This window comes from Amphiura filiformis, chromosome 5 (assembly GCF_039555335.1).
Source record: "Amphiura filiformis chromosome 5, Afil_fr2py, whole genome shotgun sequence".
NCBI classification, from domain to species: Eukaryota; Metazoa; Echinodermata; class Ophiuroidea; order Amphilepidida; family Amphiuridae; genus Amphiura; species Amphiura filiformis.
Window position 1 is genome coordinate 43334948 of NC_092632.1, and position 72089 is coordinate 43407036.

General features: G+C 36.3%; 2 protein-coding genes across 2 annotated transcripts; both read left to right on the top strand.

Moving 5' to 3' along the window:
- Positions 1 to 350: 350 nt before the first annotated feature.
- On the top strand, positions 351 to 31315 carry LOC140153179 (galactosylceramide sulfotransferase-like). The gene is made up of 4 exons (XM_072175852.1): positions 351 to 862; positions 13977 to 14130; positions 27364 to 27494; positions 29861 to 31315. Exons 2-4 carry the CDS (start codon positions 14119 to 14121, stop codon positions 31029 to 31031), a joined length of 1314 nt encoding a protein of 437 aa, XP_072031953.1. The 5' UTR covers positions 351 to 862; positions 13977 to 14118; the 3' UTR covers positions 31032 to 31315.
- An 11316-nt stretch (positions 31316 to 42631) lies between these two features.
- Positions 42632 to 50878, top strand: LOC140153180 (galactosylceramide sulfotransferase-like). Its single transcript, XM_072175853.1, has 3 exons — positions 42632 to 43006; positions 46175 to 46305; positions 48641 to 50878. Exons 1-3 carry the CDS (start codon positions 42995 to 42997, stop codon positions 49809 to 49811), a joined length of 1314 nt encoding a protein of 437 aa, XP_072031954.1. The 5' UTR covers positions 42632 to 42994; the 3' UTR covers positions 49812 to 50878.
- Positions 50879 to 72089: the final 21211 nt, after the last annotated feature.

The window sequence follows — 72089 nt, forward strand, 5'->3', positions numbered from 1 at the left end:
TAAGATAACTTGACGTGATATTTGCAGCACGATGTTATGACATATACGGGACTCATAATGAATGGAGCTATTTGCTACACGTTGGCTTCCCTAACATAAATATATAGTCCATATTAACCTTTTAGTTTCTCAACACATAATTTCTTGTGAAAATCTCCGGAGAAATTTTAAAGGGTGAATTCCAATCAAGAGTTAATTGATTTGTGTTTTTCTTCACTTTCTATTGGCATATTGGATAGATAATATGACTTCCCGTAACATGATACGCCAGGTTGATTTATATTTAATGACGATGAAGTCCTTTTGATGACTAGTCGTTTGAAATACCTGCAATACTTGGCGGCGCAGTTACGTGTAACCAGCGAGCGTAAGGTTAATAGTATAATATGTGCGATATCTTAGGCGAGAACCCTCATGGGTCTTTCAACCTCGAGAAGTGGGGAATCATTACGATCGAAGAGCCTTTCTCGGTGATTTATGCTCCAGCTTTCAGGCGGTATACAAGCACACGACTAGATAAAGTGAGGAGGGATAGTTCTCTGCTTTAAAAGGTTGAAAAAAACCTCGCATTTTTGTTACATTCTTGACGATTTATATAAGTACAATGTACATCATAAACACGACTTAAGCTGAGCAATATCTACAAAGCGTAACTTTTTGTCTTTTGATATCATTACCACATGTTGTTTGTAAACCGTGTCGTACGTACCGGAAGAATTTCGTCTCTATGTGAAACTAATAACAAGTGCATTTTTACGGGCAGTTTCCATGCAGCAATCGAGATTTTCATAAGATTACACTTCAGAAACAACACGGCGTTATCAGTTGCAATATTTTAATTGATGTTAAGCATCTTTTGACGGTAAGTACTTAATAGTATCCTTACAATTTGCATGTAACGTTTTTATTTTCCGATGTCTGCATGTGTTTTTTTACTTCATGACAATTCCTTATAGTGGGATGGGAATGTCGCCTTATTCTCATATTATGGATTGTACAATGAACAAGACTATATATAATTCACCACGCTGACTCCGTATCGTAAGGATCGTAGCTCTCTGTATATTTATCAGTGCTATGATATATTATGCTTCGTTGAAAATTGACCTTTTTATTCATCATAATTTGGAAGTACTTCGGTTGATACTATAAAGATGATGTGTCAAAATCTTCGTAATTTATGTAAAAAACAGGTGTTACGTTTCAATCTGTGTTTCAATTAAGCGTACGCATTACAATGATTACATTTTCCAGTAATGGGACGTTAACTTACAATGAGACATTTCTTAGACATGTTCATGATCTGAGGCCACATTTCATGTAAGGGGTAATTTTTGTTTTTAATACGTTCAGCACGGTCAACAAAATTTGTGTAAAAATACAATCAAATAATAATAATAATGAATAGTAATACAAATTTATGTAACGCCTTACAAGCAAATCTCAAAGCACTGAATGATCAATTATCAATATTGTATCTATAATGGGACCTTTACATGAACGGAAAATGATGATGATGATGATGATGATGATGATGATAATGGTGATGATGATTATGATGATGATGATGATAATAATAATAATAATAATAATAATAATAATAATGATAATAATAATAATAATAATAATAATAATAACACTAATAATAATAATAATAATAATAATAATAATAATATATAATAAGATTGAAATCAGCTGCAACATGAAGCCGTATATAATTATACATAATTAACAGATTAAAAGCATAAACCCACGGCAACATTATTTAAATATAAAACTTCCAACCAACATTTTGAAAATCATTTTGACTAATATTTTTTAAATTTATCGAGAAAACAAAATGGGATGTATATTGAACAGTTATAAAAATGATAGGAAGAACGTCCCATTGGAGAAAGACAATACAGAAAATCTATTTTGGTTCACTCAGTTAGTTATTACTTTAAACCACACTGATGAAAAGGATACAGTAATCCTGTGACATGATACAATTTAGACAGATATCATTACCTAAGACTGTCGACTATTAAAGCAATATTATTTATTTGTAGAGTTCGTATTTTTATACAGTGTACATCCAAAATAGTCGAACAATAGTTTGTCATGTATTTCTTACAACCTTACACTCTTTTGCATTGATTTGTCTTGACCAAAAAGAAAAAAACAACAACACACAATCGCATGCAAAATGGCAATAAAATACCGGCCGTCGCTGCTTTCATTTCAAAAATACTTCAAAATCAAAGTAAACACGAGTAACTTGACATTTCCATCCATAAGGGCTACCCGGTATGTATCCAAGATACTATAAGGAGTAAGGATACTATACTTAAAATGCTACGCAGTGTGATAAGTAATTTGAAGGGGAAAAACGAAGCTACAATAATTATGCCTGAGTTCTTCGTTATCAATTCAATTGTTAATTATGGAGAAAATATATGATTTATCCAGTTTCCTGTAAATTGACTTGATTATGAAGCATTAGTCCAAAAAATGTTTGGTTTCCCTCAGAGACCGACCCAAAAAACTGAAATCTTGGGGCGGGTTTTTTTCAATCACTTTTTAGAAGAAACCTTAAATTTGAACAGTACCAAGGACATTTTATATTTTTTATTCACTCATTTCATTTATTAAATGCATATTTGATTAAAAATAAGAAGTATTTCCATTTAAATTCTGACCAAAAACACACAATTTTTTAAAGAATTTGTCAATGCCTTTTCAAAATAGAGGGAAAATGGAGGAAGAGCCCATGAAAAAAAGAGGACCGATTGTATAATAATACATAAATCACATACGTATAATATCCACCTTTATGTTATAGTACGCGATGCTGGTAAAAGATAAAAGCACCTCTTAACAAATCACATATATCCCTGCTAATGATTATATTAATAAAGAGTCCCGTAAAGAGTAGACCAACTGCAGCTCTGTGATGAAGTGATTACGGAATTATATTATTGCGTTTTTTTGTGTACTTTTTAAAGTGCATCTTAAATGCATCTTAAATGCATCTTAAAGTGCATCTTAAAGTGCATTTTAAATGTGCTTCTTAAAAGAAGCACATTTCTACATGTATATTAGGCCTATATGACCTCTGTGCCTACATATTTTTACTTATTTGTTGTCCCTCTCTGCATACCTGTGTCTTTTACTTGTTGACCCACATTAATTAGTTGGTGTACATTGCCCTTCTCTTTAGTTATGGCTTCTTTAAAAAATTTAGAACGGCGTCATTCCAAATTAAAGGCTTAATGTACGATTTCCTTCAAATTTTAAATTTGTCCATTTTGAGCTGAAATAATGAGGTAAAGTGAAAGAAACACTGCTTGTTTATTTTGGCCGTTTAACACGCAGTTCTATGGCAGGACATAAAGTCATAATTGTTTGAATTATGACTTTATGTCGAACTTTGCTCTGTTTACCTACAAAGACAACAAATTTGGCTGATTCCATTTAGGTGCAAGTTGTGACATGTGTAAACATTACAAATATGCCAAAAAATCAGGTTTGAAAAAAATTAACCAAATTCATATTATAAGATCGTACATTATGACTTTAAGTACCGTATTAGTGAGAAAAGTAATCCAGAGTAACCAGGAAAGTCTATGGTTTCTTGTCGAAGCATCCAAATCAAATATTTCTTTGAGACTGCTTGATCGTTATTGCAGGAAATGCACTAGTGCACTTCCCTGGTTATTGGGCTGTTCCATTTAAAATCCACACTACCCCTGTGGAAGATATCTTCCAAAGAGGGAGTATGTTTTTCAAATGTTATTGGTCAGGGTTAATCATTTTGAAACCCATACTCCCTCTGTATTGGCTTTACCTATATCTTCCACAACAGTAATGAGTATTTCAAATAGAAGTTACACCACAGGGGTAGTGTGGATTTTAAATGGAATAGCCCATTTGCCGATGGACTAGTAGTGATGATACGAGGTATTCTTTCCGTTATCGTCTGCGCCATGTTTCTTGAATAAAATGTAGTCTTGTACTGTAATATCATAATCGGAAAAACGCACACTAAAATACGATAATAATCGATGTATTTGAAACGAAATATCTTATTTATTTTACTGCTATATCAATATGTAATGTAAGAACCTCGTAGACTGATCATTATCATGATTATTATCATGTGTTGTACATCAAAGCAACGTTTGATGGAATTGCTAAACAACATTATACGTAACTGACGCAAATATAATCAATATTTGAACATGATTTGTTTAATAAAGCAGTCTAGAAACGTAAAAGTAGTCGTTCCGTTAACGGGTGCACCATAGGCCTACACGTATAATACAACCCTGGTATGGAATTACCTTGACATAATCATACTATTTAATGACCCTGAGGGAGTTTCAATGAAACAAACATACATTCCACCGTTACATTCTGTTACATTTGTTTTTCAATAATCTTGAGCTCTGCTAGCTGCATCCTTTCATTTTCATTTATACCGCGGGATTTATACAAACCGCTTATTATTCATTCTCAATTATTTATAGTGATGACTGAAAATGAACAATCAACAATTTCTACTCATTTCTTGTTTGATATTTATATATTCTTTTTGCGGATGACATAACGTTTTATAAAATCAGTGCAAATTAATAGATCGAAACCTTCTTGTATCAAGTTGTTTCAGCTACTTTTGTGCAGCATTTATAAATTGAATAATTGTGATGTGTCAAAGTGCCGCGCGTGCGACGGTGGCATCCTTGGATTACATTATGTTAGACTTGTTCATCACGTTAACACAAATCTAAACGCGATAATTATCTTAAGTATGGCTCACTACTGGTACATTCTGAGATTTCAATGCAGGTCTGCAGGGGAGATAAGGTCACTGGAAATGTGAGCTACGTTTTTAACGATGAAAACCATAGTGTACATGATCATGATTTTTGTCACACTATTGAAATATAATTAACAGCAAAGCATGAGTGTATACACGGTGATTCCTGTGCGGTTTTCTTCCCCAAACCCACATCAATTTACATGAAAATAAATATTTAAAGCATTAAGTGAGGAAAAGAAAGTATAAATAAAATAAATACATAAATAAATAAATAAATAAATAAATAAATAAATAAATAAATAAATAAATAAATAAATAAATAAATAAATAAATAAATAAATAAATAAATAAATAAATAAATAAATAAGAATGTATGATATTTCAATTTTATTTTGTATGTTTCTATTATATCTCTAATGCATTTTCAAGCTCATAATTCATGCTGTTCCTGGTAACGGAAAAAGCACGTTTCTTTCAACTTTGTAAATACCATGTGGGAAGTAGAGCACAGCCAATTACACAAATACATCCTCACTCCACACGGATCAGTCGATTTTTGTTCAAGGACAACATGTCGTTATTAGTTCCGAAGACACAGTTCCCTCTCAGTTAAATGCTTATATATAAGCCCCTACCTGCATCTTGTGCGATCAATTGAAGTTTTCCATCATGGCAATTTACCTGGGTCAACGCTGATGATTTAGGCTGCTCCTGTAATAACACAGAATACTATCACCAGCAAGAACGTCGGTTGTTTTGTTTTAATTACTTTGGCAGTACTTTGGGACTATTTTGTTCAATGATGTGGCTCATCTATACGAAAATAAACCCGTGATACCGTGGTTTTCAATTACCTCTTCTAAAATATTTAATTGCACTTATACCATACCTTGTCACTTGGGAAGAAAATAGCATCCGTAAAATGAAAGTGACATAAATTGGAAAATACATCCCTAAAACATACTAAAATTTGAAAACAAAATTTAAACTTGTCACTTGGGAAGAAAAAAAAATATCCCTAAAACATACTAAAATGAAAAGAAAATAACTAAGAAAATGCTTTCCAAAACATACATATTCATTCATATTCATTCATATTCTTTTTATTTACATAAAAATCGAGAACATTACATTACATCAAAAATAAAAAATAAAAAAAAATAAATAAATAATGTCTAAAATGAGACCAAAGTGGAACTTTGAATTAAGGTGGTACTACACACCCTGATAAATGTTTTCTCACAAAATAACTACACACTGGTAACAAAAGTTATGTATATTATAGGGGCAAGGAATCCAATTACTTCACAGAAATGTCAGTGATTCGAGACATGTGGTTCATTATATATGTTAAGAAATGAGGTACATTCTAGCGGGACCTCTGATCATAAATAACGTACCGCTTGTCTTGAGTCACTGAAATTTCAGTGTAGTAACTGGATTCCTTGCCCCTATAATATACATAACTTTTGTTACCAGTGTGTTATTATTTTGGGGGAAAATGCAAAAATAGTCACAAATTTATCAAAGGATGTAGTAGCACCTTAACTAATGAAAATGGCAAATGTTTGTGTACGACTAATAAAATTGACAGCACAATGGTAACAATAATTGGGTAGTGTTTAGGATACAGCAATTGCCACCAAGTTTACTACTACTACTGCTACAATCACATTCTAATGGGCTATTACAGAAAAAAAAGGCACATACCCTATAGAAGACAAATTTGACACATCTAACCTCGTAAATCAAAAAAATTTTATTTTGGGAATCCCATGTCTTCTATAGGGTAGGTGCCGTTAATTTCTGTAATAGCCCATTATGTATTTATTTATTATTCCCCCCCCCAAAAAAAAATATTTCATAATGCAGAACCATTTCCCACCACGCTAGTAGATGCCATAGTTAAGTAGTGTTTGAGTTGGTGTGGGTGGGGGAGGAGATATAATTATAGATAGTCGATAACCGATAATCAATGATCAATCAGTTATCAACGTTCAGTTAAATTCTAAACCGTAGCACGCAAATGATGAAAAAGACTCTCATGTTCAAATGGCTAAGGATGATATCCTTGTGGATACTGGGGGGGGGGGTGAGTGGGTATTGATTATCGATAATCAATTATCGATTATAGATAATCAATAATCGATAATCGATAATCAATGTTAAAACAATTTATAGGCCTACGCAACCGACAAAACTGGGAATCGCTAAGGATGATTTCCTTCTGGGTATGGGGGGGGGGTGCAGGGAATTAATTATGGATAATTAATTATCGATTATCGATAATCAATTATCGATTATCGATTATCGATCATCAATTATCGATTATCGATCATCAATCATTAGTTTATCAATATCCAATGTTTAAAAATGTATAGACCTACGCAACCGACAAAACGGGATATCTGCATTAATTTGAAAATATGATTTTCTCCAAAGTGCTAGAAAAGCACACTCTTTGACTATTTCTATGCACATCGTATCTCTTGCAACCCGAAGGAACGAAATTTGTTTCCGTTTTGGATTTCAACAGCTTAAAATTGACATTTTTCGTAAAATGCACATCAAATATTTTGTTCTGAATTGGAAAATCTCTCTTGGTATAAAATGAAAAATATTTCCGATTTTGGTTGTCAATTTCAAACTTTTTTATATCAATCATCATATCCGTGGGCACGTGGTACTCTATTTTGAAAGCCATCCGAGTCTCCATTTTGACAAACGGATAAAAACAAAAATAGTTCTAACATTGTCATCTATGGAAGAAAAATCACAAAACTGCCTTTTTCTCAAGAAAAAAAATTGGGACTCGAAGATAAATTTTCTTCAAACTCGTTTTTTAGAATCTTTATATATGCTTAATAACTTAAAAAAAAAAAAAAAAAAAAAAAAACGAAAAAAAATCCAAGTTGATACTCCATGTAAATGATTTCGTATACGCTAATCCGAACCCAAACCTAACCATAATCCTTCTAATAACCCTAACCCTAACCCTAATCCTAATCTCGTGTAAAATAAGGCCTACATGCTGAAGGAATAACCAAACTATATTAGAATATTGGAAACTAACTCAATAATAGCCTCATACCCCAACTCTGCCTGCTGCTTTAGCTTCACTCTTGAATCTCTGTTATGGAACTGTGACAGAAGATTGATATGCAACCTCTCAGAGCGTCCGAAGTTTTGTGTCACGTGACCTTGCTCTGTATGGGCTATTACAGAAAAAAAAGGCACATACCCTATAGAAGACAAATTTGACACATCTAACCTCGTAAATCAAAAAAATTTATTTTGGGAATCCCATGTCTTCTATAGGGTAGGTGCCGTTAATTTCTGTAATAGCCCAATACAACGGCTAGCCGCGGCTGCGTGTAAATACCCAAGTATCAAACAGATGATCAACCAGTTAATCATTGAAAAACTAAGATTCGTCAAAATCTGGTTTCAAGCACAACAGCTATCAGATACGATAAGAAACCACGCAGAATTAGACTGAAATTATTTTCTTTACCGCCAGATTCAGACAGAACAGAATTGAATTGTCCTTCATACGTTCTAGACGAGGCCTAGAACCTAATTGTTTGTAAGCAAGACCAGATTCAATTCTGTAATACAAACTTTGAAAGAAGAAAAAGTGGGTGTCACTTGCCAGTTTTTGACCCCCAAACTTTCGCATTGACGGTCCAGAAAGATCATAAGACCTGGACTAAAAACGTGTTGTGGATGGATAACCTATATAGAAATGGTCAGCCACTTGTCTTGTGAGGCCGGTCGACTGCATATCCGTCTTTACACGCTTTTCAATACGGAATAAATGCTAACCTCTCGTGACATCATCCAAGCAGCAAAGTTCATTTCTCATTGAAAAGCGTGTAAAGACGGATATGCAGTTTACCGTTCTGTTGTATAAGATCCAAACGTGACTGCTTGCTACACCTGGCACTTGAATTGTACAGTATTCATGTATGCATCCAGAGCATTGTGAAATACACTTAACTTCATTTTGTGATCTTTGAAGAAAGAGACATTAGAACGTAAATGAATACGGTAATTATGTGAGCTTATCATATGAAAGTATGATTGTCTGTATGGACAGAAACATTATTAATAAATAAAAAAAATGCGTATATTATCAAACTCTCTTTTGTTCTCTGAATACAAAAGTGTATACATAAGATTTGAAAGAGGATTCAATATCTTTGCAAACACATTAACATGTTCTCAAGGCCAGTGTCTTTAGTTTTTGAATGCGTTTCCAATTTGTGAAAAACGCTTCGTATCCGTTCTCTATTGCGATTATTGGTTCTCTGCTGCCATTTCCGTTCAAGTAATTAGCTTCAAATAATAGTAATAATAATAATAATAATAATAATAATAATAATAATAATAATAATAATAATAATAATAATAATAATAATAATAATAATAATAATAATAATAAACAAGCATTTATTATAGCGCCCAATACCCGAAGGCTTCTAGGCGCTTTACAAAACAACTATAAGGTTTAACACCAAAAACCAATCAAATTGGTTGGCAAACGTTGGAACCATCGCGGTTGGCACGCCAACATTGGCCCCATATTGGTTTGCCATTCCTTTGACTAACAGGTGGCATTCCAACATTGGCCCAAGGTTTTTTTGCCATCATTTCAGCAGCCTTTGGAATTCCATTATTGGCCCAATGTTGAAATATCAATCTTGTATCAACAGTTGGCATTGAAACATTGGACCATCATTGATATGCCATTCGTGAGTCAATATAGTTGGCATTGCAACATTGGCCCAATATTGGAATGCCATTCCTGTTTCGATAGTTGGCATTCCAACATTGGGCCAATGCCCGAGCCAATTTTGGAATGCCATTCCTGTTTCGATAGTTGGCATTTGGCAAATGTTCACATATATGTTCTTCTTCTTTTTCGCTGCGTCAAAATGGCAAATCCAATCGCATCTGCAAAACTCACACAATTACTGACCTTCACTTATATATTTTGTTACTTCAATTTAAATCGGCCTGTATTATACGAAACAAACTTTAAAAGAAGAACAAGTGGGTGTTACTTGGCAAGTGTTGACTCAAACACCTTCGCCTTGACAGTCCAGAAAGACTATACGATCTAGACTTAAAACAAGGAGGATGCTAAAACTGTGTTGTGGCTGGATGTGTTGACTGTTGTGGATGGATAACCTAGATGTGGCTGGATGTGTTGACTGTTGTGAATGGATAACCTAGAAATGCCCAGCCACCTGTCTGGTATAAGTGCACCATACGACATGTTGTAATCTTTGATAAAAGCATATATCATACGAGACATTGCGTCCATGCATAGAATTTATATAGATACCGTATACCCAATGGGCAAAAGATGACGGGTGCATGACAGTCTGCATTAACCGATACTAACATAAAATATTTGAATACTACTCTTTGACAAATGTTTTCTATGAAAACAAAATAGGGAAGTGTATATAAGATTTGAAAGAGGATTCAATATTTTTGCAAACTCATTTCACATGTTCAAAGCCAGTATATTAGCCGACGTTTTTTTAATGCGTTTCCCCTTTGTCGACATTGAATTTCGGCGACTAATTTTGCAGCACCATGATAATAATAATTTGATAGTGTTCTCTCTGTAACTACTGTACTATTACTACTGTAATCACATTCTAATAAAAAGGCTACATACTAAATAATGTCTAGATTACTCATATAGAGTGCTTCTGATGAAAGCTAAATTAATCCAGGCGCCCTTATGGAATTTGAGCAAATGAATTGCTATTATACAAACAAGTATTATTGTAAGATAAATCTATTGTATTGCCATATAAAATTTTACGCATACGGTATATCGTATTAATTTAGCTTTCATCAAAAACTCTATATATGCTTGTAGTCGAGGTTTTACGGTACGCAGGTATCAAACAGGTACTCAAACAGATCACTAGAAAAACTTGGATTCGTGAAAATCGGGTTTAGTGACATTTCAAATACAACAGCTGATCAGATATGATAAGAAACCGCAGAACAGAATTAACCCCAACTTATTGGATTTGTAACCAAATTTCAGACAGAAGTGAATCGTGTTTTACTTGTTCTAACCTAATTATTTGTAAGCGAGACAAGATTGTGCAATTCTGTAAGACTGAATAAACTTTGAAACAAGAACAAGTGGGTGTCACCCAAACCGAAAGATCTCCTCATTCATTGTCCAGAAAGTTATGGACTAAAAAGTGTGTTTTTGTGGATAATCCGGCTGTTTAAAAAATGACCGGCCCCATATCTTTTGTATTAAAGTACGAGTATAACGGGTTCATGCTGACTTTATAATATGTGTAATTCTAGAGCATTTTGAAGTGCACTTAACGATATTTGTGTGATCTGTGATTCTGTGATGAGAGCTTTATATCACTAGACACTGCGTCCCTGATTAGAACTTGGATATGGATAATTGACCAAAAAAAGGGCTTATGAAAGTATAATTGTCTGCATTAACAGATAATAACATCATAAGATGTCAATTTCAAACTTTCCCATAATTGTGTTTTCTGAAAACAAAATAGGGAAGTGTATAATAGTATACGAATTTTTAAAGAGGATTCTTATTTTTTTTTAAAACATTCAACATGTTGAATGCCAATGCCAGAGTCAATGCATTGCCCGGATGCATTCACTATGGACCACAATGACCTCATCCTAATGACATAGTTCTCTAACCTCAATTAAACAATCATAGTGAAAAATTTGACCTCAAATTGCAGAGTGTGAGTTTTTATACCCAAATGTTCAAAGGTCATTCAATGAATGTACTAATATATTGGGGTTAAAGAACTGCGCCTCTGATAGATGAGCATGTTGTGGATCCTAGTGATTGTCCAACGTTTCTCCGTTGCGATAAACGCTTCGTGTTGTATCTTCCGTTCTCCATTGTAATCATTGGTGCTCTGCTGCCATTTCCCCCTCAAATGACTGCCTTCAAATGTTCGTGTCGGTTTTCTTCTTCTTTCTGGTGTGTTTTCCTTGCAGCAATTGCTGCCCTGGAAAAAGCTGCGTCAAAATGGCAGGAACCGTGCAAAACTTACGCATTAATGTCTAATATTGCTGACCTTTTCTGACCTTCACTAATATACTTTTCCTTAATCTAAATCGGTCTGTTATAATTCTATTCACTGCCATCTGAAGGGTCGATCAAAACTAAACTGAAAAAGGTCTGGTCGATTTGAAGTAATATTCCAGTAAATGATGTTGTTTTCATGGTTGGTAATATAAAATATATTAAAGGTCAATTTTGCCAACAATTGAATAACGGCCTTTGTGTTGATGTTTAATTTGTTACTCGTTCCCGTTACAAAGTCATGGTGTTTTTCAAATGAGGCTTCGTATTATGAACACGAAGTATAGCTTAATTATATTTCTAACGTTATGAAACTACTTGTGATGAAACCATAGCGTTATTTATACAATAGCCCTCAAACAAGACTACAGCATACATGTACGCACAGACTCAGATATCCCCGTTTAGGGTTTTGAACATATTTTAAGGTAAATTATTTAAATAACAAACTCTCGCAACGTACAGAATTCGATATTTCAGTTCCAAACGCTAATATAATAAAATAAACTCGTTATCTCCAAATAAAGGTAAGCAATTTCATCGATGTAAATTGATTTATTGCGTTCAAACATGACAAACGTGTTCTTTGGTAAATGCCTGCTTTAATGGGGTTGTGTCGTTCCTATTGTTATTTCATTGGTATTTCTAGTGATATTTTCAAACACATCTGACAGCTTTCTGAAGTCGACACAATACCTCAACAGATTGCCTGACACTATAAAGGTTGGATTGTTTTAGGTTTGTGAGCATCACAGACATCAAGGATATACATGTAGAAATTTGCATACAACATGTACAAGATTTTCTGGGACGTTCCACATTACACATACATGTTAAACCCACTTACATATAATATCACCAAGTGTGTTAAGAGAAGGTACATAGGAATACTTGAAATGTTAATAAAGTAGTTAAAAATATATATACATAGATCAAAATGCTATGAATACAGTGAAAAACATGTCAGCCCTAACGGCATCTCTCATCGATTTATTCATGACTTGAGATACTTGAAATACTGTATACGTCAGAGGTAACGAATATTTGTATGTAGTTTTGAGGTACCCTTATTTAGTTCTTGTGTACATGTTTCTGGCAATGAATGACTTCCTTTTAACCATTTAGGTCTAATATGTTATTTCTAAGAAATTACCAGGGACTGCAGTTTGCTTCAATTTATCTTGTAAAACTCTGAAGTTAGTTCACAAAGGCATTTTATTTGTCTAAATCAGTTTTATTTGTCTTGGAGTTAAAGAGGAAGCCCGCCAGAGCAGGGCTTCTGGGGATGAATCAAACCTGCCTGGTTATCAAATTGAGCTAAAGCCTTATATGTTTATACCATTGCCAGGGTCATTTGTTTGGCAACATGTTCTTAAAAAGGAAGCCCCGTGGTAATCAGGCAGGTTTAGTTAACCCCATAAGAACTGCTCTGGCGGGGCTTCCTCTTTAAAGGTGGGTGACCCGATTGAGAACCTCATCCCTCCACTTTACACTAATCAAAAAAGCTCTGTGAATACAAATCAAACATAACACAATCTGAACATATTTTCGTTTCCGCATATCTAACCGGATGTGTAACCAAACTCTGATTCTATGTAAAACCAAGCTACGTAAAATCACAGCTATAAGTATTATCTATGAATAACATTTTGGTCGGGACAAGCAGACACGAATTTACATCTTATAACAAGACATTGTTTGAATTGGTAGTCTACATTGCACTCTAAATGGATTGTGATAACTATAACCTGATCACTGCTTTAAAATGAACGTTGTGTGAGTTTTACTCTTTTAAGAATGAAATCAAGACTCGACCAGTAGTTGACCACCAGTTCCGCCCGGTTCTGCCCCGTTTACATTGTTTACAATATTGTTTACAATGGAAACTGGGCAGAACAAGCGGTCAACCGCCGGTAGAGTTTTGATTTCATCCTTATATTATCACTCTGATACATTTAGAGTCTTTAGAGAGTACCATACTCAAACAAAGTAATCGTTGCTGAAGGTTTTAATTATACAATGCTAATGTTACTTTTACTTGTCACCTCCTTTCAGATGCGGTGCCTCATTACTTAAGGCTCCTTCTTGTACTAGATACTGTGACGACGGGGATATTATATTGGTTATAGCTAGCAAGTCTGTTTTCTAAGCCAGGGAATGCCGCTTGCATCAGAAGCAGCACGTCTTTCTACCAGGGATGAGTGTTTGGGTAAGGATGTCACACAATATATCTACATATCATATTCTTATTTTATACAGTGTTTTAGACAGGATAAATCTTTGGTATAGGGAAATTGTAATTACAGTTATCACGAGCTTGTATTACGTGCATGATACCCGGGGATGATGTTTTGGTTTTGAATAAGAAGAACATTTCCGCATGAAATTTCAGACGACGAGCTTATAAAAAACTTATTATTTCATAGCTGGACATAAAGTCTACTATAAGTCGACTATTAGAAGTGGTTAAAATAAAGATAAGTGGAAATTAATATCTTTCCGGGTGCACCATAGTAATAAATTTCCCTATACTTTGTGTACAAATTGGCCTCTATTCAAATGGCTCTACCTACCTTACGAAGCGACTCAATTTTTCAAAGTGATGTTTTTCTGACAGACAAACAAACAAGCAAGTAAACAAATTAAATTAAATACATTATTGACCATTGAATTTTCGAGCTACTGGACCACGAATACAATACACTTTTTGACCCAATTTTCAAAATAGAAGCACTTGTGATTTTACCTAGAAGCAGCCGGTTTGAGAAATACATGAAAAATCTGAATAAAAGCCCAGAATCTTTCCCAATCTTGGCAGATGCTTAGATTCAAGCCTACATTTATTATCTGGCACAATTTTTCCCCAAAATCTGATTTATTGATTTATAGGTATATTAAATAAATGTAAAAACACCGCAGATCAGGACGCGAGCCCCCAAAAGACATTATTTGGTGATGTGAAATCTTCATATAGGTGGCCTCATGAGAAACAATACCAATCAAAAACAAAACTTAAGACACCAAATCAAGCTAAAAATGGCCGACAGGTGTCTATTCTCACGTACACGCGTTCATATCTATTCTGTAACCAGCGTATGAGAAAAGCCCATTTGTATTGTCAATCAAAAGGTTCTTATTTCTGATCCAATAAATTGCACTTACTGTGTACGTTTCGATAACCACTCGGTTATCTTTATCAACACAGAATGAAGACTGCTACTGTGAACTGGTCATCCAATCACCTATTGATTTCTTGGTGACTGTGTTGATTTTTTTCCTGTTGGATGTTTTGATGGATTTTTCACAGGATGTAGCAGTTCATCAAAAATGTGAGAAAGCTGATATTGACCTTCATCTCTGTTCATGGTGGCGCACCCTTCTCTTCCTGATCTCTATAGCCTCCTTGACCCAACGTTTATATCTGTCTTGCTCCGTGCCTATGACCTCTGCTTCCCCAACCGATGACATGGTTCCTCTCTGCAACATGATCTGTGATGGCCGATTTATGGATGGTTGTAAGCGATTCTTTCCTGCTTGCTCTGGTGACTGTTTTTCCAAGTTCTTTTTCTGCTTCCGCGCGGTGCTCATCTAGTCGAGTACCAAATTTCATTCCCGTCTCTCCCACGTATGAGAGATCGCAGTTCAAGCAAGGAATGTTGTATATGGCTTGAGTTGTATTAAGCGGATCGCGTTTATCCTTAGGGTGCACCAGCTGTTTCCTAAGGGTGCTGTGTGGACGCATAGCAGTGGAGATGTTGTAGGATTTCATGACTCTCGACACTCTTTCACTGACGCCTTTGACATATGGCAGGACAACCATCCCTTTGCTCTTTGTCTGTTCTTCTGTACTCTTTGTGGATTTCTTAGGCTTGACTGCCTGCATCTGGTCTTTCACCCGTTTAAATGTCCAATCAGGATAACCACATACTTTCAGCGCTTCCTGGACCTTCTCTTCTTCTGCGATCTTATCTTCCTCTTCGGTTATAATGCGATCTTTCCTGTCAAACAGAGTTCTTATGACACCCATTTTTTGGTGCAGAGGGTGGTGGGACTGGAAACTCATGTACTGGTCAGTATGGGTTGGCTTGCGGTAAACGAGAAGCTTAACCGTACCGTCTTCCTGTCTGACTATGAGGGTATCCAGAAATGGGATGGTTCCTTCCGACTCTTCCTCATAGGTGAACTTTATGGAGTCTGATTTATCAGTTTTGTTGATGTGGTCTGTTAGCTGTTGTACCGTGTTTCTCTTCACCACCTCGAGGATGTCATCGACATATCTTAGCCACAATTTTGGCTTGCAATCCAGGGAGCCGTAGTAATAGCTTGTTGTTCTAGAGCTTCCATAAAGATATTAGCCGCAATCGGTGATACTGGGCTTCCCATCGCGGTCCCAAACAACTGACGGTAAATCTTCCCTCTGAAGGTGAAATAGGTGGTGGTCAGAATAAAATCCAGAAGTTTTACCACATCTTCACTAGTCAAGTTGAAACCTGTTTCTTTGTTGTATACTCTCAACAAGCTTTCTTTTTCCAGTCTGTGTTTCACTATGTCCAGAACCTGATCGATAGGAGTGTTTGTAAACAAACTGACAACATCATGAGAATTGAGTATCTCATCTTCTTCAATGACCAACTCAGCCAGTTCTTCTGCTAGATGCTTTGAATGTTTCACATGGTGCTGTGTATTTCCAACCAAACCACCCAAGATATCAGCCAGCCATCTAGAAGTGTGCTGTACCCAATGGTCGCCGTATAATCCACAATAGGACGCAGCGGGGTGTTTGGCTTATGTATTTTGGGGGTACAATACAACCTAGGCACATTCTCGGCCGTCGGGTAAAGATCTTTATATTTTCTTTCTGTGATCTTGCCTTCCTTCTTCAAATCGGAAAGGATGGACACAAGTTTGCGTTTGTATTTTGGCGTCGGGTCACCTGGTAGCTCTTCATATGTTTTCTTATCGCTTAACATGGATGTTACTTGCTCGTCATATTTATCCTTGTCTAACACGACAGTGGATTTTCCCTTGTCCGCCGGCAAGATTATAATATCTTCCGCTTGTTTCAGTTCTTTTATGGCCTTCCTTTCTTCTTTGGTAATGTTTTGCTCCGGCACTTTTGAAGACTTCAACGTGCTCGTTACTTTCGCTCTTAGTTGGATTCTATCATCCTGAGGTAGGTGTTTACATGCCAACTCGGTAGCCAATACAAATTCTTCCGCACATATCTCAGGAGGCGAAACAGCGAAATTGAGTCCTCTTGCTAACACACTGGTCTGCTCTGGATTTAACTTGTATTTTGAAAGATTTACCACCCATTTTTTCAACTGGGTACCCGATAAATCAAGCGTAGAATTTGGTGACTTTTTCCTTCCTGTAGTCTGTTTTTCCGCTAACTTCTGTAGCTTCTGTAGGTGACATCGTTTAGTGTTTACATACGTAGTCTCCCTGACAGTAGCTAAATGCTGGTTGATATTTTTCCCCAGTTCAGATTCTGCGGGAATCTTACGATTGAAATCCTCCTCCAATTGTGATTTCTTGGATTTCAAACTCTGGATTTTGTTGTTCACTACACGAATACGTTCTCTAATGAGTCCCTTCTCTGCACGCTTGATAATTTGCTGAGCCTTGATGGTATTTATTGGGCAACGAAGTTTGAAACTGGGTGGGGTGAGGTTTTGGTCACGGCAACGGAGGCTATAGACGAGATGATTTCTATGTCTCTGTATCTTTTTCTCACTGTTTTCAATATCACGAAGATGTTTCACTGTGCTATGTCCATAAGACTGTCGAGACTTCATTCAGTGTTGATAAAGATAACCGAGTGGTTATCGAAACGTACACAGTAAGTGCAATTTATTGGATCAGAAATAAGAACCTTTTGATTGACTTTCTCTACCGATCCTGATGAATTTGTTCAACCAAGCCCATTTGTATATTATGTTGGTCCTATACATGTAGAACGAAGCTGCTTATTCCACTAACATGATTTATTTCCATTTATAGTTGCGTAAATCAAGATAATGCGATGTACCTGTCTCCTTTTCATTGGTATTCACACCTTCCCTTACGCAAACCTGAAGCCAAATATAGCATTCACTCGTGATGTTAACAGTAAATTTATTTAGCAACATGACTCGCCTGCTATCTGTTTCTTTTTGACGGCCTTTTGTTGCTCTTTCTCTGCTCCAGTTTCTGTTTTAAGGCTTACAGAGGTCAACATTTAATTCGATTGATGTAAATTGGATGAGAATTGGAGACTATACCAGTCATACAAGCTGTCCCAGAATGATTTATACCGTGTTTGAACAAAATATCAAAAATATATAGCCAACAGTGTATCTAATCTTAATAGGTGCAATACAATGCCAAGCATGTCTCCTACTTATTCTGTGACTTTCATGGAAATAGCTTGATTCGTTTTTGCGTGACATTGCTATTACTGAAAATGGACGAAAACGGCAAGTGTGTAATTTACAGTGCAAAGGCATCATAACACTTGGATCCTTTATCACCATCGTGTGTGTGCAATATGTTGGAGAAATCCTACATTCTTTCATAGAAAATACACCAAATATGGCACAGATTTAGAGCTTACAATGCTAAATAATTCTTGATATGGGATTAAGTGAAACATTTCAATATGACATCAGATATTATGTGATTTTTACCCCAATTTTTACCCAAAAATTTCATTATTACAGAGGATATAACTTCCTCAAGCATCCTTCCCACAGCAAAATGTTATCTTCTTCGTCACGTAGCTGTGGGTTTGCCAATTGAATATACTGTGGTCATAAATGCATGCTCTAACACTAAGGACATTTCAAATGATGAAACTCACACACCGCAATAATGGTTTCAAAACTGCCGGCAAAGAAAGAATAGTTTAAGGTCACTCAAGCCTAGCAAATCCTTTATTCATACAAGGATTGCTTCGTAACATCATAAATAAACGATAGATATCGACTATTTAGTAGAAGTAAGAACAAATATACTGCATAACATTTTCGAAATAACTTTGTGCAGAACGGTTAGTAATTTTACAGATTTTCAAAATAGGTTGCTTTGTCAAAACTTGGAATTCACCATTTTTACGCAATCCTCTCTAACTTTTACTAGAAACGTCCAATTTTTTTAATCTAAAAATCTGAGAAAGCTAACTATATGAAAAACTTGAAATGCAAAACAATAGGACCAATAGAAATGCCTTTTATACCTAAATAATTCCATCTTTTTCGGTCATAGGGCCTGCACTTTGGCTCGTTTTTTGCAGGTTTACATGGTCCAATAATCACAAGATGACTGACATGTGGTAACAAAGGCAGCAGTCACTGCAATTTGATTATGTCCCATATGATTGGCCATTCAAGACACCCCTGTGAATATACTATAGCGGCCTTTTCAAAATATAATACCTGTTTGCTTGACTGTATTGACAATACCCGGGAACAATACACACAGTATATGCATTGGACAAACTTTTTACAATAAGCATGATAAGTGATGATGTGACCTCCAGATTTATACATCGTTCGTCTCGCACACTAACAACATTTGATTGAATGGACTGTAGGCTACTGCGCCGTGATTACGGTGAAGGACACCGGTTCAAATCCTTTGTTTGGAGCCAATCGATAAAAGCATGCAGGGTTCTATACCCATGTACAGTTTATCCTACATAACCTATGTCTTGAATACGCTGGCAGCGTTATGTAATAATCGGATTAATACTATATAGCAGTAGGTAAAAACAAGTTTTGAATAATCCGCGCTATAAAGTCCCATTCAGTGATCCCAGCGAAAGTGAAAAAAAATCAAATTGTTACGTTTATAAATTTTTTGATGAAAACAAATGGCAAAAAAAACAAAACAGGAAAACGACAGTATTGACGAAGTTGAAGCCCCATTCAAATACATGTAGCTAATTTATATACTGTCAGTACCGGTATATAAATTACAGACTCACGTAAATGCATTATTTTTTGTCTTAGATACACGGTTTTCGGCTGAACCACTGCACTAGCAAGCTATGTTAGCACATCTATGACAATGACGAAAGGTACAAAATCAGCCATAGGCCTTTAGATAGCAGAAGACACAAAAGTGGTGTTTTATGACCTTTGACATTCTTTTGTGGCGAGTGACATGGTATTTCAATTCACGCCGAGTGTCCTTGACAGGTTTGACTATGCTTCAGTGGTCATGAAAGAATTCAAAAGATAACCTCTGCCCCAATAATCCTAAGCAATTGTCTGAAACTGCTCCTCGGATCATAAGAACTCAGTCCTCAAATGATAGTCATAATAATGTCCAAAATATAAAAATTACTGACTATCATTGAAGACTGAGTTCCGCAGTCTAGTATCCAAAATCTGAATTTTGATGATTTTTACGATCGTCGGGATGAAAAAAAAAAATCAAAAAATCAATGAATGGGCCTTTAGTTCCTCTCCTTACCCTGGCAATATAAATCAAAGAAAAATAAAGAAAGAAAACAAGAAAAGAAAATTAACCAAATTAAGGGATCTGGAATGAGCGTTTTGAGCGTTTCGATAGTATTTTGTGTGGGACATGAGAGCACATCAGACATATCGAATTGCATTCTGAATACGAAGAATGTCTTTCTGATATCAAATAAATTTCATTGTTTGAAATTCACGATATAATACAAATTTTATGACAAATTATTAAAATTTGATATTTTTCACATTTTTGATAAATAACAGTCCTCGAAGTAAATATCATAAATCTAATGTTATATTCTTAAACAGTCCCTGGCATGATACCATACATGTATAGGCCTATGTATAGTAAATGTGTCTGCTTTATCTGTTTTGTGCTGTTTAAGGGCTGGGGTATGAACGTTTGAACGGTATTTATTTTGGGACATTAGAGCACATCAGACATATCGAATTGCATTCTGAATACGAAGAATGTCATTCTGATATCAAATAATTTTGATTTTGTGAAATTCGCAATTTAATACACATTTTATGGCAAATCATTAAAAATTGATATTTTTGATATTTAACAGTACTTGAAGTGAACTTTATAAATCTGATGATTTATACTTAAAGTGGTATGTAGGTGGGATGAAAAGCCGACGATCAATTGAAAATTTTGACCTTTCGTATTGAAGATATGGATTTTTTTTCCCAAAACACCAAAAAAAAATAGGTCTTTTTTTTTATAAAATCCATATCTTCAATATGAAAGGTCACAATTTTCAATTGACCGTCGGCTTTTCCTCCCTGCTACATACACTTTAAGAATATATCATTAGATTTATATAATTCACTTCGAGGACTGTTATATATCAAAAATGTGAAAAATATCAAATTTTATAATTTGTCATAAAATTTGTATTATATTGTGATTTTCAAAAATGAAAATTATTTGATATCAGAAAGACATGCTTCGTATTCAGAATGCAATTCGATAGGTCTGAGGTGCTCTCATGTCGCACAAAAAATACTGTCGAAACGCAATAAACGCTCATTTTAGATCCCTTAAGCAAATAGTTAAACATAATTTCCATAAAATGTAAGCTTTTACTGTCAGCTAGATATGTCCCCTTTTAATTTTGAGCAGAACAAGTGAGGTAAAGCAAAGAAAATTGAAATTTACTACTACTAGCGCCAATGAATGTTATACGATTGTAAAACGGTACGATCCTCTGGGTGTGTGTGTGGGGTGTGTGCGTATGTGTGTCCTGCACGCGTATTTTTTTCTGCAACTATAACGGGACGCAATACGATACCGGTATGTTATAAGAATCAAACTTACAAGAAAGATGGCTCTTGTCAAATCCTACAATTCTGTCAGAGAAAATATGCATATTTGCATTAAATTTTTAATTAATTGACATAATTGATTAATTAATAAATATTTAATTTAATGATTTACCATAATTCCAAATATGTCAAACAATATGTCAAATTAAAGCTAATGAAATGCTTTATAAATTGGTCAGAGCGCATTTTGCAGAATGCATTTAGTACTTTAGTTACATGATTCCAAACATTCTATTCCAATTTTTTGCTATACACGCATAGGAGCTGTACTTTTAAAATCCGCGCCTAATCAATAATAATAGTCTTTCACTCCATTGTCAAAGTACTGTGCTCCCTGTAGCTGTCGCATTATGGAGTGACCAGGTCCTAGAGTACACCACATTTCGCCATAATGCATTCTAGAAACGCTTGCTGTTAGAATAAGAAAAATTTTAATGCTAATTTATTGCATATTCTAGGGAAGCGTGGTTACCTTTTTAAAATAACCGAGTGAGAGGGTTTTCAAGAAAATATTTTTCCTGTCAAAACTGAAGCATCCTCTGTATAAAAGAAAATATGAATATTAACTGCACATCATATATAACGATTCGTGATACCCAATTGTGGCACATTTGATGTCGTTTAAGAGGCAGAGAATTTTATTTCAATTTTATATACGCCAAAATATTTTTCTAATTGAGCGAGAATGGCGAAAAAAAAACGAGGTTCGAGGCTCTCCCCGCACATAGTGCATAATGGCGGAACCGTGCAAGTAGCGAATGGGGCTTCAACTTCGTCAATACTGCCGTTTTCTTGGGTTTTGTGCCAATTTTTTTCATTAATTTTTTTTATAAAAGTAACAATTTGATTTTTTTTCACTTTCGCTGTGATCACTGAATGGGGCTTTGCAACGCGATATATTCAAAACTTGTATTCACCTACTGTTATAGCATTAATCCGATTATTACACAACCTCGCCAGCGTATTCAAGACATCCAATGCAAATAATCACCTAGATTATGACGTATCATACCGTAAATATGGCGGAGTACTCAAATTCATTCAACAAAAGCATGATTACAAGCTATTCAGCATCGAAGTGGTTACGTAATTCTCTTGGTTACCGGATCACGCTACTTTGGTATGCCTTCGAGTGCCATATACTTTATGTGGTGATCATTTCGATCGTGGTTCATTACTCTAGCGCGTGATCCCGTTGACATAGTAACATTACGTAACTTCGATACTGAATTGCAATCTACCGCGACAGCTCGTCTCACACACATAACAAATGCACAAATACGATCAAATAGGTTGACGACAACGTTTGATTGAATGCACTGCATTGTGCCATGATTACGGTGAAGGACACCGGTTCAATTCCTTTGTATGGAGCCAATCAATAATTTCACGCACATCCTCTATTATTGCCCGGGATGATTGCACACTGTAAAAGAGCTATTGTTATAATGTTTGATGAAATCGTGTTTAACTACCGTATTTGCTTAAGAACGGCACAATACAGATAAAGCAGACAGATTGACTACATGTGGTACATGTATATACATATTAATATAGGGAATGTGTGTGAGTCGAGTATACCTAATTATAATAGGGGCGTATCCAAAAATGAATTCACGCCCCTTTCAAATGTCGAGCCAAAGTGCAGGCCCTATGAGTTACATGATTCCAAACATTCTATTCCAATTTTTTGCTATACACGCATAGGAGCTGTACTTTTAAAATCCGCGCCTAATCAATAATGATAGTCTTTCACTCCATTGTCAAAGTACTGTGCTCCCTGTAGCTGTAGCATTATGGAGTGACCAGGTCCTAGAGTGTGATGGTTTTGTAGCAGATGACAGTGCTCATTCAAGCCTGTCAAGGTCATTTAGTAGCCACTTGCTGAATGGATGGCCATGATCAGCTATCAAAGAGATGCCTGTGCAGCTGCCAATCACAGTAGAGGTTTGATAACATTTTGTTAAAAACCCAAATGTGATATAAGGACACAGCTGTGCATGTTGGTACTTAATTGTTTGGATTCTTACGTTGAAATTCCGGCTTGTATTAGTATTTTTATGTGTAGTGTATAGTGGTCATAAATTATATAGCTTTTAAATTTTGGGCATTTTTGCTCTGTTGCACTGTACCATTATGGAATTTGAGCAAATCAATTACCGACACAAGCAGGTATACAGTGTATTATTTTATTTTTATTTCGTATCTCAGGAGCACAGCTCACTTGGTAAGGCATCAGAATTTGGTACACTAGCGCTTCGAAGTTTAAATCGGAAGGTGGTGAGTTCGAGCCTCATCACGGTCACATTAATTTTATAAACCAAATATTGTTCGAACTTTTCATATTTGTTTTTCTTTTATTGTTTCTTTTCTTTGTCTTTTTTTTTCTTGTTTTCTTTTTTTTTTTTTTCTTTATTTTTCTTTGATCCATATTGCCAGTGTAAGGAGAGGAGGGAACTAACGGCCCATTCAGTGATTTTTTTTCATCCGGACGATCGTAAAAATCATCAAAATTCAGATTTTGTACAAGACTGCGGAACTCAGTCTTCAATGATATACTAATAATCTTTTGGTCATTATATGACTATCATCATTTGACGACTGAGTTCTTATGATACATCATCCGAAGAGCAGTTTCAGACAATTGCTTGGGATTGTTGGGGCAGAGGTAATCTTTTGAATTCTTTCATGACCACCAAAGCAGAGTTAAACCTGTCAAGGACACTCAGCGTGAATTGAACTGACCATGTCACTCGCCACAAAAGAATGTCAAAGGTCATAAAACATCAACTTGGTGTCTTCTGCTAGTGGTTCAGCCCTAAGCCGTGTAGGCCTATTTAAGACAAAAATAATGCATTTACGTGAATCTGTAATTTATATACTGACAGTATATATAAATTAGCTACATGTATTTGAATGGGGCTTCAACTTCGTCAATACTGCAGTTTTCTTGGGTTTTGTGCCAATTTTGTTCCTTTTTTATAAAAGTAACAATTTGATTTTTTTTTTTTTTTCGCTGGGATCACTGAATAGGGCTTTGCAACGCGATATATTCAAAACTTGTATTCACCTACTGTTATAGCATTAATCCGATTATTACACAACCTCACCAGCGTATTCAAGATATCCAATGCAAATAATCACCTAGATTATGACGTATCATACCGTAAATATGGCGGAGTACTCAAATTCATTCAACAAAAGCATGATTACAAGCTATTGCAATCTACCGCGACAGCTCGTCTCACACACAAACAAATGCACAAATACGATCAAATAGGTTGACGACAACGTTTGATTGAATGCACTGCATTGTGCCATGATTACGGTGAAGGACACCGGTTCAATTCCTTTGTATGGAGCCAATCAATAATTTCACGCACATCATCTATTATTGCCCAATTATTGCCCGGGATGATTGCACACTGTAAAAGAGCTATTGTTATAATGTTTGATGAAATCGTGTTTAACTACCGTATTTGCTTAAGAAGGGGCACAATACAGATAAAGCAGACAGATTGACTACATGTGGTACATGTATATACATATTAATATAGGGAATGTGTGTGAGTCGAGTATTACCTAATTATAATAGGGGCGTATCCAAAAATGAATTCACGCCCCTTTCAAATGTCGAGCCAAAGTGCAGGCCCTATGATAAATCATTCTGGGACACCCTGTAGCTTTGATCAAAGAGTGTCCATCGGTGGATCTAACGGTTATAATATTATAAGCTATGACTAGAGACCATGTTGTAATCTACAGAGGACTCTGCAGGGCATATGAAATACAAAAATACAAAAAGGATATAGCCTAAACATTATAAGCTATTATATTACTAATAAACAAATATAGGTATTCTTTCGGCAACACTATGAAGTATGTGGATATTAAACATCTGTGTTCAAAATTCAAACCATTATTCCAAACATGGCGGTGTGCCGTTGCAAATGTATCAGTAAAATCTGATTCTACAGCAAGTGTTGCGCACAAAATCCATGAATCTAATATTCCCAGATTGAGTGTAGGACTAAAGTGTGCCAAAATCAATAACAACGAGGAGCAATTATACAGGGCGACATTTGAATTATACATGTTACCTCTTACATAATTTTTGCGATCGTTACTCTTAGCTTTTACACGAGGAATAACGCGTTGGATTAATAAAAGAAAACAAATGAAAGGAAAAATTCGTGTTTAATATGATGGGAAGATTATCAAAATTTGTAGAAGTACTCAAACCTAAAATATATTGATCGACAAAAAATGCACAGATTTCGTAATTCACTTGGTTTATTAGTATACTTCATGGTCTTATGTAACGTGTTGCGAGACAGTGTCAATTTAATTGGATTGAAAACTAAATCAAAGGAAAACTTCAAACCGAAACACAAGACGTTTTTTTATATAAAGTTGAAAGATCATTGTGTGACTGTAACCTTATATGGTTTCCTTGCTTGCGAGCACAATTTGTTTTGAATATTCTACTTGAGTTCTAGACTTACATGTCTATAATATTTGTGTTGCCTTCTACAAATCTTCGCTTCATATCCAATAACAACTTGATGTGACGTTAACAATTGGTGACACGACACATACATCACAGGATTATACACGCAAGGTGCATCAAAAAACATTGTGACATTATGTGTTTATATAGCTACCATGGTTACAAAATATTCGAGATTATTTAATGGCACTGTTTTTAAACAGTGCCATTAAATAATCTCTTAAAAGGGATGGAAGCAAAACTCGACCGGCAGTTGGCCGCCGATTCCGTTCGGTTCCGTCCGGTTTCTGTTGTTCTAAACAATGGCAACCGGACGAAACCGGGCAGAACCGGCGGTCAACCGACGGCCGAGTTTTGATTTCATCCCTAATGTACTTTCATATCAGTTCATGTACATCAGACACACGTTTATATATTTGTTGTTTTGTTTTGTTTTTGTTTGGTTTGGTTTTTTGTAAAATGTATCAATTGTGTATTTGAAAATATCCAAAATATTTCTCGGGGAAATCCGTAACATATAAAGTGTCCATTGGTAGCAATACTTGTAGTTATATAAGTGTTGCTACCAATGCACACTTTCTATGTTACGGATTTCTCCGAAAAATAGTTTGAGATATTTTTACTTATTGATACATGTTCGTACTACGTTGGCTGCGCACGTACAGGTGGTGTGTTTGTGGGTAGGGGTATTAATGGGAGTGAAAAGACCACTACACTAACCTTTCCTCCTATTTCAATTTCATCCTCAAAATTTCATGTTGGCCTTAGTGAAATATTCGATTACAGCAGTATATTCACTTTGGAGTTATCTTTCGAGCTGCAATAACATATTAATTGTAATTAATGACGTGACATTCGTACACACAAATTCAACGTAGCCAACTTAAGGGTTTGTTATTCAAAGCACTAACATTCTGAATAAATTTCATAACAACATTGTCTGGGTAAGCATTATAGATCTATTATGCGGCCGAAAAAACATTGACCAGTATAAACCTCGAATTAACCGTAAATGCCTGCGAGTAAAGGGTTACGCGAAAGGCACCAGACGGGCCCATCGTGTCAAGTTGTAAACTAAATCACATAATATAATACTAATTGGCATGTATGATGTCCGGTGTTTTTTAATCTTCAACAGGAAAAGACTGTGGCGTTGTGTTTTACCCTTATTGGCTTGCTCTACTGTTATTACCTATATGACACAAACAGACCAATGCTTCTGGAGATGGCATCTTCCACAGCTGTACAACATAATTGCACATCACCCACGTAAGTCCGTTTGTTGTTAGCAAGATAAATCTTAATACACCCTTGTTCATTTTTTTATCTTTTATTTGTTGTATCAACATAATACCTAATGGAAAAGCAACTCACCGTTTAAGACTATCCTTATTGTATGTGATTCGCCTTGGTAATCTCTCACATCAGAATCATTCATTAGAAGAAGTTCAAAGTTGCAACCCCGCGTTGAATGCTATTGTTAAGATCAATTGAATCATGATTCACGTTCGTTCTTGATGTGTTTGTATATATAAAATCAATTTAATTAGAATGATCTCATCTCGTACGGAAAAGGATCCTTCGTGATAATGCATCCGACATTTGTAAGTAGAGAATTGCTTTTAAAGGTTGTGGCTTCAGGGGGATGTAGCATGGAGTTTGACTTAGATAATGATGTGCAAAGAAATTCAAAACCTGAGGCAATTTCGTGAAAAACGATAAGACACTTATGTTACGTTGAGCAATTGTACGAAAACATGATAAACAACACGATTTTAATTAAGGGTTACATTAAAGCATGTCATCTCAACGTATGCGATCAAAAATAAATGGGAAAATTTATTTCATTTTATACAACTGTACCAGACTGTACTACCACTAAATCTATACAATGTGTTATTTTAAGTGAAAATCTTGCATTGATATGAATTTATTAAATTTGATGTAGCTAATGGTAGGAATTGATGACATCAATGTGATAAATAGAATACGACTTACTACACCAGTCAAAAATGTTAAATGATTACTCTTATTCATTAGCATTTTTCAAACATCAAATTAGCGTCATTTCAGTCAGTAGACCTGATAGATGTCAGGCAATAGAACACTTGACTATCAAGTACTGAAGTATTGATGTCCCATGACACCGACAGCCTGCGACAGGCACTTCAGTCAGCACCATGAGAACAGAAAAGAAAGAATGAATGCAAACTCTGGATTGTCATTGTCTGATCCTTTAATGTTTTTGAGTAGTGTGCATCGTGTACCGGTAAATCTACAAAAAGCTTTAATGTGATTTTTGTACAATATAACAGCGTCGTACATTATTTCTGCATATTGAACCCGGATGTTGAAGAGTCAGATCATATATTATGTATTGAATATCAATCCGCGTTTGAAATGCTTTGGAAACAGACTGCGATATGAACCGATCAACACCCCGTTCATCTCCATATCACTTTTTTCTTATCAAAATGGAGATTTAGGTAGCAGTGAAAAGTCTGTATTTTTCCTATTGACCTAAATAAAATATATTTTATTTTTATTTTATAGATTAAAGTTTTTTATGAATTGGCCAATCCATTTATTATTCGCACAATCTTCTATGAACCTTCAAATGCACATTTTGGATTCTCATATCAAAAGGGAAGCCCGTTAGATGAGGAGTGGGTCTCAAGGGTATGCTTACAATATATCATGCGATAAAATCGGGCCATCTTCCATTAAAGAAAGATGCTTTTGCTTTTGTCAGTCATTTGAAATTTGACCCGGTAATTGAGAACATCATTAATTGTGTTCCTTTAAAATGTCTCTCTCATTGATTTTACGAATGTCAGCCGCGAAGAGTAAAATCAGCATACTCTATTTAGTCAAATCAAGACCATTATAGCGGCGAATGAAGCATATATATTCCTATTTTATCAAATAAAACGACTTTCAGCTATTCCCGGGCATACAGAGTCGTCAATGTGTATTCTCAATGTATCGTCATCAATTTATTGAAAGGGGAACTGCGAGTGCATTAATTGCAAACATCCAGCCCTATCTACTTCAAACGACGGTCTATAGTTCAAAAGTAACAATGAGTGATAACTTTGTGACTAAAATAGTTTGGACCATTCTTAACGCGAAGAAGGCTCCCTATATGCACCATGTTGGCCAATAATCAATCGCTCGTTATCAGGTATATTGAACTATGAATTCAGCCAAAAAGAATAAAGAGAACATTTAAAGCGGCTACTTTGAAAGTATACGCTCATGTTTGTCAGCGTTGTTAGCTGCGCATGAGCACTGAGAGTGCAATGAAAATGGACTTTTGCACTTTGTGCTTAAAATAGCAATAGAAACAGTAATCGATAGTAATTGGCCAATCAAATGACAAGCATCTTTGTACATGTTGTATGAGTTACATAACAACATTAGGATTTGTATACTACACACACTACACAAATGTATTGCAACAAGAAAGAAGAATTCCGCAAACTGTAAGTTGACCATTGATCCAATATCACATGACGTACTGGATAGAAGTGTTCTTTGCTGAAATAAGTAAGATTAGGCTAATAAATGGGATAGAAGGTTGTTCGATTGTTTTACTATAACATTACTCTACATTTTGTTGTTTTATGTTTCAGGTGCTTATCTAGTATATCAAGAGCTTTGCGAACATCTTCATGTAAGCCTCACAATCATGTTGTCTACATAAAGACACACAAGACAGGGAGCACAACACTTCAACAGGTTATCCAGATGCATGGATTTCGTCACCGCCTGTCATTCCTGTTCAACGAAAAGAGTCCAAAAAACGGTCATATACGTTACTCATTTGTCTCCAACACAACGCAACGTAAATTTCTTCCGCCTATTAATATAGCACATGGAGACTATTCCAATTATAGAAATTATGATATATTGGCCGCTCATATGAAGTACAACAGAACCGTGTTAAATTGGTACATGAAAAATGATAGTAAATACATCAGTATTGTAAGAGAACCTGTGGCTCAATTTGAATCCGCATTTGATTTTTTCAAAATAGCTAACAAGATGTCGAAGCGGACTCATGGTTTGGGACTGAGAAGCCCTATAGATCAATGGCTAAATAATCCAGGATTGTACCTCAAAGGTCTTGGTGGACCTAAAGGCACTGTCTGGGTGTCTTTGAATAATGGTCAAATGTTAGATTTAGGATTGGATGCAAATGATATAAACAATATAACTGAAGTCAAGAAAACGGTGAAGAATCTCTCAGAGGAGCTAGATCTGGTGCTCGTCACAGAATACTTTGATGAATCACTTGTGCTTCTAAAGAGGCTCCTTTGTTGGAGTTTCGAAGATATAGTATATTTTTCACAGAATCAACGTCACAGACGTCGGCGATTAAGAGAGAGCACAAAACACAGAATACGAAAATGGAACCACGCGGATATGTTGCTCTATAAGCACTTCAACGAAACTTTATGGCGTAAAATTGAAGAGTATGGTCCAACGTTTCATGATGATCTTAAAACTTTTAGAAAAACCAAAGATAAGGTTACTAGGGAATGTGCAGTGAAAACAGAAATGCATTTGGATCATAAAGGAATTGTACGCTATAGAACAGGTCAAACCGCTACACGGTGTAAATTATTAACCGATAGTAAAGAACTTTTCTACGAGATATGGAAACGACAATCCCCAGGTTCTCATCATGTTAAAACATCAAAGTCAGATTTGCAACACCAAATAGCAACAAGAAGGCATCAAATAGCAGCACGAGGTAGAAATATACCATGGCCAATCAGAGCTAGGGCTAGAACTGGTTAATAATTCAATTGGATGTACTTGGTAATCGTATCCCATGATCATGATGATCTAACCAAAGAGGTGACATGCGGATGTTGATGCTTTCGTGCAGGCTGATGCAGCATACTTATTTGAACAAACATGGTCATGGTGTTACAATGAAAGGTATATGACCCGATGGTCAAACCACCTTTGGGATGAAATCAAAACTGCTGGTTCCGTCCGGTTTCTTGTTCTAAACAATGAAAAGTTGGAAACCTGACGGACCCGCGATCAACCACCGGTCGAGTTTTGATTTCATCCCTTCCCCCCCCCCCCCCCGCCCCTCATCTTCCACTTTACCTCATCAAAATACAGGATTTGATATCAAGTGAAAGCTCATATTTTTGTGATAACCATGATAACCCATGGAATTTACTTCGTTTAGAAGGTGTTACAAAAACATGGCATATAGTTAACTGTGTGCCACTACAATATACATTTTGTTTCTCGAATCAAGATCGCTGGAGGAATTGAACTCAAATTTTAAAATTCAGGCTTTTTAGTCATCTTAAAAATTATTTTCAAGGGAATTTACAGACGGCAACAAGTTGGCACGCCTTGAAGTATATATGAAAAGTGCCGGCTTTTAGAACAGTGGTAGAACACAAACTAACAGTTCAGACAACACTCTTGTTACAGCTGGTCATGTTTCAGCTTATTTGTTATTTTTGTCGAAACTTTTATGACAGAAATAGAGGCGCACATCTATTCTTCAGTATCTGTCATGTCTGTAATGTGACGTTATAAATACCTCTTTAAATAAAACAATGCTTCCAGTACAGTATCATGGTGAAAGGCTTGGGCAAACAAATTCCATAAATCATCTCAGGGAGATGCAAGACATGAAAGTAATGTCACACACAAAACCGCTGACAACATAACGGCAACACTGCAAAAAGACATAGTATTGAGGAAACTCCTTGTCTTCTTTGAACATGAAAGTTAACAATGCTCGAGTCCACGAGGAATAGCTACCGATTCCTTGTAAAAAGGTATAAACTGATGCCACGACATCGTCTCGTGTCTCCCAGAGATGATTTGCACAACCTGCCTATATTAAGGTGGTATGGTGCTCACCAGCCCGCTCACCAGTAACTAATGACATGAGCTGCCAAACCACACCACCAAGTGGAGTTTGTAGTTTTTAATGCATTCTGTGTACATATCGTGAAATGATTCTAAATGTTTTCATCTACAGGTCACGCCAACAATCGGAAACACTGAGGCTTTAATACACAACGATTTTCTATAATAAAACTGTTTGGACGCAGATTGTACGAAATCGTCTCTATGTACCAACCCAATTTATGAGCTGGGCAGTGCTTGAAAAAGAGGGACTATTTTCTTGCATGGCATCTGAAAAAGGTGCTTACAAATCACTAAAAAATACCAAGCTTTATAGTAACAAATGTGCAAATTTCAGAAATGCAGAAATGACATGTCATACTGCAGTTACTGTCCGTTTTCCTATACACAATACACAGTGCTCTCACCATTGACGCGTGAACTCTACAAATGATATACGTTGGAAGAATGGGCACATGCCTAGTTAACATCACTGTGTGAAAAATAACCAGCCAATATTTTAGCTATTCTCCAAACTTCTAGCAAATATATTTCTCTAACATGACCTAAAATTACAGCTAGGTTAGATGTTCAGAAATAGTCGCACTTTTGTAAAATATGAGTGAGGGCAAGGCATAGCTAGCCAACTCCCCGTGTTAATTGAATGGAGATTTGACCGAAAATATTAGTATCGGACCGCCCACTTCTGAAGGATGCCACTAAAAAAGGGTATAAGCTACATTTTAACTATTCTAAATAGGTTCTAGAAAATATAGTTTTGTAACATGTCCCTAATTTTTAGCTAATTTAGATGTTTGGAGAGGGTCGCACTTTTGTGTTTTAGGAAGGATATGTAAACGACAGATAACACCAAAAATATGAAGAAATTATTTCCAAACCGTGTTAAGTCAACAATCATTATGTTGCTCATTTTGAAGAATGCTGGTTAACAAAAAGCAGGTCTTTGTCTTATTTCGTGAACAAAAGTACACATACCATTGTTTCCTTTCGTTTCCTTTATAATCGGTTACCCAACTGAAGCTATAATACCAGCTTTATTGTGATGTCGCACATTGAAAACATACACTTGTGCACAACCAGAGAAGATCTGATTTAATCAGTTGAGCTGCTTCAATGAGTGTTATCTTGGTTTAATAGCTTTTAATGGGGTTTAAGTCCTGCAAAGGTCGAAATGAATTCTACTGTAGACATGACTGCATCATGTTTACTACCAATATTTTACACTTTTGATGAAAAGTCCCCCAAATTCATCCGCTGCACATCGATTTTGTCACCCAACCAGTGGGCTCTAATCTATTCACAAAAAAGGAGGGCGCGCTGTAAAATTGTGGCCGTTACAGGTCAGTGCTTAAAAAAGTCTCAGGTCATCATGTTGAAATTTTGGTCATATCGTATCAAAGGGTAAAAACAAAACAAAGATAGACAAATCAAAGTAGACAGTATTAATTATGTGGCAGTCTTTCAAGAAATCGCAATTCAGGTATCTTAGACTATATTGTTACGAATAAATAATCATGTATATCGTATTGTATTGTGTATACATTATCATCTTAATTGTGTGGGGTGTGTCTGGGTGTGTATTTGCTTTGTTGTTGTGGGCGCGGGTTAAAGGGGTTCATGGGGTAAATGCACAAAGAACGACCTTTTTAGACTATATGATTATTAGACTAAGAGGCAATTAGCCTTGCTGGTAATAGACCAATTGAATATAGACTAACCGGGAACTAGACGAAATGGAATTTGACCAAATGGCAATAGAACTCATAGTCCACCGGATGACCTTGAATCAAACCGAAACCAAGTCTTGTGTGTTCATTATGTGTTTAAACCAGTCTGTATGAGATTTGGTCAAGTGGAGGCTGTAAATTGTTTTCTCAGAATTCTAAATTTTACACTATTATTGTAATGTACTTTGGCCAATTCTGTGGAAAAACAGGGGCTATATGGAGGACATGTATTTGTGACAGAATCTGAAATAATTTTGGATCAATTCCAAAATTTAATCAGTCAAATTCACTGATATACGCATTCACCATCCCAGCAAACACAAAAACGTTTTTAAAACGTTTTAAATAGGTTATATTTTGGGTTTTGGTTTAGGTAAAAACGTTTTAATAACATTAAAATGTCGGGTTATATAAGGGTCATGAAATCGTTTTAAAACGTTTTGTATGAAAACACACTACAGCAATATTTTTAAAATGTTTTCGAAATGTCATTGTAAACTATTTTTGCAAACATTTTTGGCCAAATATTTTGTCAACACTTAAATAACATGTTAAAATATTTGCACCCAGCAAACACAGAAATGTTCTTAAAATGTTTTTTACAAAACGTTTTAATAACATTTAAATGTCGGGTTATATAAAGGTCGTGAAAACATTTTAAAAACGTTATTGTAAATATTTTGGGCAAACATTTTTTTGAAAAATATTTTTCAACCCCAAAATAACAATCTGTTTAGAATGATTGGTACCAAGTTTTCAAAAATGTTTTTGGAATGTTATTAAAACGTTTTTATACCCTTTATATAACTCGACATTTAAATGTTTTCTGTAAAACATTTGTGTTTGCTGTGCAGTAAATTACCAACAAATGTTATTAAAATGTTTTATACCATTAACGTACCCTTTATATAACCCGACATTTAAACGTTTTCTGACAACCTTTTATAACCTTTTGCGAATGATGTCGAAAACGTTTTGTCTTTGCTGGGATAGGCACTAGAACAAAATATCAATTAGCGGTTATTTTACCTCATTATTTAGGCTCAAATGAAAAGGTAACATCAGTTCATCGTTTTTAACAAAATCTTAAATTGGTCAGAAATGGTACATTATTGCTTTAGTATTTTTAAGGAACAATATATGTACATTTAACATTATACCGTCCAGTCTGTGTGATTCTTATTCTTATGTCATGTACATGTAGGCTATGTTCAACAATTTAACGGTCTGTTTAACCTGTATCAAGTTCAATAAAATGCTTCAAATAGAAAATTGTATAAGTTTTCAATAAAAATGCTTTAAATATAGAACATTGTATACATTGTTGTCATTTCTGATATTTTCAAGAAGAGACTGTGACTAAAAACGTCCCACTAGGATTGACGCCCATGGTTATTATCATAAACTATCATTATTACAGGTAACTTAAACATGGTGCAAGGACAATTCGTTATGTGCTTCTGATTCAACCTATCAAGCAGTATAGTGTCCAGATTGTTGATGTTGCCACGAAGCCGACTGAAATGACATTCTAATGCTACATACTGAATGTATATTACATTACATTAACCAGCACTTATATAGCGCCTTTACCGCTGGATTCAAAGCGCAATAAAAATAAAAACAAAGAAACAAAAAACAAGAAAAACTAAACATAGGAAATCTGAAACAGATGAGTTTTGAGAGCAGATTTGAAGGTTTCAATTGTTGGAGAATTGCGAATGTGATTTGGGAGATTATTCCAAGCTCTGGGGCCAGCCACTGAGAAGACCCTGTCGCCAGCACATTTATGTGTCTTTGGGACCTCAAGGTTCATGTTGTGACAAGAACGGGTGGTTACCCTTATGAAAATGGCACGCAGTTTTTGAACGCATGCAGCATGCAAGCAGCACGCGTGCCGCACCGCATGCAGTTGGTAGCGTGCGGATGCGTATATTTGGAACGAGGCACGCATGCAGGGAAGCGTGCAGATGCTTGCTGCATGCGTGCAGGTCATGAGCGTGTGCAGTTTGCATGCAGCATGCAAATCCATTAGCGTGCACTGCATGCGTGCAGCACGTACTGGCCATATATATGCGAGACAAAATCATGAAAAAAAAAATCAAAAATAATGGTTAACAGTGTATACTGTCCTTACAATTATTCTTATATAACCTGGCTATCCATTTCACAATGAACCAAAATTGCCTAGCTTAATTTTATACAAGTCACTTATCTAACTTAACCTACCTGATTTTGAACCTGGGACCTTCTGCATGGGAGTCTGATGCTTTACCATTTGAGCTATTGGGGTATACACATTTGACTAAGTGTTTTAAGTTAATATAAGCAATATTTTGATGACTAAACCGGCCAAAGTGCATCATTTTATGAATATTGATCAAATTTACTGTGAATATTGATAACATTCACTATAAAAATGTTGAATTTTGTTTTGATTTTTTGCAGTGCCAATTAACTGTTGATTCATGAATGGCATACCAACATTGGCCCAATATTGCAATGCCAACTATCGAACAAGAAATGGCATTCCAACATTGGGCCAATGATGCAATGCCTACTATTGAAACAGGAATGGAATTCCAACATTGGCCCAATGTTGCAATATCAACTTTCGAAACAGGAATGACATTCCAACATCGGCCTAATGTTGCAATGCCAACTATCGAAACAGGAATGGCATTCCAACATTGGCCCAGTGTTTCAATGCCAACTATCAAAACAGGAATGGCATTCCAACATTGGCCCAAAGTTGAAATGCCAAGTATAGAAACAAGAATTTGCTTGCCCTCCCCTCTAGACCTGCCCAAAAATGCTTGCCTCCTCCCCTGTTGGCTTGCCAAAAATTGCTTGCACCCCCCCCCTCCCCTCTTGGTTTGCCAAAAAATCTTGGTCTGAAGGTTAAATACTTAGAAAATTTTGGTCCGAAGGCTAACTTATTTATTCATTGTAAACATTTAAATATTTTCACTTCTAGATCATTGCCAAATTGTGACTTGATGTCAGTTGTGTAAAGGTGAATTAGTCATTGAAAATCCTGCATGCATGCAGCATTTTACCTTTACTGCTTCTGGAAACCCTGTATGCGTGCAGCATTCTAACGTTGTGATCTGGAAATCCTGCATGCATGCAGCAATATGCGTGCTGCATGCAAGATGCGTGCAATTTGCATGCAGTCCTACAGTCCGCACACAAGTGTAGTCTGCACGTAATTTGCGTACAGATTGGTAGTCTGCACGCAGGTTCTGCAAGCAAATTGTGTGCGCGGTGGATATTTGTGTGCGGTGCCTGCATGCACACAGCTGGTTCGCACACATGAACACGCTACCAGCAGGCCTTGCTTGCATGCTGCACACATCTGCACGTGTGCTGCACACTGCCGCACGCGTGCTGCATGCTTCCGCACACATTTTTCATTGCTTGCATTTTCGTAAGGGTACTGACCCAAGACGAGGTTTTTTCACCACCAGACAGTCTTTCATGTACTGGGGACAGAGTCCATTCAGTGACTTATACACACACAGGAGAAGTTTGAACATGATGCGGTCTTCAATACGGAGCCAGTGCAAGTCAGTGAGCAAGGGGGTGATATGACAAGATTTTGGTTGTTGGTAAATCAGCCGGGCACATTTGTTTTGGAGCTTCTGCAAACGATTCAAATCTTTTTGTTTAATACCATTTAACAGAAGATTGCAGTAGTCTATACGGGAGATGATGAGAGATCTAACAATATTAGCACAAGTATCAAAATCTATGAATCTGCGAATCCTGTAAATATTGCGAATTTGCCAGTTAATGGATTGACTCAAACTGGTGATATGCTGAGATAAGGTCATATTTTGATCAAAAATGACACCCAGGTTGCGCACAGTAGACGATACAGATATAACAGTATCATCAAGGTTGAGGCTGAGATCTTGTAAGCGTTTAGCATGATTTGGAGAAGACATAACAAAGAACTCTGTCTTGTCAGGGTTGAGTTTCAATTTGTTATACAGTACACCATCCATTTGTTGATGTCTTTGACACACTGAGAGAGCTTAAAGATGGCACAAGCTGCATCTCCAGGGATGCATGGGTCAACAGTGATATAAACCTGTATGTCATCTGCATAAAGGTGATACTGCAGATTATGTTGGCAAAGTATACGACCGACAACATGAGTATAGAAAACAAATCCTAAGGGACCTAACTGAGCCCTGGGGTAGGCCGTACTTGAGAGCGATGTCTGAATACACCCCTGAGACAAATACACGGAAAGATCTGTTGTCAAGGTATGTTCTGAACCAAGTTTGAATTGAACCAGCAATGCTAAATTCTTGATCTAATCTGTGCAGTAATATTTCAGAGTCCACGGTATCAAATGCTGCACTGAGATCTAACATAATAAGAAAGACAGCTTTCTGGTTATCTAGAGCACACAAGAAGTCGTTATGAACACATGCAAGCGCAGTTTCAGTGCTATGTTGGGCCTTATAGGCAGACAGCATAGGCTCAGCTAGCTGGTGATGATTCACATGATCCAGAACTTGGGTAGCAACGCATTTTTCAATTATTTTTGAAATGAAAGGCAGGTTGGCAACTGGCCTATAGTGTTTCAACTCATTCTTATTGAGGGAATGTTTCTTCAACACAGGTGTTATGATGGCATTGCAGAGATCAGATGGAAAGGTCCCAGATGACAGGGACATGTTAACAATTCTTCCAAGAACAGGAAGTAGCTCAGTGGAATGTTGTTTAACCAACCAAGTAGGTAACACATCTAAGGCACACGACTTGTTGGGACACTTATTTGTAACTTTCAACAAGTCGCTTTCAGGAACCTCATTGAAATGTTTCAGCATGGGTATGTTAACACTCACATTTGAAGTATTATCTGGAACACAGACACAGACAAGTATCAAACAGATAATCATTGAAAAAATTCGCAAGAAGTGGTTTACTAATGTCAAGTACAACAGCTGATCAGATATGATAAGAAAGGCAGAATTAGTCTCAACGGTCGATTTTTTTACCGAATTGCAAACAGAATTGCGAGTGGTTCTAGCCGAGGTAGTAAATCTAATTGTTTGTAAGCAAGACGACATTTTGCAACTCGGTAATGCGATATAAACTTTGAAAGAAGAACAAGTGGGTGTTACTTGGCAAGTGTTGACCCAAACACCTCCGCATTGACTGTCCAGAAAGACCATACGACCTGGACTAAAAGCAAAAAGGATGCTAAAAGTGTGTTGTGGCTGGATGTGTTGACTGTTGTGGATGGATATCCTAGAAATGCCCGGCTACCTGTCTTGTGTAAGTGCACTGTACGACATTTTGTAATCTTTGATAAAAGCATATAGCATACGATACATTGTGTCCATCCACAGAACTTAGATACTGTATTATACCCAATGGGCAAAAGATGACGGTGCATGATAGTCTGCATTAACCGATACTAACATAAAATATTTGAATACTACTCTATGAAAACTTTTTCCTATGAAAACAAAATAGGGAAGTGTACATAAGATTTGAAAGAGGATTCAATATTTTTGCAAACTCATTTAACATGTTCAAAGCCAGCTAGTTTGTTGGCCGACGTTTTTGAATGCGTTGCCCCCATGCTGACATTGAACCCCGACGACTTATTTGGCAGCACCATGATAACAATAATTGGAGAATGTTCTCGCTGCAATTGTTGCGAAGTACTAATGCAAGTATGTTCTAATAAAAAGGCTACACACTGAATGTAATGGCCTGGAAAATATAAGTATCAAACAGGTAATCAAACAGATCACTATAGAAAAACTAGGATTCGTTAAAATCGGGTTTACTGACATTTCAAATACAACAGCTGATCAGATATGATAAGAAACCGCAGGACAGAATTAACCCCAACTTATTGGATTTGTAACCAAATTTCAGACAGAATTGAATCGTGTTTTACTTGTTCTAACCTAATTATTTGTAAGCGAGACAAGATTGTGCAATTCTGTAAGACTGAATAAACTTTGAAACAAGAACAAGTGGGTGTCATTTGTGGACCCAAACCGAAAGATCTCCTCATTGATTTAATTGTCCAGAAAATTATGGACTAAATAACCTGGCTGCTTAAAAAATGATTGGCCACCTATCTTTTCTAAGTGCCAGTATAAAACGGGTTGATGCTGACTGTACAATATTCATGTGTAAAACTAGAGTATTTTGAAGTGCACTTAACGATATTTGTGTGATCTGTGATGAAAGCTTTATATCACGAGACACTGAGTCCCTGATTAGAACTTAGATATGGATAATTGACCAAACAAAGGGCTTATGAAAGTATAATGGTCTGCATTAACAGAACTGATAATAATATCAAAAGATGTCAATTTCAAACTTTCCCATAATCATGATAATTGTGTTGACTGAAAACAAAATAGGGAAGTGTATATAGCATACGAATTTTTAAAGAGGATTCTTATTTTTTTAATATAAAACATTCAACATGTTGAAGGCCAATGCCAGAGTCAATGCATTGCCAGGGATGCATTGTCCACTGTTTCCCCGTTGCGATAAACGCTTCGTGTTGTATCTTCCGTTCTCCATTGTAATCATTGGTGCTCTGCTGTCATTTCCCCCTCAAATGACTGCCTTCAAATGTTCGTGTCTGTTTTTTCTTCTTTCTGGTGTGTTTTCCTTGCAGCAATTGCTACCCTGGAAAAAGCTGCGTCAAAATGGCAGGAACCGTGTCGCATCTGCAAAACTTACGCATTAATGTCTAATATTGCTGACCTTTTCTGACTTCCACTATTATATTTGTCTCTTAATCTAAATCGGTCTGTTATAATTCTATTCACTGCCATCTGATGGGTCGACAAAAACTAAACTGAAAAAAGGTCTGGTCGATTTGAAGGAATATTCCAGTAAAGGATGTTGTTTTTATGGTTGGTAATATAAAATATATTAAAGGTCAATTTTGCCAACAATTGAACAAACGGCCTTTGTGTTGATGTTTAATTTGTTACTCGTTCCCGTTACAAAGTCATGGTGTTTTTCAAATGAGGCTTCGTATTATGAACACGAAGTATAGCTTAATTATATTTCTAACGTTATGAAACTACTTGTGATGAAACCATAGCGTTATTTATACAATAGCCCTCAAACAAGACTACAGCATACATACGCACAGACTCAGATATCCTCGTTTAGGGTTTTGAACATATTTTAAGGTAAATTATTTAAATAACACACTCTCGCAACATACATCATTCGATATTTCAGTTCTAAACGCTATAATAAAATAAACTCGTTATCTCCAAATAAAGGTAAGCAATTTCATCGATGTAAATTGATTTATTGGGTTCAAACATGACAAACGTGTTCTTTGGTAAATGCCTGGTTTAATGGGGTTGTGTCGTTCCGATTGTTATTTCATTGGTATTTCTAGTGATATTTTCAAACACATCTGACAGCTTTCTGAAAAAGTCGACACAATACCTCAACAGATTGCCTGACACTATAAAGGTTGGACTGCTTTAGGTTTGTGAGCATCACAGACATTAAGAATATACATGTAGAAATTTGCATACAACATGTACAAGATTTTCTGGGACGTTCCACATTACACATACATGTTAAACCCACTTACATATAATATCACCAAGTGTGTTAAGAGAAGGTACCGAGGAGTACTTGACATTTTTATAAAGTAGTTAAAAATATATACATAGATCAAAATGCTATGAATACAGTGAAAAACATGTCAGCCCTAACGGCATCTCTCATCGATTAATTTATGACTTGAGATACTTGAAATACTGTATACGTCAGAGGTAACGAATAGGTATGTAGTTTTGAGGTACTCTTATTTATTTCTTGAATAAGATTTCGGACTACTTGTGTACATGTTTCTGGCAATGAATGACTTCCTTTTAACCATTTAGGTCGAATATATTATTTCCAAGAAATGACCAGGGACTGCAGTTTGTTTCAATTTATCTTGTAAAACTCTGAAGTTAGTTCACAAAGGCATTTTATTTGTCTAAATCAATTTTATTTCTCTTGGAGTTAAAGAGGAAGCCCGCCAGAGCAGTTCTTCTGGGGGTGAATCAAACCTGCCTGGTTATCAAATTGATCAGTGACAGTGACTTAGCTAAAGCCTATGTTTATTATACCATTGCCAGGGTCATTTGTTTGGCAACATGTTCTTAAAATCATAATCAGGCAGGTTTAGTTAACCTCATAAGAACTGCTCTGGCGGGGCTTCCTCTTTAAAGGTGGGTGACCCGATTGAGAACCTCATCCCTCCACTTTACACTAATAAAAAAACCCACTGTGAATACAATTAATAGTTCTGAAGCTATATGTGTATTTATAACGGCTGTGTTACTTTTTGTGCAGTCTGTATATCGGGTCACCTTTCTTTAAGCAGTGATTGTCAAATATCCAACGAGATACATTCTAGTTTTAGATTCGATATAAATCAAACATAAAACAATCTGAACATATTTTCGTTTTCGAATGTCTAACCGGATGTGTAACCAAACTCCTATCTGATTCTATGTAAAACCAAGCTACGTAAAATCACAGCTATAAGTATTATCTATGAATAGTATTTTGGTCGGGACAAGCAGACACGAGTTTACATCTTATAACAAGATATTGTTTGAATTGGTAGTCTACATTGCACTATAAATGGATTGTGATAACTATAACCTGATCACTCTCAATATCACTGCCTTAAAATGAAAGTTGTTTGAGTTTTACTCTTTTAGGAATGAAATCAAGACTCGACCGCCAGTTCCGCCCGGTTCTGTCCGGTTTCCATTGTTTACAATATTGTTTACAATGGCAGCTGGGCAGAACAAGCGGTCAACCGCCGGTCGAGTTTTGATTTCATCCTTATATCATCACTCTGATACATTTAGAGTCATTAGAGTGTACCATACTGAAACAAAGTAATCGTTGCTGAAGGTTTTAATTATACAATGCTAATGTTACTTTTACTTGTCACCTCCTTTCAGATGCGGTGCCTCATTACTTAAGGCTTCTTCTTGTACTAGAGGCTGTGACGACGGGGATATTCTATTGGTTATAGCTAGCAAGTCTGTTTTCTAAGCCAGGGAATGCCGCTTGCATCAGAAGCAGCACGTCTTTCTACCAGGGATGAGTGTTTGGGTAAGGATGTCACAAAATATATCTACATATCATATTCTTATTTTATGCAGTGTTTTAGACAGGATAAATCTTTGGTATAGGGAAATTGTAATTACAGTTATCACGAGCTTGTATTACGTGCATGATACCCGGTGAATGATGTTTTGGTTTTGAATAAGAAGAAAATTTCCGCATGAAATTTCAGACGACGAGCTTATAAAAAAACTCATTATTTCATAGCTGGACTTTAAAGTCTACTATAAGTCGACTATTAGAAGTGGTTAAAATAAAGATAAGTGGAAATTAATATCTTTCAGGGTGCACAATAGTAATAAATTTCCCTATACTTTGTGTACAAAATGGCCTCTATTCAAATGGCTCTACCTACCTTACGAAGCGACTCAATTTTTCAAAGTGATGTTTTCCTGACAGACAAACAAACAAGCAAGTAAACAAACTAAATTAAATATATTGGTGACCATTGAATTTTCGAGCTACTGGACCACGAATACAATACACTTTTTTCACCCAATTTTCAAAATAGAAGCACTTGTGATTTTACCTAGAAGCAGCCGGTTTGAGAAATACATGAAAAATCTGAATAAAAGCCCAGAATCTTTCCCAATCTTGGCAGATGCTTAGATTCAAGCCTACATTTATTATCTGGCACAAATTTTCCCAAAATCTGCACAATTTGTTTTGTTTTTAATATTGATTTATAGGTGGGTAACTTTTACCGAAATGTAAAAACACTGTAGATCAGGACGAGAGCCCCCAAGAGACATTATTTGGTGATGTGAAATCTTCATATAGGTGGCCTTGAGAAGCAATACCAATCAAAATCAAAACTTAAGACACCAAATCAAGCTAAAAATGGCCGACAGGCGTCTATTCTCACGTACACGCGTTCATATCTATTCTGTAACCAGCGTATGAGAAAAGCCCATTTGTATATTATGTTGGTCCTATACATGTAGCAAGAAGCTGCTTATTCCACTAACATGATTTATTTCCATTTATAGCTGCGTAAATCAAGATAATGCGATGTACCTGTCTCCTTTTCATTGGCATTCACACCTTCCCTTACGCAAACCTGAAGCCAAATATAGCATTCACTCGTGATGTTAACAGTAAATTTATTTAGCAACATGACTCGCCTGCTATATATTTCTTTTTGACGGCCTTTTGTTGCTCTTTCTCTGCTCCAGTTTCTGTTTTAAGGCTTACAGAGGTCAACATTTAAGCTCATTTAATTCGATTGATGTAAATTGGATTTGAATTAGAGATTATACATCGAGGGCTTAAAACCAGAACCACCTATGTCCATTTGTGTTCTCAATTACATGTTATTTATTTCGGCAACAAATGGACGGTTAATTATCACCTCCATAGTAAATGTAGGTGACTTTGGGTTATATTCATGGTCACTTGCGTCTAACTGTTTACATGGTTTAGGTGACCATGCATATACCCCACAGTCACTTGCATTTATTATGGAGGGCATAATTAAACGTCCATTTGTTGCTGAAATAAGTAACATGCAATTCAGAACACAAATGGACATAGGTGGTTCTGACTTTATGCCCTCGACATGTTCTTTGAACAAAGAGTGGCCATCAAGGAATCTAATTGTTAATATAATATATAAGCTACAAATAGAGACCACGTTGTAACCTCCCGGCCGGAAGACTCTGTAGGGTATATGAAATATATAACAAAGATATAGCCTAAACATTATAACTTAGCTGCTATATAATAAACAAATATAAGTATGTGGATATTAAACTCCTGTGTTCAAAATTCAAACCATTATTCCAAATATGACGGTGTGCCGTTGCAAATGTATCAGTAAAATCTGATTCTACAGCAAGTGTTGCGCACATAATCTAATATTCCCAGATTGAGTGTAGGACTAAAGTGTGCCAAAATCAATATCAACGAGGAGCAGTTATACAGGTTGACATTTGAATTCTACATGTTACCTCTTACATAATGTTTGTGATCATTACTCTTTGCTTTTACACGAGAAATAACGTGTTGGATTAATAAAAGAAAACAAATGAAGGGAAAAATTCGTGTTTAATATGCATGGTACGATTATCAAAATTTGTAGAAGTATCCAAACATAAAATATATTGATCGACAAAAAATGCACAGATTTCGTAATTTACTTGGTTTATTAGTATACTTCATGGTCTTATGTAACGTGTTGCGGGACAGTGGCAATTTACTTGGATTGAAAACTAAATCAAAGGAAAACTTCAAACCGAAACACAAGACGTTTTTTTATATAAAGTTGAAAGATCATTGTGTGACTGTAACCTTATATGGTTTCCTTGCTTGCGAGCACAATTTGTTTTGAATATTCTACTTCAGTTCTAGACTTACATGTCTATAATATTTGTGTTACCTTCTACAAATCTTCGCTTCATATCCAACAACAACTTGAGGTGACGTTAACAATTGGTGACACGACACATACATCATAGGATTATACACGCAGGGTGCCTCAAAACATTGTGACGTTATTATGTGTTTATATAGTTACAAAATATTCGAGATTATTTAATGGCACTGTTTAAGGGACGGAAGCAAAACTCGACCGGCAGTTAACCGCCGGCTCCGTTCGGTTCCGTCCGATTTCTATTGTTCTAAACAATGGAAACCGGACGAAACCGGGCAGAACCGGCGGTCAACCGACGGTTGAGTTTTGATTTCATCCCTAACTTTCATATCAGTTCATGTACATCAGACACACGTTTATATATTTGTTGTTTTGCTTTGGTTTGGTTTTTTTTTTTTTTTTTTGTAAAATATATTGTGTATTTGAAAATATCCAAAATATTTCTCAGGAGATCCGTAACATAGAAGTGTCCATTGGTAGCAATACTTGTAGTTATACAAGTGTTGCTACCAATGCACACTTTCTATGTTACGGATTTCTCCGAAAAATAGTTTGAGATATTTTTACTTATAGATACATACGTTGGATGCGCACGTACAGGTGGTGTGTTTGTGGGTAGGGTGTTAATGGGAGTGAAAAGACCACTACACTAACCCTTAACCGATAATGCCTGCGAGTAAAGGGTTATGCGAAAGGCACCTGACGGGCCCATCGTGTCTAGTTGTAATCTAAATCACATAATACTAATTGGTATGTATGATGTCCGGTGTTTTTATCTTCAACAGGAAAAGACTGTGGCGTTGTGTTTTACCCTTATTGGCTTGCTCTACTGTTATTACCTATATGACACAAGCAGACCAATGCTTCTGGAGATGACATCTTCCACAGCTGTACGATATAATTGTACATCACCCACGTAAGTCCGTATGTTTATTGTTAGCAAGATGAATTTTAATACACCCTTGTTCATTTTTTATCTTTTATTTGTTGTATCAACATAATACATAATGGAAAAGCAACTCACCGTTTAAGACTATCCTTATTGTATGTGATTCGCCTTGGTAATCTCTTACATTAGAATCATTGATTAGAAGAAGTTCAAAGTTGCAACCCCACGTTGAATGCTATTGTTAAGATCAATTGAATCATGATTCACGTTCGTTCTTGATGTGTTTGTATATAAAATTAATTTAATTAGAATGATCCCATCTCGTACGGAAATGATTCTCCGTGATAATGCATCCGACATTTGTAAGAAGAGAATTGCTTTTAAAGGTTGTGACTTACATAATGATGTGCAAAGAAATTCAAAACCTGAGGCAATTTCGTGAAAAACGATAAGACACTTATGTTATGTAGAGCAATTGTACGAAAATATGATAAACAACACGATTTTAATTAAGGGTTACATTAAAGCATGTCATCTCAACGTATACGATCAAAAATAAATGGGAAAATTAATTTCATTTTATACAACTGTACCAGACAGTACTACCATTAAATCTATACAATGTGTTACATATTTTAAGTGAAAATCTTGCATTGATATGAATTTGATAAATTTGATGTAGCTAATGGTAGGAATTGTTGACATCAATGTGATCAATAGAATACGACTTACTACACCAGTCAAAAATGTTACAGAATCACTCTTTAATATTCATTAGCATTTTTCAAACATCAAATTAGCGTCATTTCAGTCAGTATGTCTGATAGATGTCAGGCAATAGAACACTTGACTATCAAGTACTGATGTATTGACGTCCCATGACACCGACAGGCACTTCAGTCAGCACCATGAGAGCAGAAAAGAAAGAATGAATGCAAAATCTGGATTGTCATTGTCTGATCCTTTAATGTTTTTGAGTAGTGTGAATTGTGTACCGGTAAATCTACAAAAAGCTTTAATGTGATTTTTTTTCAATATAACAGCGTCGTACAATATTTCTGCATATTGAACCCGGATGTTGAAGAGTTAAAAGTCAGATCATATATTATGTATTGAATATCAATCCGCGTTTGAAATGCTTTGGAAACAGACTGCGATATGAACCGATCAACACCCCGCCCATCTCCATATCACTTTTTCTTATCAAAATGGAGATTTAGGTAGCAGTGAAAAGTCTGTATTTTTCTTATTGACCTAAATAAAATATATTTAATTTTTATTTGATAGATTAAAGTTTTCTTTAATTGGCCAATCCATTTATTATTCGCACAATCTTCTATGAACCTTCAAGTGCATATTTTGGATTCTCATATCCATTGAAGCCCGTTAGATGGGGAGTGGGTCTTAAGGGCATGCTTACAATATATCATGTGATAACATCGGACCATCTTCCATTAAAGAAAGATGCTTTTGCTTTTGTCAGTCATTTGGAATTTGACCCAGTAATTGAGAACATCGTTAATTTTGTTCCTTTAAAATGTCTCTCTCATCGATTTTACGAATGTCAGCCACGAAGAGTAAAATCAGCATACTCTATTTAGTCAAATCAAGACCATTAGAGCGGCGAATGAAGCATATATATTCCTATTGATTCTGTCAAATAAAACGGCCTTCAGCTATTCCCGTGCATACAGAGTCATCAATGTGTATTCTCAATGTATCTTCATCAATTTATTGAAAGGGGAACTGCGGGTGCATTAATTGCAAACATCCAGCCCTATCTACTTCAAACGAAGGTCTATAGTTCAAAACTAACGATGAGTGATAACTTTGTGACTAATAATTTGGACCATTCTTAGCGCGAAGAAGGCTCCGTATATGCACCATGTTGGCCAATAATCAATCGCTCGTTATCAGGTATATTGAACTATGAATTCAGCAAAAAAGAATAAAGAGAACATTTAAAGCGGCTACTTTGAAAGTGTACGCTCGCGTTTGTCAGCGTTGTTAGCTGCGTGTGAACACTGTGAGTGCAGTGAAAATGGACTTTTGCACTTTTTGCTAAATATAGCAATAAAAATTGTAATCAATAGTAATTGGCCAATCAAACAAGCATCTTTGTATGAGTTACATAACAACATTAGGATTTGTATACTACACACACTACACAAATGTATTGCAACAAGAAAGAAGAATTCCGCAAACTGTAAGTTGACCATTGATCCAATATCACATGACGTACTGGATAGAAGTGTTCTTTGCTGAAATAAGTAAGATTAGGCTACTAAATGGGATGGAAGGTTGTTCGATTGTTTTACTACCTTAATAACATTGCTCCACATTTTGTTGTTTTGTGTTTCAGGTGCTTATCTAGTATATCAAGAGCTTTGCGAACATCTTCATGTAAGCCTCACAATCATGTTGTCTACATAAAGACACACAAGACAGGGAGCACAACACTTCAACAGGTTATCCAGATGCATGGATTTCGTCACCGCCTGTCATTCCTGTTCAACGAAAAGAGTCCAAAAAACGGCCATATACGTTACTCATTTGTCTCCAACACAACTCAACGTAAATTTCTTCCGCCAATTAATATAGCACATGGAGACTATTCCAATTATAGAAATTATGATATATTAGCCGCTCATATGAAGTACAACAGAACCGTGTTAAATTGGTACATGAAAAATGATAGTAAATACATCAGTATTGTAAGAGAACCTGTGGCTCAATTTGAATCCGCATTTGATTTTTTCAAAATAGCTAACAAGATGTCGAAGCGGACTCATGGTTTGGGACTGAGAAGCCCTATAGATCAATGGCTAAATAATCCAGGATTGTACCTCAAAGGTCTTGGTGGACCTAAAGGCACTGTCTGGGTGTCTTTGAATAATGGTCAAATGTTAGATTTAGGTTTGGATGCAAATGATATAAACAATATAACTGAAGTCAAGAAAACGGTGAAGAATCTCTCAGAGGAGCTAGATTTGGTGCTCGTTACAGAATACTTTGATGAATCACTTGTGCTTCTAAAGAGGCTCCTTTGTTGGAGTTTTGAAGATATAGTATATTTTTCACAGAATCAACGTCACAGACGTCGGCGATTAAGAGAGAGCACAAAACACAGAATAAGAAAATGGAACCACGCGGATGTGTTGCTCTATAAGCACTTCAACGAAACTTTATGGCGTAAAATTGAAGAGTATGGTCCAACGTTTCATGATGATCTTAAAACTTTTAGAAAAACCAAAGATAAGGTTACTAGGGAATGTGCAGTGAAAACAGAAAGGCATTTGGATCATAAAGGAATTGTACGCTATAGAACAAGCCAAGCCGCTACACGGTGTAAATTGTTAACCGATAGTAAAGAACTTTTCTACGAGATATGGAAACGACAATCCCCAGGTTCTCATCATGTTAAAACATCAAAGTCAGATTTGCAACACCAAATAGCAACAAGAAGGCATCAAATAGCAGCACGAGGTAGAAATATACCATGGCCAATCAGAGCTAGGGCTAGAACTGGTTAACAATTCAATTGAATGTACTTGGTAATCGTATTCCATGATCATGATGATCTAACCAAAGAGGTGACATGCGGATGTTGATGCTTTCGTGCAGGCTGATGCAGCATACTTATTTGAACAAACATGGTCATGGTGTTACAATGAAAGGTATATGACCCGATGGTCAAACCACCTTTGGGATGAAATCAAAACTGCCGGTTCCGTCCGGTTTCTTGTTCTAAACAATGGAAACCTGACGGACCCGCGGTCAACCACCGGTCGAGTTTTGATTTCATCCCTTACCCCCATCTTCCACTTTACCTCATCAAAATACAGGATTTGATATCAAGTGAAAGCTCATATTTTTGTGATAACCATGATAACCCATGGAATTTACTTTATTTTAGAAGGTGTTACAAAAACATGGCATATAGTTAACTGTGTGCCACTACGATATACATTTTGCTTCTCGAATCAAGATCGCTGGAGGAATTGAACTCACATTTTAAAATTCAGGCTTTTTAGTCATCTTAAAAATTATTTTCAAGGGAATTTACAGACGGCAACAAGTTGGTACGCCTTGAAGTATATATGAAAAGTGCCGGCTTTTAGAACAGTGGTAGAACACAACCTAACAGTTCAGACAACACTCTTGTTACATCTGGTCATGTTTCAGCTTATTTGTTATTTTTGTCGAAACAAGGATTTTCTATTCTATAAACATTTTGACATACCAATTAAAGCACTTTAATTGGTGTTCAAAGACGCCCCGTTTGACCCAAGTTAGGCAGAGTCGGGAATTTATATTTCGTAATGCATGTAACGTCCAAAACAAAAAGTAAAGAAGATTTACCACGTGCATTGGACGTTACATGCATTACGAAATATAAATTCCCGACTCTGCCTAACTTGGGTCAAACGGGTCGTCTTTGAACACCAATTAAAGTAGTCCGCAAAATGATGTCTTGAGAATAGTCGAAGGATGCACGGAAGTGATGCTTGGACGAATATAACAGTCAATGATAGCCTTGCAAGGGTTGGCGGACTCAGGAATTTCAACTGCAATAATAAGATCACGTGGTTACTTCATAAAGGACGTAATGACGCTGACAACATAACGGCAACACTGCAAAAAGATATAGTATTGAGAAACCCCCTTGTCTTCTTTAAACATGAAAGTTCACAATGCTCGAGTCCACGAGCAATAGCTGATTCCTTGTAAAAAGGTATAAACTGATGATACGACATCGTCTCGCGTCTCCCAGAGATGATTTGCACAACCTGCTTATATTAAGGTGGTATGGTGCTCACCAGCCCGCTCACCAGTAACTAATGACATGAACTGTCAAATCACACCACCATGTGGAGTTTGTAATTTTTAATGCATTCTGTGTACATCGTGAAATGGTTCTAAAAGTTTTCATTTACAGGTCACGCCAACAATCGGAAACACTGAAGCTTTAATACTCAACGGTTTTCTATAATAAAACTGTTTGGACGCAGATTGTACGAAATTGTCTCTATGTACCAACTTGAAAATGTGCTTGAAAAAGAGGGACTATTTTCTTGCATGGCATCTGAAAAAGATGCTTACAAATCACTAAAAAATACCAAGCTTTATAGTAACAAATGTGCAAATTTCAGAGTAACATGCAGAAATGACACGTTTTCTACCAATATTTTACACTTTTGATGAAAAGTCCCCCAAATTCATCCGCTGCACATCGATTTTGTCACCCAACCAGTGGGCTCTAATCTATTCACAAAAAAGGAGGACGCGCTGTAAAATTGTGGCCGTTACAGGTCAGTGCTTAAAAAAGTCTCAGGTCATCATGTTGAAATTTTGGTCATATTGTATCAAAGGGTAAAAACAAAACAAAGATAGACAAATCAAAGTAAGTAGACAGTATTATTTATGTGGCAGTCTTTCAAGAAATCGCAATTCAGGTATCTTAGACTACCGGTATATTGTTACGAATAAATAATCATGTATATCGTATTGTATTGTGTATACATTATCATCTTAATTGTGTGGGGTGTGTCTGGGTGTGTATTTGATTTTTTGTTGTGGGCGCGGGTTAAAGGGGTTCATGGGGTAAATGCACAAAGAACGACCTTTTTAGACTATATGATTATTAGACTAAGAGGCAATTAGCCTTTTTGGTAATAGACCAATTGAATATAGACTAACCGGGAACTAGACGAAATGGAATTAGACCAAATGGCAATATAACTTCTAATGGTCTTTCTAGCAGCATCAGAAGAACGAAATGTCATCACGTGACTACTCATAGTCTACCGGATGACCTTGAATCAAACCGAAACCAAGTCTTGTGTGTTCATTATGTGTTTAAACCAGTCTGCAATCTTGTATGAGATTTGGTCAAGTGGAGGCTGTAAATTGTTTCCTCAGAATTCTAAATTTTACACTATTATTGTAATGTACTTTGGCCAATTCTGTGGAAAAACAGGGGCTATATACAGGACATGTATTTGTGACAGAATCTGAAATAATTTTGGATCAATTCCAAAATTTAATCAGTCAAATTCACTGATATACGCATTCACCATAGGCACTAGAACGAAATATCAATTAGCGTCTATTTTACCTCATTATTTAGGCTCAAATGAAAAGGTAACATCAGTTTATCGTTTTTAACAAAATCTTAAATTGGTCAGAAATTGTACATTATTGCTTTAGTATTTTTAAGGAACAATGTACATGTAACATTATACCGTCCAGTCTGTGTGATTCTTATTCTTATGTCATGTACATGTAGGCTATGTTCAACAATTTAACGGTCTGTTTAACCTGTATCAAGTTCAATAAAATGCTTCAAATAGAAAATTGTATAAGTTTTCAATAAAAATGCTTTAAATATAGAACATTGTATACATTGTTGTCATTTCTGATATTTTCAAGAAGAGACTGTTACTATGATTACTAAAAACGTCCATTTTAATGTCCCCGTGTCCCACTAGGATTGACGCCCATGGTTATTATCATAAACTATCATTATTACAGGTAACTTAAACATGGTGCAAGGACAATTCGTTATGTGTTTCTGATTCAACCTATCAAGCAGTATAGTGTCTAGATTGTTGATATTGCCACGAAGCCGACTGAAAATACATTCTAATGCTACATACTGAACATGCTGAATTTATATTACCGGGCACAGACACAGACAAGTATCAAACAGATAATCATTAAAAAAATTAGGATTCGCAAGAAGTGGTTTACTAAGAAAGGCAGAATTAGTCTCAATTGTCGATTTGTTTACCGAATTGCAAACAGAATTGCGAGTCGTTCTAGCCGAGGTAGTAAATCTAATTGTTTGTAAGCAAGATGACATTTTGCAACTCGGTAATGCGATATAAACTTTGAAAGAAGAACAAGTGGGTGTTACTTGGCAAGTGTTGACCCAAACACCTCCGCATTGACAGTCCAGAAAGACCATACGACCTGGACTAAAAGTAAAAAGATGCTAAAAGTGTGTTGTGGCTTGATGTGTCTAGAAATGGCCGGCCACCTGTCTTGTGTAAGTGCACTGTACGACATTTTGTAATCTTTGATAAAAGCCTATATCATACGAGACATTGCGTCCATGTATAGAACTTAGATACCGTATTATACACAATGGGCAAAAGATGACGGGTGCATGACAGTCTGCATTAACCGATACTAATATAAAATATTTGAATACTACTCTCTGACAACTTTTTTAATATGAAAACAAAATAGGGAAGTGTATATAAGATTTGAAAGAGGATTCAATATTTTTGCAAACTCATAACATGTTCAAAGCCAGCTAGTATATTGGCCGACGTTTTTTGAATGCGTTGCCCCCCCATGTTGACATTGAACCCCGACGACTTATTTAGCAGCACCATGATAACAATAATTGGAGAGTGTTCTCGCTGCAATTGTTGCGTAGTACTAATGCAAGCATGTTCTAATAAAAAGGCTACACACTGAATGTAATGGCCTGGAAAATATAAGTATTAAACAGGTAATCAAACAGATCACTATAGAAAAACTAGGATTCGTGAAAATCGGGTTTACTGACATTTCAAATACAACAGCTGATCAGATATGATAAGAAACCGCAGGACAGAATTAACCCCAACTTATTGGATTTGTAACCAAATTTCAGACAGAATTGAATCGTGTTTTACTCGCTCTAACCTAATTATTTGTAAGCGAGACAAGATTTTGCAATTCTGTAAGACTGAATATACTTTGAAACAAGAACAAGTGGGTGTCACTTGGCAAGTGTTGACCCAACCCGGAAGATCTCCTCATTCATTGTCCAGAAAGTTATGGACTAAAAAGTGTGTTTTTGTGCATAATCCGGCTGCTTAAAAATGACCAGCCACCTATCTTTTGTAAATACGAGTATAAAACGGGTTGATGCTGACTGTATAATATTCCTGTGTAAAGTTAGAGCATTTTGAAGTGCACTTAACGATATTTGTATGATCTGTGATGAAAGCTTTATATTACGAGACACCGCATCCCTGATTAGAACTTGGATATGGATAATTGACCAAAGAAAGGGCTTATGAAAGTATAATTGTCTGCATTAACAGATAATAACATCAAAAGATGTAAATTTCAAACTTTCCCATAATTGTGTTTTCTGAAAACAAAATAGGGAAGTGTATATAGTAGGAATTTTTAAAGAGGATTCAATTTTTTATTATAAAACATTCAACATGTTGAAGGCCAATGCCAGAGTCAATGTATTGCCAGGGATGCATTGTCCACTGTTTCCCCGTTGCCATAAACGCTTCGTGTTGTGTCTTCCGTTCTCCATTGCAATCATTGGTGCTCTGCTGCTATTTTCCCCTCAAATGACTGCCTTCAAATGTTCGTGGCTGTATTCTTCTTCTTCCTGATGTATTTTCCTTGCAGCAATTGCTGCACTGGAAAAAGTCGCATCAAAATGGCAGACACCTTGTCGCATCTGTAAAACTTACGCATTAATGTCTAACCTTGCTGACCTTTTCTTCACTAACATAATTTTGTACTTCAATCTAAATTGGTCTGTTATAATTTTATCCACTGACATCTGAAGGGTCGAGCAAAATTAAACTGAAAAAGGTCTTGTCGATTTGATAAAATATAATATATTGAATTTCATTCATTTTGTTAATAATTTTATTACCGGCCTTTGTGTTGATGTTTAATTTGTTACTCGTTCCCGTTACAAAGTCATGGTGTTTTCCAATAAGACTTCGTATTATGAACACGAAGTATAGCGTAATAATATTTCTAACGTTATGAAACTACTTGTGATGAAACCATCGCGTTATTTATACAATAGTCCTCAAACGAGACTATAGCATACATACGCACAAACTCAGATATAACGTTTAGGTTTTTTGAACATGTTTTAAGGTAAATCATTTAAATAACAAACTCTCGCAACGTACAGATTTCGATTTGCTTTGAAGATATTTCAGTTCTAAACGCTATAATAAAATAAACTCGTTATCTCCAAATAAAGGTAAGCAATTTCATCGATGTAAATTGATTTATTCAAATTGCGTTCAAATATGACAAACGTGTTCTTTGGTAAATGCCTTTAATGGGGTTATGTCATAGTTATTTCATTGGTATTTCTAGTGATATTTTCAAACACATCTGACACATTGCCTGACACTATATAGGTTGGACTGCCTTAGGTTTGTGAGCATCACATACATAAAGGATATGCATGTAGAAATTCGCATACAATATGTACAAGATTTTCTGGGACGTTCCACATTCCACATACATATTGAACCCACTTACATATGATATCACCAAGTGTGTTAAGAGAAGGTACCTAGGAGTACTTGAAATGTTAAGAAAGTAGTTCAAAATATATACATAGATCAAAATGTTATAAATACAATGAAATACATGTCAGCTTTAACGGCATCTCTCGTCGATTTATTCATGACTTGAGATACTTGAAATACTGTATACGTCAGAGGTAACGAATAGGTATGTAGTTTTGAGGTACTCTTATTTAGTTCTTGAATAAGCTTTCGAGACTTCTTGTGTACATGTTTCTGGCAATGAATGATTTCCATTTAGGTCGAATATATTATTTTCAAGAAATGACTAGGTACAACCACCGTTTGAGTTTTAATTTCATCCTTATATCGTCATTCTTATACATTTAGAGAGGAGGATCATGGAAGGCTTCAAGGAGTACCAACTTCCCTTGACAGTCACTTTTGTGGACTTCAAAAAGTCCTTCGACTCCATCAACAGGTCTGTCATGTGTATCTCAGAGCCTTTCCAAGTAACAACTGGAGTGCTTCAGGGTGATGTGTTGGCACCATTCCTGTTCATTATCCTTGTAGACTACCTCTTGAAGAAGTCAACTTCAGGAATTGATGCTGGGGTTGTTACCTACCCACGTCGGTCAAGCAGGTATACTGCTAGGATGCTGAATGACCTGGCTTTTGCTGATGATATTGACCTGTTGGAATCTTCTATAGCCCGGGCCCAGTCACAGCTTACTAGGACTGCAACAGCAGCAGCAGATCTAGGCCTTGTCATCAGCGCACCTAAGACAGAATATATGACTGCAAACTGTAACGCCCAGCCAGCACTTGAAGTCTATGGTAACACCATCAACCATGTCACAGACTTCAAGTACTTGGGTTCCAAGATGGGCTCTAGTGTTGGTGACCTGAAAAGAAGAAAAGCACTAGCCTGGGCTGCTTTCTGGAAACTGGAACGCCTTTGGAGAAGCCCATCCCTGCCAATCGAAACAAAAATCAAGCTGTTTGAGACAACTTGTGTTACTGTCCTTCTGTACGGATGCGAGTCATGGGTAATCACCAAGGACATGGAAAACAAGATCAATGCCTTTGCAACATCTTACTACAAAGTCAAGATTCATCAACTCAAATTTCTCGGCCATATACTGTGTCTTGAAGACAACGAGCCTGTGAAAGAATATGCCCTTTATATTCCACCACATGGGAAGAGGAAACCCGGACGGCCACGCACACTGTACTTACAGTATGTACAGCACCTCCTGGGAGATACTGAAGGGATGCTGCAGCCAAACAAAATTGTTTCGCTTGCCCAAGATCGCAATAGTTGGAGAAAGCTTGTAGTCGCCTGCTCCGCAGCCGACTGATGATGATGATGATGATGAGAGTCATTAGAGAGTACCATGCTGAAACAAAGTAATCGTTGCTGAAGGTTTTAATTATACAATGCTAATGTTACTTTTACTTGTCACCTCCTTTCAGATGCGGTGCCTCATTACTAAAGGCTTCTTCTTGTACTAGATACTGTGGCATGGTGATTTTGTTCGAGATAGGCCGTGCGACTCAGGCTAAGCATACAATTTGAGATTTTGAGAGCCTGCCACACTGTTTCTATTCTATGTTTTACGATTTTCGCATGATCAGTATATGGCTGGCCGTAACCGCCACAACGTGGAGCTGCTACGCGTAGCTTACTTTTCGCTTCGCGGAGCTAAATTGACCAATCATGTTAGACCAGTGGATGCATCCTCGTTCCAGAGAGAGAAAACTCTCGCCAAAATTAATGTTTACTATGGGGATTTTAAATGAATCGATTGTAAATAAACCACGACCAGTTGTACAGGATCAATACCATTGTTTGATTAGTGTTTTGTCAATGTTACCTTGCATGCATGTGTCATGTGTGTGGCGTGTTTGTTTGTTTGTTTGTTTGTTTGTTTGTCTACTGTGTCAGGCCAGGATCACTGACACCCACGGTACTGATACTGTCATACTATCACGGTGATCATATTGTTGAATGTTGTTGACTTTAAAATAATCATGATGCAGTCATGTCTACAGTAGAACTCACCACGACCTTTGAAGGACTTAAACCCTATTAAAAGCTATTAAACCAAGATAACACTCAATGAAAACAGCTCAACTATGTTATATCAGACTTGTGTCTGTTTTACCTGTGCAATGAGCAATGAGCTGGTATTATAGTTTCAGTTGGGTGAACGATTATAAAGCGAACGCAAGGTAACAATACTGTGGGCTTTTGTTTACGAAATGAGACAATAGTCTGCTTATTGTTAACCAGCGTTCTTGAAAATGAGAAGCTTAATGACTTAACACGGTTTAGAAATAATTTCTTCATATTTTTTGGTGTTATCTGTCGTTTACATATCCTTCCTAAAACACAAAAGTACCAATATTTCCAAACACCTAAATTAGCTAAAAATTTAGGACATGTTACAAAACTATATTTTCTAGAATTTCAGAGAATACTTTAAATATTGGCCGGTTATTTTTTTACACAGTGACGTCAACTAGGCAATGGCCTATACTTCTAACATACACTATTTGTAGAGGTCACGCGTCAATGGTGAGCGCACTGAGTATTGTGTATAGGAAAACGGACAGTAACTACAGTATGTATGGCCTACTACTAGTATATAAAGTAAATCCGAACTGGTTTGCAGTTTGCTGAAGGTCGAATTCCGCAGGCCACACCGCGCAAGTTATACAAATTAGCTCCCGGCGATACACTGCAGATCGCAGAACTGTGTGCATGGTTTACCACCACTCTGCCTAGCTATATAGTTATGTACAATACTGTATGAGTCCCGGTATGAGTTTCTTATGAGTGCATGTCCATCTTAATAGTAAGTCGGTTCGTACTTTTCATAAACTACTTTTTGAATCATAACTTTCGTGACCGAGGATATCTTGCAACTACGTGACGCTCGTCTGGCAAATTCTTAATGAATAAATTCGCTTCACGTAATGAGTAAGTCGTACTTGATTGGTCAGTTTTACCTCCGAGTAATGAAAAACTCTAACATGATCATGATTGGTCAATTTGGCTCCACGGAGCAAAAAGTCAGCTACGCGTAGCAGCTCCACGTTGTGGCGGTTGCGGCCTACCATATCAGTATCCCATATGATATTTCTATTGCAAGAAAATTTTATTTGTTGTCAGATAAATCACAGGTTTTATCTTAAATACACTAACTGGAAATTAAATGCACTAATTAGTGAGGACCGGTATTTTGCTGTGGATATGTTTAACTGCAATTTTGCGGTAAACTTTTGAAATCCTGGGTAAAATTGTGATCATTTCAACTCTTTGAGAAAATAATTATATAAAGGAATGCATGTAAAATCAAGGTGCAATACAATGTACATTATTGACACACTATCACTCTCTTTATCTACGTCAATAATAGAATATCGATTTCAATCGAATTGAATACATTGCTCAGTTTTGAGTTTGTAGTTGACTACTAAGCGACCTAAGCGATCGATTGCTAGCCAATCAGATAGAACTCCTTTTCTTGCGTTCGGTGAAATACCACGCCCGTCGCTCACCAACGGAGTATTAAATTTATATTTATCGTATAGGACGTCGACACTGTGCGACGGGGATATCCTATTGGTTATATAGCTAGCAAGTCTGTTTTTTCTCATAATTCGATTAACTACCATAGCAATAGATTAATACAATTTTTAAATATATCGCATTTCACTAGTACGTTCATGCGGTACCTCTGAATTGAACCATATCATGCTGATCACTCGCACCTGTAAGATAAGTATCTTTGAAAAGGGCGGTATTGTATTTAATCTATGATTGCAGACATACACAGGTGATGAGTGCAACCTGCTTGTAGTGCAGCGCGATATATTCAAAAATTGTTTTACCCTATTGCTATGGTAGTGAATCCGATTATTACATCACTTGGACGGCGAATAGCACAAAGCTGCTTATTCCACTAACTTGATTTATTTCCTCGGTAAATGAAGATAATGTGAAGTACATGCACCCGTCACCTGAATCGAACAAGGGTTTATTGCCATTCACACCTTTACGCAAACCTAAATATAGCATTCCAAATATAGCATTCACTCGTGATGTTAACAGTAAATTTATTTAGTAACATAACACGCCTGCTATCTATTTCCTTTATCTTTTGTTGCTCTTTCTCTGCTCTAGTTTCAGCTTTGAAGCTGGCAGAGGTCAACATTTAAGTCGATTGTAAATGTAAATTGGATGAGAATGAGATATCACACAAGTTGAACAGAGAGTGGCCATCAGGGTATCTTTATGTGTTGTTAATCTCTAGAAGACTCTGTAGCGCATAATGAAATATATGCAAAAAAGATATAGCCTAAACATTATATCAAACAAATATAAGTATTCTTTCGGCAACGCTATGAAATATGTGGATATTAAACTAAATTTGTGATTGCAAACATACACAGGTGATGAGTGCAACCTGCTTGTAGTGCAGCGCGATATATTTCATTATGCCCTACAGAGTCTTCTAGAGATTAACAACACATAAAGATCCCCTGTGTTCAACATTCAAACCATTACTCCAAACATGACGGTGTGCCGTTGCAAATGTATCAGTAAAATCAGATTCTACAGCAAGTGTTGCGCACATAATCCATGAATCTAATATTCCCAGATTGAGTGTAGGACTAAAGTGTGCCAAAATCAATAACATCGAGCAACAATTATACAGTGTGACATTTGAATTATTCATGTACCTCTACATATATTTGCGATTTTCCTCCTACACGAGGATCAACGAGTTGGATTAATGAAAGAAAACAAAATGAAGAAAAAAATTCGTGTTTAATATGCATGGTACGATTATCAAATTATTTTGTAGAAGTGGCCAAATAAATATATTGATTGACAAAAAAATGAAGATTTCGTAATTTACTTGGTTTATATAGTTTATTAAGTTTCATTTTTGTATGTAACTTATATCGGGAAAGTATCAATTTACTTGGATTGAAAACTAAATCAAAGGAAACCCGAAACACAACAGGTTCTTTTTATAAATTCAATATGAAAGATCATTGTGTGACTGTAACCCTGTATGGTTTCCTTGCTTGCGAGCACAATTTGTTTTGAATATTCTACTTGAGTTCTAGACTTACATGACTATAATATTTGAGTTGCTTTCTACAAATCTTCGCTTCATATCCAATAACAACTTGCGGTGACGTTAACAATTGGTGACACGACACATACGTTACAGGATTACACACGCAGGGTGCCTCAAGAACATTGTGATGTTATTATGTGTTTATAATTATAGTTACAAAATATTCGAGATTATTTAGTGTCACTGTTTAAGGGATGGAAGCAAAACTCGACCGGCAGTTGACCGCCGGTTCCTTCCGGTTTCTATTGTTCTAAATAATGGAAACCGGACGAAACCGGGCAGAACCGGCGGTCAACCGACGGTCGAGTTTTGGTTTCATCCCTAATGTACTTTCATATCAGTTCATGTACATCAGACACACAAATATTTCTCGGGGAGATCCGTAACATAGAAAGTGTGCATTGGTAGCTACCAATGCACACTTTCTATGTTACGGATTTCTCCGAAAAATAGTTTGAGATATTTTTAAATACACAATTTATACATTTTATATACTACGTTGGATGCGCACGTACAGGTGGTGTGTTTGTGGGTAGGGGTGTTAATTGGATTGAAAAGACCACTACACTAACCTGTCCTCCTATTTACAATTTCATCGTTAAATTTCATGTTGGCCTTAGTGAAATATTCGATTACAGCAATATATTCACTTTGGAGTTATCACTCGAGCTGCGTTAACATATTAATTGATATTAATGACGTGACATTCATACACACAAATTCGCCGTTTTATTATTCAAAGCACTAACATTCTGAATAAATTTGACTCCATATTGTAATCTGTTCCAGCTTAAAATAAAAACCTCGGACTGGGGGCAGAGTCTAAAAGATGCAAAATTCATAACAACATTGCGTGGGTAACCATTGTAGATTTATTATGCGGCTGAAAAAAACATTGACCAGTATAAACCGCAGATTAACCGATAATACCTGCGAGTAAAGGGGTTATAATGCTAAAGGCACCAGACGGGCCCATCGTGTCTAGTTGTAAAGTAAATCACATAATACTAATTGGCATGTATGATGTCCGGTGTTTTTATCTTCAACAGGAAAAGACTGTGGCGTTGTGTTTTACCATTATTGGCTTGCTCTACTGTTATTACCTATATGACACATACAGACCAATGCTTCTGGAGATGGCATCTTCCACAGCTGTACGATATAATTGTACATCACCCACGTAAGTCCGTATGTTTGTTGATAGCAAGATAGATCTTACGTCAGGAGAATGCATTTTAATACACCCTTGTTTCTTTTTTATCTTTTATTTGTTGTAGCAACATAATACATAATGGAAAAGCAACTCAATTAACATTGAAAACTATCCTTATTGTATGTGATTCGCCTTGGTAGAAGAAGTTCAAAGTTGCAACCCCACGTTGAATGCTATTGTTAAGATCAATTGAATCATGATTCATGTTCGTTCTTGATGTGTTTGTATACTTAGTATATAAAATCAATTTAATTAGAATGATCCCATCTCGTACGGAAAAGGATTCTCCGTGATAATGCATCCGACATTTGTAAGTAGAGAATTGCTTTTAAAGGTTGTGGCTTCAGGAGGAATGTAGCATGGAGTTTGACTTAGATAATGATGTGCAAAGAAACTCAAAACCTGAGGCAATTTCATTAAAAACGATAAGGCACTTATGTTACGTAGAACAATTTTATGAAAATATGATAAACAACACGATTTTAATTAAGGGTTACATTCAAGCATGTCATCTCAACGTATGCGATCAAAAATAAATGTGGAAATGAATTTCATTTTATACGGCTGTACCTGACTGTACTACCACTAAATCTATACAATGTGTTACATATTTGAAGTGAAATCTTACATTGATGAGAATTTGATCAATTTGATGTAGCTGATGGTAGGAATTGGTGACATCAATCTGATCAATAGAATGCGACTTACTGCACTACTCAAAAATGTTAAAGGATCACTCTTTTTTTAGCATTTTCAAAAAATCAAATGTCATTTCATAATTTTCATTCAGTGTTCCTGATAGATGTCAGGCAATAGAACACTTGACTATCAAGTACTGAAGTATTGATGTCCCATGACACTGACAGCCTGCGACAGGCACTTCAGTCAGCACCATGAGAGCAGAAAAGAAAGAATGAATGCAAAATCTGGATTGTCATTGTCTGATCCTTTAATGTTTTTGAGTAGTGTGCATTGTGTACCGGTAAATCTACAAAACGCTTTGATGTTATTTTTGTTCAATATGACAGCGTCGTACATTATTTCTGCATATTGAGCCAGGATGTTGTAAAGCTAAAAGTCAGATCATATATTATGTATTGAATATTAATCCACTTTTGAAAGGCTTTGGAAATAGCTGCAATATGAACCGATCAACACCCCCAGTATGCTGTTCCTGCAAACATACAGATAAACGAGATTCAATGCAAATAATAAAACAATTCTACTTCAATGGAAACTATAAAAATAAGTGAAACCAGAAGTTCTGTTTAATTAAAATGTTGCTCCTCTCCACCAGGTGTATAAATGGGTGCCGGTATTCTTAAATGCTGGGAAGTTAAACAGACTCGCTGTGGAAGAGGTGCGGCGATACCCCTTCACGGTGGAACCTGGTTCTCCATGATAATGCATCCGACATTTGAAAGTAGAGAATTGCTTTTAAAGGTTGTGGCTTCAGGGGGAATGTAGCATGGAGTTTGACTTAGATAATGATGTGCAAAGAAACTCAAAACCTGAGGCAGTTTCGTTAAAAACGATAAGGCACTTATGTTACGTAGAACAATTTTACGAAAATATGATAAACAACCCGATTTTAATTAAGGGTTACATTCAAGCATGTCATCTCAACGTATGCGATCAAAAATAAATGTGAAAATGAATTTCATTTTATACGGCTGTACCTGACTGTACTACCACTAAATCTATACAATGTGTTACATATTTGAAGTGAAATCTTACATTGATGAGAATTTGATCAATTTGCTGTGGCTGATGGTAGGAATTGGTGACATCAATCTGATCAATATAATGCGACTTACTGCACTACTCAAAAATGTTAAAGGATCACTCTTTTTTAGCATTTTCAAAAAATCAAATGTCATTTCATAATTTTCATTCAGTGTTCCTGATAGATGTCAGGCAACAGAACACTTGCCTATCGAGTACTGATTGATGTCCCATGACACCGGCAGGCACTTCAGTCAGCACCATGAGAGCAGAAAAGAAATCATATATTATGTATTGAATATTAATCCACTTTTGGAAGGCTTTGGAAATAGACTGCAATATGAACCGATCAATACCCCCAGTATACTGTTCCTGCAAACATACAGATAAACGAAATTCAATGCAAATAATAAAACAATTCTACTTCAATGGAAACATGAAAATAAGTGAAACCAGAAGTTCTGTTTAATTAAAATGTTGCTCCTCTCCACCAGGTGTATAAATGGGTGCCGGTATTCTTAAATGCTGGGAAGTTAAACAGACTCGCTGTGGAAGAGGTGCGGCGATACCCCTTCACGGTGGAACCTGGTATAATCGCCAATGAAAGAGAGATGTGCACTCCGTCCTGTAAAAAATGCAGGTTCGACTCCTTTACCTTTTTCTTAAAATGTTCTCTCTTCTCTCATTTCACTGATGAGACTATTAAAGAAACCTAGATCGCTATACAAAATCAGTTATTTGGCATTTGACCCAGTAATTGAGAACATCATTTGTTCCTTTAAAATGTCTCTCTCATCGATTTTACGAATGTCAGCCACGAAGAGTAAAATCAGCATACTCTATTTAGTCAAATCAAGACCATTAGAGCGGCGAATGAAGCATATATATTCCTATTGATTCTGTCAAATAAAACGGCCTTCAGCTATTCCCGTGCATACAGAGTCATCAATGTGTATTCTCAATGTATCTTCATCAATTTATTGAAAAGGGAACTGTTAGTAGCAGGTACATTAATTGCAAACATCCAGCCCTATCTACTTCAAACAGATGTCTAATTGTTCAAAAAGCTTCAAAACTAACGATGAGTGATAACTTTGTGACTGATAATTTGGGTCATTCTTACCACGAAGAAGGCTCTGTATATGTACCATGTTAGCCAATAATCAATCGCTAAACTATAAATAATCAATCACTTGATCAAACTATAAATTCAGCAAAAAAAAAACTAAAGAGAACATTTAAAGTAACCGTTTTACTTTAAATGTTCTCTTCTACGGTCACGTTTGTCAGCGTTGCCATGTTAGCTTCTAGACGCAATGGAAAATCGACTTTTGCTATTTTTGCTACGTCAGCCATCTTTGACTGTTGTTTTCGTCCAATCACAACTTCCGTGCAACTTTCTTCCGTAATCATTTTCCTGATATCTTGCAGAAGCGGATTTTTGAAAGCATTTGGCGACCATTCTAAAAACATCTGGATATTTTGTGGACTAAAGTTTCTTTGTCTCTTCATATAAACGGATTCCCGTTTTCCGCCATACAGGATAGGCGCATGATGTCACCACAAGTGACACCTTTCATCCCATTTATTAGCCCAATCTTACTTATTTTATGCAAAGAACATTTCCATGCAGTACGTCATGTGAATCGACAGCATATTGGATCAACGTTCAATTACAATTTGCGGAATGCTTTTTTTCAGCAATGTTGCAATACTTTTGTGTAGTACGTGTACGTTGGTAAGTACGTGTGTGCGATGTTGGATGTGAGTTGTTTATGGAGTTGCGTACGGTTAAACATGTGAAATTGAATATTTGAAAAAAAATATTATAGAACAAATATGTGTCGTATAATTTGAAGTCAATTGAATATAATAATCTTATACATAAGATCAATTATCATTGGAGGCTTAAAACTCTGAATTAACAGCATGCATTGAAAATAGGCAATCGATTTTGTCTCACGGAATATAATGAGGTAGCAAACCCTTATCAGAGTCTTATACAACCTTGAATGTGTTCGCATCCAATGAATACATTTAAAAATCATGGTTAATGCGTAGGCTCATTAATCTGTTAATAATTCACAGAGAAAAAAATAACGTCTCCATGCAGGCCTTTATATAGAGTTCCTCTTGTCGCGTCAACTTTTCGTAGGAGATTATATTAGAACTAATGTCAGTAATACTCAGAAAAAACATTTCAAGTGGTTATGAATATTTCATTAGTCGGTGGTTTAATGTATAGCAAATATTTTGATATCTAATGTACAGAGCTGTGCCAGGTGAATATAAGAGCTATTTATAAGATTTTTTTATAATGTTATATATGGTAGGCTCCGCATATGGTAGCCTACGCATATGGTAATTACTTGATCAAGTATATATACACATTATACACGTATTATAGGGTATAGGGTAAATTATTCTTCATTAGTGTATTGTAAAATAATGAAAAATCATTAAAACGTACTCTTTTTCTTCGCAAGCTTATCACTTTACAACACGCTATGAATTACACAAATGAATAATAGATTTTAGGCATTGATCTTATGCTAATATTGACTTTCTGCTATGTTTTGTGAATAATAATTATTCGCGATATCCATTTACAATAACACTTTACGTTGCATTTCTTATAAGAACTGTTTTCAGTCTTCAGTCTTTATGCTCCTAAATAAAGCAGATAGCTTGTTCGCATGTGGGACAAAATATTGCAAAATCGGAAAAGATGAAGTAATAATGTCTCACGAGTAAAAATGCCAATATGTGTATGGGAATATAATAATTAGCTGTATTCTTGTTATAAACGTCAGGGTTTGTTTGTTCTTCTTGCTTCCTGATTCAAATGTTTTATTATCTTATAACAAGATAAGGTGCTTATCTAGTATATCAAGAGCTTTGCGAACATCTTCATGTAAGCCTCACAATCATGTTGTCTACATAAAGACACACAAGACAGGGAGCACAACACTTCAACAGGTTATCCAGATGCATGGATTTCGTCACCGCCTGTCATTCCTGTTCAACGAAAAGAGTCCAAAAAACGGCCATATACGTTACTCATTTGTCTCAAACACAACGCAACGTAAATTTCTTCCCCCTATTAATATAGCACATGGAGACTATTCCAATTATAGAAATTATGATATAGTATGATAATTATATTAGCCGCTGCTGCCGCTCTGTTGTTGACCCAAACACCTCCGCATTGAAGTACAGTCCAGAAAGATCCGGACTAAAGATGTGTTGTGGATACTGACAATCTATAAATGGCTGGTAAGCGCCAATCCAACTTGAAAGGTGTGTGGGGTGTGGGTGTGTGGGGGGGGGGGGGGGGCATTCGGCCTGAATCGTCAAAAAGTGGCTGGGCTGAAAAGAACAACAAAGTGGCCGAAGGGTGGGGGAACACTTCCCCCATGGCCACATGTCTTTCACAAGATCCAAACGTTACTGCTTGCTATATCGCTTGCTATATCGCTTGCTATATCAGGTTGTAACATGTTTCACGATACCAATTCCAAAGAGATGTGTACAATGCTTGCTTCATGAAAAGGTCATTCTTCAATGGATTGAGCGGCTCAATTCTTAGTCAGATCAAGGGGGTGACACTAAATTCACGGTTGTTCTATCAAGCACGCAAACGAATGACAAATCCCGTTGGTTTGCTATCTAGAAAATGAGGCCAGTTATCGATCCGTTATGAACCATTATGAATAATTCATATTCGACCCCATGATCAAGTTGGCGAATACTGACGCCGTTAGTTTTACGAACTTTGTCTGTTCAATGAGAGTATAGCGCGCCCCCAATACATCTGGGCACAAAACACTCGAAAACGATCCGATTTAATGAAATGGCGGACAGGCATTTCCCATCAGGCATCGTGATATGTTTTTCAAAAAAAGTCTACTAAATTAATTTGGAAATGACTGTTTGCAATAGTAGTGTCGAAATAAGGACTTGCTGTCAGTAATGCGAAGAAAATGCGTGACAGGTGTAAGGTATGAAATACATGTAGAATTTGAAGTATAGAAAATATTTGACATCACATCTGACCTTCCATTTTGGCGCCATTTTGAATGTGTGTTTCTATTCGTTTCCTTGCGTGATAATAATTATCAATCTGCAATTATCAGACATATTGGTACTTGGCTTCCGGAGTGAATAAGTATTTTTAAATGTATGTAAAGAATTTCATATCATAGTGCCATTTCAGCTATGCATACACAACACCAAAATGAACCAACTTCTGATTGGTCACAGTCTGCGTATTCCGGAAATCGAATACATCAATGTCCTTGAACATTTTAAGATCCATTGTTGCTTTGACATAGCTGGATGACACTGTGTACACTCAATTATATATCATTGTGAATTAACATGTCTTTTAAATGCAGACGAACCGTGTTTGCTTCTAATGTATTCGATAAAATTCCATATTATTGGGATAGGATTCTATGATGCAGCCGGGTGTGGCCACGCGTTGCCACCAACTGGCTTTAGCTGTAGTTTCAGTCGCTGGAGCTCCGCACTTCAGACGATAAAAAGGCATGTAAATCTCAAAGTGTATACACTTGATACATTTAATATTTGGCCTTTCTTTTATAACGAAACGGTATACGAAATATACCAGCTTATAGTTAATAAAGAAAGGTGATTATACGTATTCACTTATCAATTTGGCATGGATGCAGGCCCCGTCTGCATAACATGACTACCGCCCGCAATACGCCAGGGCACAAATTTGAATAACAATACGCTATTTACATATCAATGCGCCTCATGCTAATGAGTTGAGCCCTCTCCGGGAATTGCTCTATGGTCAGATCTTGAATCTCTTAGACTAGGAAACACAATAGGTTAATTATCATTATTTTTTACAAGTAGACCTCGAAGTCATTGATGTCTCTCTATGAAAAATCATGCAAGAGTTTCTAGACATAAAGAAAGGAGGAAAGGACTGCTTAAAATCATGAAAAAGTACTTAATCGATCTGTGCAGACTGCTAGTCGTGACAAATCAAAATCCATGAAGGTATCACTTTTGTTGATCCAGAGACCTACCTCCGCATTGAAAGTCCATATAGATCTGGGCTAAAGATGTGTCGTGGAGGAATTACCTGTCTTGGGTTGATCCAAATGGGTTTGATTGCTACTTGATGGTAATATATTCATACATTACATCCAGTGCATTTTGAAGTACTTGGTGATTATGTTGTGATCTCTGATGAAAGCTTATTACGAGACACTGCGTCTCTGATTAAAACTATATACACGATGGATAATAAATAGAGGTTTTCAAGCTTTTAAAAACATGTTTAATGAAAGTATCAAATCAAAAAATGTGAATATCAAACTCTCTGCCACTTTATTTCTCTGAATGCAAATAAGGAAGTGTACTTCAGGTTGTAAAGAGGATTCAATATTTTTCAAAACACATTAACATGTTCAAGGTCAGAGTCATGTGTTTCTCTGTTGTGACAAATCCTTCGTATCCGTTCTAAATCCGTTGCGATCATTTGCTTCTCTGCTGCCATTTTCCGTTCAAATTATTACTTTCAAATGTTCAGGTGTTTTTACCTTACAGCAAATATTTGCCGCACTGGGAAACATGTGTTCAAAATGGTTACTGCACTGCACCGGACCTCCCCAAATTTGCAAAAGTATACAAGAAGTCCCAAAATTTCAGAATTTGCAGGTTTTTACGCTTTTTTGGTCAAAAAGGTCAAAATTTGGGGAAGAATGTCCACTTTTCACAAAATCGCCCCCTCCCCTTGGAAAAAGTCCACTTTTTCAAAATCAGCACCCCCACCCAAAAAAATTCCTGCGTACGGGCCTGCATTATACATGTTGAATGCAATCCATTAATATATAATATCACCAAGGGTATTAAAAGGGCATTTCGTGATCCACAGCCTCATCCCCCACTTTTCTCAAAAAAAGTTGAGATTTTTATATCACTGGAAACCTCTGGCTACATAATGTTTATGTACAAAATATTTCTTGCAGATTAATTCGTTTAGCAAAGATATCGTGAAATTTGAATTTCGTTCTGGTGCACCGGAACGAAATTACAACACATTGTTTATGGAGCAGTGTAATACACATAATCATGCATAACTCGCGAACGCAAAATCGGAATCAACTGAAATTTTGGGAATAGGTTTTTTCGTGGATATCTAATGAAAAATGACATAAATAGAGGATGCTAGGATCACGAAATACTCCTTTAAGAGAGACTACCTCAAACGTTAATTCAAAATATAATAGACCAAAATCCTATACAAACGGTCATCAAAACATATCCGCACTAAACGGCATATCACATTGACTTATTCATGACTTGAGTTTGCAAGTCACAAAGAAACCATTAAATACATTGATTTGTTGCTAAAAACTAGAGCCTGAAACCGGCTTTATAGAGAGGTCTCGCTGCGACTGATCCCTTTGTGGCGAGTCGTAATTTAAGCCGAAAGGTTGCGATTTTTCAACTTATGTATTTAAAAAGATATTCATTTGAGGTGGGTTCAAGAGTTTTAATTTGACATTGGATAGTATGGGCGCATTCGTCTTAATGTAATAGTCAACAAATGTCTTGCCTCCTTGAGTATCCCAAACGGAAAGAAGAGGGCTATATCTGATACAGCAGCCAATTTGCACTCAGAGCGAGCTATGTCATCTGGCTATGCAGAAGCTTAAAGGCATATATTGGAATGTCATCTTTCCCTGGGTAAGATCTGACACCAGGCCAGCCCATGGCCAGAGGGTAACATGAGTAGGTTTGTTTCACCTTGAAGGCAAGGATAGTCTTGCTATTATGGGCTAGCATTCCCCATGGCCATCCAATATGCCATGAATTAGTAGGACTACAACTGGTATCTACTGGTCACTTTATCTCCTATTTCCACATCTGTTAATTTTATATGTGCCTTTAAAGGCATTCAGACTGATGGAGCTGCAAACAATACCGGCAATATCCTCGGAGTCTGAGGGAAGCGGAATGGTTGAGCCTCACAAAAGTAGGTTAAACCACTAAGCTCCACTACGCATGCTAAAGGGCCCAAGTCAAAACACCTCAGATCACACTAGTCTGGATAGTAATACTGCAAGGTGAATCACAGATTTTAAAATTCACTTGATATCAGATATTCACTAGTTGTCAACAACAACATTATACAAGCTTTAAGGTCGTGCAACTTCTATTCTTTTCTCTATAAACCATTTTTATTTGCTAACATTTAAAATATATGTGTATATTATCACACTCGTTGGGCGCAAATGTTCCCCCAACTATCAGCACCCTCTTGAGTGATTTTTCTTGGTTCAAATCTCAAAACACGGCATACCAATATATAAATTGTGATATCGCCACCCACTCATCCCCTCGAGACTTCGGTTAGAATTCCCACAACAACAACATCTCATAAAACAGAGGGTGTCCCTTAGTTATAATGGACGAAGGAGACTTTGGATTACGTTATAGGTGCACAGTCATTCCGAAAGAGGGATTTATCTTGATCCTCGACGTCAAGCTGAAAACTGATTCAATAAGCATCTAGTGAATGATGAAAGTAACATCATCATGAGTGTCATCATTGCCATAAGGATATAAATTAATATCGTCTTCAAATTACATTACAGATAATGGAGTCATCATATATGTGACTCCTCGCCACAACTGAGCCCGGATGTCGCCAGTGCCACTATTGAGATATGCTCCATCGAACTTAACAATAAACAATAGGAAAGAAAGGATTTATTGACTGTTTTATTGATTTTTCACTACTTAAATGTCAAGTACTATAGACATGATATACATCATTTTAAAGCTAATTTCAAGCAGAATATTTTGGTTGAATATCTCAAAAATGATGATTGGCGACATCCGGGCTCAGTTGTGGCGAGGAGTCACATATTTGGGAAATAATTATGATTTAACCTTATTTATAGTAAAGGGGAAGCGTTCTTGTAATAAACTCCTTGAGTAAAATCCTCAATCCTCACGTACACGCATCGATTTTAATAAGCAACGTATGTATTAACATGATTAAATTCGTTGATAATATGAGAAAATCCGATTTGTGCAAGTTGGTATATTTAGCACGAAGCTGCTTATTCCACTGATTTATTCGCATACAGCTCGGAAATGAAGAAATAAAAATGTGAATAACCCATCTCCTGAATCGAACAAGGTTTTATTGGCATTCACACCTTCCCTTACGCAAACCTAAAGCCAAATATAGCATTCACTCGTGATGTTAACAGTAAATTTAAATATCAACATGACACGCCTGCTATCTATTTCTTTTTGACGGCTTGCGCTTTCTCTGCTCTAGTTTCTGCTTTGAAGTTTACAGAGGTCAACATTTAATTCGATTGATGTAAATTGGATTTGAATTAGAGATTATACAATGTTTTT

What these genes read in the sequence shown, in the direction of transcription:
- LOC140153179 (XM_072175852.1), top strand. An exon ending in CATAATTGCACATCACCCAC is followed by an intron (nt 27,495 to 29,860) that starts GTAAGTCCGTTT and finishes TTTATGTTTCAG; the next exon opens with GTGCTTATCTAGTATATCAA.
- LOC140153180 (XM_072175853.1), top strand. An exon ending in TATAATTGTACATCACCCAC is followed by an intron (nt 46,306 to 48,640) that starts GTAAGTCCGTAT and finishes TTTGTGTTTCAG; the next exon opens with GTGCTTATCTAGTATATCAA.